The 72,089-nt window shown below is 40.7% G+C and overlaps 1 protein-coding gene and 1 pseudogene across 1 annotated transcript; both read left to right on the top strand.

Moving 5' to 3' along the window:
- Positions 1 to 29,242: 29,242 nt before the first annotated feature.
- LOC126018806 (mas-related G-protein coupled receptor member X2-like) lies at positions 29,243 to 30,082 on the top strand. Its single transcript, XM_049780902.1, has one exon. It carries the CDS (start codon positions 29,243 to 29,245, stop codon positions 30,080 to 30,082), a length of 840 nt encoding a protein of 279 aa, XP_049636859.1.
- A 26,952-nt stretch (positions 30,083 to 57,034) lies between these two features.
- LOC126019076 (spindle and kinetochore-associated protein 1-like) lies at positions 57,035 to 57,755 on the top strand (annotated as a pseudogene).
- The last annotated feature ends 14,334 nt before the right edge of the window (positions 57,756 to 72,089 follow it).

Here is a 72,089-nt window from a genome sequence, read left to right as displayed (position 1 = left end):
CTTTCTATCAGGGATGGTGCTACTTATGTAGCATTACGAGGGGCCATATCTAGCATCTCAGCTCAAAAATGAGGGAAACATGTTTCCACCCATGAGCAGAGGTCAAGATAGAAGGTGTGCGTGGGCAATACAGCTATTTGTAGAGATTTGTGCAATAAAGCAGGGACTTTGGAAGTGTTTACTTCACTACTTTACTACTTCATTACTACTAAATTACTTCATTACTTCACTACTTACAAAGAATCATTTTATTAAAAAAAATGTAAAATCAGTGTCTGACAAAATAGGGATCCCAGGCAATTACTTTTCACACCTTTTCCTTTGTACTAATTGCTAAGAAATTCTTTGTTCTACCAATATAATATGGCATTGTTCCTTTGTACATAGGCACACTAAAAAGGGGGAAAATATTATGTATAGAAATAAGCTCTTATCTTTTAGGATAAGAACCCATAAATTTTATAATACAATAGTGCCTCTCACCCTGAACCTTTGTCATGGTGATTCAACTTAGACTGCATGCGATCACACATCAACCATCCAACCCCAAACTTCAGATCCTAACTTTAGAACTGACACAGTTCCCTGCAACAGCACCGGAAATCAATGTTTCTGGGGAAGTTTCTACTACTGCGCTGGCACCAAATTATGCCAGGATAGGTTGATACAATATCCTAACAATGAGGGAACAGCAACAACTTGATCTAATAGCAGGTTTCCCTACCTCATCACCTAATGGTGAGATGAAATCAAATGACACTCTGTCCTTTGATCTGTGCAAAAACCAAGATCACTAACTACAGAAGACTGATTACAACAGCCATTCAGGAGTAGAACTTCCATAACCATAAAGAAAGACTCTATCCTAGACTTGATCCTAGGATCTGAGCAAAAACCAAAATCTCTAATTACAGAGGACTGACTTTGACAACCACAACTTTTCCTGGCACCATAAAAAGACATTGGGGTTTGACAATGAACATGTCTAGAGCCTGCAATTGTTCTAATGACAGTATGCTTTAAAGGAGGAGAAATCATATATCTCTTACACCAAGCAAATTCCCTTTCCAATTTCCCCAATATTTACAGTGCCTATGCAAAACAAACAACAAACAAAAACAAAACAAACCAAAACAAAAACCCCAAACCCTTGCCACACCAGCCCCAGCCAACCTTCCTTTTCTATTGTTGTTGTGTTTTTGTTGTTGTTTGTTTTGTTTTAGTTTGTCTTTTTATTCCTTTCTTCTTTTAAATTTATATTTATAGCTTCTAGAAAAGGACTCCTACCAGATTTCCTTATGTTCCCCCAACAGAACCATAGAACATGAGTCATCTTGTTCTGCCTCATAAATTGAGGGGGAGAGTGAATGGTCTCAGGGGAAAGAGTCTCACGAACATTGAGTAGAAATTAAAAATGATCAGGCATAACTATGTAACCCAAAGTTAACAACAATTGAATCAAAAGACCCAGTCTACAATAAGCTACCCACAAAGGGACTTGTTATACTAGCAGTCCAGGGGGCAAGGTTGGAGGTATGAGATGCTTGCTGGGAACAGGGGTGAGGGGAGGTCAACACTGAGGGAGGGAATGCCCCTAATTCGCTGTCACTATGTGCCTTCTATAGAACTGTGAAAGACTTGTCATTCATATTGGTCACAATAAAAATTATAAAAAAGTGGGCCCGGAGAGATAGCACAGCGGCATTTGCCTTGCAAGCAGCCAATCCAGGACCAAAGGTGGTTGGTTCGAATCCCGGTCCCCCATGCCTGCCAGGAGCTATTTCTGAGCAGACAGCCAGGAGTAACCCCTGAGCACCACCGAGTGTGGTCCAAAAACCAAAAAAAAAAAAATTATAAAAAAGAAATCTTTATTCTGAGCAATTTTTAATGAATGATTATCAATCCCTATTCCTTTACAATAAATTTTAATTATATACACATAGTATAATAATAAAATATTTTTATTTCTCATGGATAATTTATTAATTATTATTTAATAATCATAATTGAGTGAGCACTAAGCAGTTTAATCTGAAGTATTTCACTTATCTCACCTCTTTGAATCAATAGCAATTATTGTAGTAAGTTCCCTTGTCTGTGTGTGAAGGAATGTCTGTTGTAACTTCTCCAATGTTATTGTTTATTTTGTGCAGAATAATGAAAATTAATTAAATACAGATGCATTAAAATTATATGCAGTGGATGCAACTTTTAAATGCTCAGTGTTAATGCTATTTTTGTTTTCTGTTGTATTTTTTTGTTTTGGTTTTTGTTTTTTTGGTTTTTGGGCCACACCCGGCAGTGCTCAGGGGTTACTCCTGGCTGTCTGCTCAGAAATAGCTCCTGGCAGGCATGGGGGACCATATGGGACACCGGGATTTGAACCAATCACCTTTGGTCCTGGATCGGCTGCTTGCAAGGCAAACGCCGCTGTGCTATCTCTCCAGGCCCACTATTTTTGTTTTCTAATGCTTCATTTATTTTCCACACATGAACACCCAAGTAGTGTAAACTTGGCAGTTTAAACAGAAGTAGAAAACATCATCCCTGAAAATAAAAAAGATAAAAGTTAATCTCGTGGTTCCTGACTCTCCTGGCTTTATCGTGATCGTGACTTATATTTAGCTCTCTCTGCGTCATGGAGGGGAATTAGATTGTCATCTGGCTGCTGGGTTTCCTCATGAAGAGAAGCCACTAAGGTGCCTACATCCTCAACTTGGCCATTTCAAACTCGCCTTTTCTCAGCCAATATCCTTGGGTTTTAAATTTCCCATAATCTTATGTGGTTTGCAGTCAGGACTTACCTGGTAAGACTGAGCCTGCTCAAGGCCATGAGCACTGAGCTCTGGGTCTCTGTGTTAGAGTCCATCCAGTACAAATGCCTGGCACATCTCTCCACCACTAGGTGTGTAGTCAATTAGCATTCTCTTCCTTATATCTGGATATTAAAATTGTGTTCTATTAGTATAAGTTTGGAAATGGCTTTCGAATGTGGCTCCTAACAGTATTGATGTCCCATCTGATGTTCCTAATGCTCATGTGGCCAAATTGACTCAATTTATCCAGGTTCAGGGTTTCTTCCAGCAGAGACATTGCAGCAATCTCTATTGGACCACTCTGCTCAATGTACTGGCCTTCCTGCTGCTCACTGTTGAGTATAGAATATGCCCACCTGTTGTTCGTCCATGTAGTCAATATTCTATTCCTTGAAATATAAATATACACGACCCTCCCTTGTGCTATGAACAGGGCAGTCAACCACATAATTTAATTCTTTGTTGGACAAGATGAACAACATGGGACAGGAAATCACTCCGAGAAGTGCTTCAGAGAACAATGATGAAAAAGGATGAAAAAGCTGAGCAGAGAAGAAGAGCACAAATACCAGACAGAGCATGATGTCTCAGGAGCATTAGAAGGGGGTGTCCTGCTGAGACCCCATCTTGGACTCTTCAGACCTGGCACCATATCTGGTGAGTCTTCTAAATTTCCTTCATACATCCAAAGTGAATGTGAAATTCTTCAAGAGAAGAAAATATTTGTAAATTGGAAGGCATATTTCAAAAGCTATGTAACAAATATTATTAGTGTATTAATAATCTTATGGCAACACTACTTTTACCCTCATTATCATGTGGCTCTTGATTTCTGCATGTCTCATAAGAAATGTGAAATTTCTCTGGAAGAATTACACTTAGGATACAGAGATGAGCACCTTATTCTGATTGCTTCTAGAAAATCATACAGAAAGACCACATCAAGCTCTTCTTTGCCAAGAGTCTGCTCTGAGTCAGACCCATGTGATGCAGGATATAAGAACAGAAGGGTTCAGGGACCCAGCACAGAGTCCTTCACTCAGACTGTAGCCAACTCCCACCCATTCTGTACCACACAAGGAGAAATCTGGGACTCCAAAAGCCACAGAAGTGCTCCAGGATCCCCATAGCACCATCTATGCAAGACTCAGGAGAGGAGAAATGTGAGTTTTCTTCTCTTTGAACTGGGCCTGCTCTCCCTCCTCAGTGCCCTGCACATCTCTGTGGCCCCTTCTATTCACTGAATCTGAGGATAAAGGGGTTTTCTTTGTGTCTCATGTGATATCTTCAAGATCCAGGGGATAAGGAGGGCTTGGTTTCCTCATTTCTGAAAAAGGGACAGGAAGATCTGGATGCAAAGGAAAGAAACCAATAACTCTGAGGGTCCTTATGGGATACCCACACCGCAACCTCTTACACTCATTGCTCAGCACTGTCTTTCCATACAACTCCTGAGATGGAAGACTCTTGAGATGAAGCAAGGCTGAGTGTTTTGTCATCACAGAGGCTGTGAGTTGGTCTCTCAGCCGAATTACCTCTGGCTGTCCTGAAAAAGAATGACAGTTCCAGCCTCTGTGTCAAATCACTGCTTCTCTATACTATGCTTTGTCTCAACTTAATTGGTCATCACAGGAAACAAGAGAATAAAAAGGGGAGAGTTAGATCTGCTATGGGGCATAAAAAAGTCTCCCCAAGAAGCTTCAGTGGATTGGGTGTGTTGTAACAACTGAACTCCTGGGAAAAACTGAGTCAAAGATGGTTCAATCTACCTTGCTTCTGCTGTCTTTCAGCTCCTAATGCGATTATGGGATTGGGGCTTCAAAGATCTACAGTGAGTATGCCTGACCTTGCATGCAGATAACCTGTTCTGTTCCCAAATTTGAAATACATACACTCCCTTAAGCACCTCTACAGGAGTGATTTCTGGGCAAAGAACCAAGATTAAGTCCATTATACAGGCAGAAATGCCGCCCAAAACTCACCAATGAAAACCAGAAGCAAATATGAAGCTTGTATGCATCAGGGAAACAGATGAGATGAATCTGTTAGGATAGTCTGATGTTGAAATTGGCTTCAAACTCAAATGCTCTCCTTGTTTGTAGTGTGAAGAGGCAAAAAATAAGATCAAATGATAAGATCAAAAGTAAGTTTCCCTGTGCTCACCCTGTGAGGTGAATGAGAAAGAGCTTGATTCCACTGTCAGTGTTCAGGAAGATGAAATTCAATAGAAGCTGTTTCTTTTTTGTTGTTGTTATTGTTGTTGTTGTTGCAAATACACTATCTACAAACAGGGTCCTGTTGTCTTTGATGCCATCTCTGAAGCCCAGAAATTATAGTTTCCTTGGATTTACTTGGCCATTACATATCGTATCTCCATTTTTAGAATATCTTTTGAGTCGTGGGTCTGAGATTTCATCCTTTTGAGTCTCTTCCCAGATTCTAAGGTTCAGTCGGATCTGGATCCCTGATGACTGAAGGAGAGAGCCGATGCCCCCAGGGCAGTCTGCAGTCTCCTCATATACATGTCACTCATGCTCCTTGCCCATCTATTTGTCAATGTCTCTGTCTCTGTCCAAGGCCCCATGTAGACTCGAGCAGCAGATGGAGGGATCCACATCCCGAATAAAAGAGGTTAGTGGGCACTGCAGGTGTGTTTTAGAGATTTTGGGCTTGATAAATCATGATATATGAATATGATGATTTCATTTAATAGAAAAGAGATAAAGAATAAGGAACAAAGAATATGGACCATATAAAATTTTTTCCAAACCTTTCCTATTAATAGTTCTTTTTTTTTTTTTGTTTTTGTTTTTTTTTTTTTTCTGGTTTTTGGGCCACACCCTGTGACGCTCAGGGGTTACTCCTGGCTATGCGCTCAGAAGTTGCTCCTGGCTTCTTGGGGGACCATATGGGACGCCGGGGGATCGAACCGAGGTCCGTCCTAGGCTAGCGCAGGCAAGGCAGGCACCTTACCTCCAGCGCCACCGCCCGGCCCCCTATTAATAGTTCTTAAGAAATGCTTTATTCTGACTAATTCTTAACAACTGATCATTAACCACTTCTTTTACAATTAATAAAAAAGATAGATTTGGTTGATCACAGCCAGTTACAGATTTCTTTGTTCCCTCTCCACTGCCACTGCCTCACTTGCCTAGCCTTAGAAAAAATAGAAAGAAAAGTTATGTGCATACCAGAATAACAAACTATTGTTGCTTCATGTTGATAATTAATTTGTATATAAATACAATTCATCATAATTGTGTGAGTAGTACAGTCATGCAATTTCTTCTGTTATACACTTAGAACATCTCTAAGAATTTAGGAATGGTTATTGTGAATGAACCAGGACTTGTACCTGTGTATGAGGTAATGACTGTTGTGATCCTCAAACGTTATTGTTCAATTTGTGCATGATAATAAGAGGAATCTAAAAACAGAGACCCTATGTCTGTGTACAGTGGATCAAACTTCTCAGTACTCATTGTTACTGACCTTTTATTTTCTAACCTTTACATTATCTCCAACACACAGATCCCCAAGTAGAGGAAGATTTCCCAAGGAAAGAGTCTTGTGCAGAATCAGGATCTCTACCAAGCAACACAGAAAGTAGCCCCTCAGGAGCTGTGTCTTGGAATCAAGTGGGGACAGACCTGAAGGTTTCTCAGCAAAGACACTGGTCTGTGGTTGAGGACAGGTATCATGTGATTTTTATGTCTGATGAGAACAGGACAGGGGGACTCTCACATAGAAACACTCCCTGGGTCCTTGTTTTTGGGTCTGTGCTGTCTGAAACTAGAGATGGGATTAGTGATGGACCATCCTTGACTTCAGAGTCCCTGTCCCTGCCTAGCGCTCTGTTTCACAGGGGAACACAACAGCAGGATTCACAAATGGCTCCTGAGACCAATAATGTTACTGTGAAAACACCTCGTCTACTCCAGACTGAAATATTGGTAGAAGGAATAGTTCCATCACTGAACATATCAGGCTTAATATCTATTTCTGGGTATTATGAATTTTGGGGACAAATTGTGATGTTCATTATCACTATAATCATCTTTCTCTGTGGTCTGGTGGGAAATGGGATTGTCATTTGGTTGCTGAGTTTAAATCTGCTGTCATGTCCAGATTCCAATGAGAGAAGGAATTGACATTAGTGACACTCTGCCCATACCTGGTGGTCCTTCAGCAATGTGGAGACCCTTTGACAGGCACAGATGGGTGTAGAAGAGGTATCTGTATCATCTCTGGGGAGGAGTCCAGAAATAATGAACTCATCCAAATATTTTTTATAGATGACAGAAGAATTTTTTTTATTTTTAATTATGAGAACAAAGATGCAAAGAAAGAGGACAAGGTAAAGTTACAGTGGAAGGACAATCACCCATAAACAGAATTCTCAGTAGTCCCATTGCTGATATCGTAACTTTGAACTTTCAGCCAAAAAATAAAACAGAACCCATGTACATTTACTTTGTCACTCAAGTCCCCAGCTTGTAGTATATAATATTTCTTAGCAGCACACAAAGCAATCTAAAGACATAAAACTTATGTAACTCCTTAAACATTGAAGGCAAAGTACTTTTTTACGTTTCCATGCACATGCATATTAGTTTAAGTTAACCTCAAAAATTTAAGTGGGCTATTTTTCTTAAAGATTAGAGTCAAAGGAGCACAGTAAAAACGGTGTTAGAGTGGCAATTATTGTTTGCATAGGCTCACCAAAATATGAGGGACATGGAAAGGAAAAGCCTTGGCCTAAATACAAGGAGACCCTACCCCTGAAGTTTCCTGGCAAAAGACCAACTCTAGGCTTCAGGCAAACTAGTTTGTACAATCCGGGTCATTGTCTGTAGTGCCAATACACTTTTATTTTTCACACAGTCTCTGTTGTTGATATCATGTTTATGTATTAAAGATCCTGGAATCTGCATATCCTATATTGCAGTCAGGATGGTGCAGAGTGTCCTCTCATATCACCTTACAATTAAAGGGCAATGCAGAGAACCATGTCCTGTAAGCAGGTTGTTGTTGTTGTCAAGTCTTCTGAGTGTTAAGGGAAGTCTCTTTTGAGCAGGTCGATGTCAGAGCCGTGGTAGTGTCTTCCCAGGTAGAGGATTGCTTCCAGGTGTTGTTATAAAAAACCTTGGATGCTTTGTAGATAGCTTCCCTGGTTCAGGGGTGAATGGAGGATGCCCATTCTTCTGAGGCCTGTGCCAGGTCATTATATCAATGTTCAGGGTATAAGGTCCCATTGTACTATACGATTTGTGTGTTCCAATCTCTATAAGATAAGAACTTATTTGTATGTATAGTATTTTCCCATTTTAATGTGCCTATGCAAACAATGCCACGTGGTGTTATCGGCACATATGGGGGCCATAAGAATAAGTCCAACAATCCCCATGACATGGTTCAATCATAATCATTAAACTGAGGGACTCTTCCACCAAAGTTTCTTATTGAACGGCTCACAAAGAGAAGACAAGATAAACAGTGGGTAGAATCGTCACGGTAAAATAATATTTAGAAAGAGTTATAGCTGTTAAAGAAAATACACATAAAATATTCAAAAGACATATGGGTCCACTTTATGTCTTTTGAAATAGTTGGGGGTTGGTAAATCAAATGCATGACTTTGGTCTGTGATTTGAACTGTGTAGTACTGAAATTTAAAAGGGTAAATGTGATGGTTGGGGGTGGGAGAGTTAAGGAGTAATAATGAGCTTTGTAGGGGGAACTCACCCAATTTTTATTGCTTCCTCTGTTCCATCTCACAGGACCCTAAAGAGATTTGTATTTACATGTGTCAAACTCTGGCAATTTTATGGTTCCTATATGAGTGTTTCGTGCTCAGTGAAATCAAAGTTATATGAATAAAGCCTATAAAAAAACCCAATGTTCTCATTGCTACTAAACATAGAACAAACTTTCCAGAGTATAGTTGTCATATCTTTAACTGGAACCATCTAATGCCTTTGCATGTATAGGTTCAATCTATACATTGTGACAGAGAGTTTCACAAAATTTGTCATGATAAACTGAGAACTGTTGTTTAGGAAACTGTGCTTAACCCATGAGATGATGCTCCCCAGATGCAGGCCTTGTGGGCAGGTCTCATTTAGGGAAAGGGGATGCTAAACACTAAGGCACTAGAGGACTCCCTGAGACAGGTCATAGGAATTTGATATTCTGTATGTTTATATATTAATTCATACTTGCTAAATGTTAAATTCATGGGTAACATGGTACATACAACACAATTAGCAACTAATTTCCAGATCTCCCTGGAAATCAGTACAAACTAAGTCTCACAAGGGATTAAGCATAGGGAATATTTGTCAAAGTCTGGACGTATATGTTTTGAACAAAACTGAGAACACATAGAGATGTTTTGGGGAAAATTATGTATACAATTAAAAGACATTGGGTACATTTGAACAAAAGTTCCAGGACAAAAAATGAATGTACAGGAATGTTTAGAAGGAATGTGTTTTAGGAAAAGAAACTGGTTAACCTGGATTGTTATCAGGAAATTTTTAAATGTACCTTCACAGGTATTCTTATACTTGTTGCTTGGAAAGTCTTAGATGCTTAAAAGGGATAATAGATGCACAAGATTAACCATAACATGAAAAAGAAAGATATGAGTTTTATAAAATTGCACCTTTCAAGTTGCTGTGGAAAAGACAAACAAAAATATTTCATATTGTTGTCCAAATGTTCTACCCCTACATGGTAAAACTACTGCTTGTTAATAGACTCATATCAAACATGTTGATGCATTTTGTTGCATGAAAGGGAACATTTGTTTTTCTGTCTTCTAATCACCTTAGAATGTGTGTGATGCTTTGTCACACTTGTATTGGTATTGATTGTTGTTGTGTTGGTATTGACTGGCTAAATGATGTATGCAGCCGCACTCCTCTGGATCCACCCTTTCTGAGTGGGTCAACTTGCCTCCAAAGGAGGGGAGTCCTCCGTGGATGAAGCCTCTCACAGGATCAAATCTTAAGCCTGAGCACGAAGCAGAGAAGACAATCTGGAGAGAAATGCTGGGCTTCAGTGATCCAGCACAGTTCTTAGTGTGATTTTTTTATTCTTGTTGCAATGGTGTTCTTTTCTTAGAAAGAGTGCACGGCCACATACCGTGCTCTTCTGGAGTCTCTGTTCGGCCCACTCCCAAGAGTTTTACATGACAGGACAGGATACAGACACACACAGGCAGCACTCACAATTTTTCACAGTCGGGCCCCACTGGGCAGGCGTAGTTTTGTAGATTTTCTCAGCCTGACGTCACAAACAGGGGCCTGTTTTGTTTTGTTTTTTTTTTTAAATCTTGATGTATTGGTTCTTCAACCACACCCGGTTGCACTCAGGGGTTACTCCTAGCTCTGTGCTCAGAAATCGCCCCTGCCGGGTTGGAGGACCATATGAGATGCTGGGAATAGAACTGAGCCCCTCCAGGTCTGCGGTATGCAAGGCAAATGCCCTACAACTGTGATATCTCTGGCCCAGAAATTCCTTATTCTAAGTAATTCTTAGTAACTGATTATTAATCACGATTGCCTTCAAATTAAGCTTATATGTACATACCATTATTATAAAATATTAACTATTGATTCATACTGATATTTCATTTTTTTGTTTTGGGGTCACATCCAGCAGTGGCTCTCAGGATTTACTCCTGGCTCTTCACTCAGAAATTGCTCCTGGCAGGCTCAGGGGACCATATAGGATGCCGGATTCAAACCACCATCCTTCTGCATGCAAAACAAATGCCCTACCTCCATGGTATCTCTTTGGCCTAGATATTTCATTTTTATATAAATATAATTCATCATAATCAGTGAGCAATATGATCAGGCATTTTTTTTCTATTATACACTTAGAATATCTCTATGAATTCAGTGGTGGTTCTTGTGGATGAGCCAGAGCCAGTGCCTATGTGAGGGGGAATGTCTGTTCTGAGTCCCTCCTATATTATTGCTCATCTTTGCATGATAATAACAGGAAACTAACATACAGAGACCTTATATTTATGTACCATGGGTACAACTTATGAATACTCATCGTTACTGACCTTTTATTTTCTAACATTTTTATGATCTCCAACACACAGACCCAAGTGGAGGAAGATTTCTCATGGGCACAGCTATGAGGAGACTTGGGGTTTCTTCCCCAGGGACACTAGAGGGGACCCTCAACAGCTGTGTCCTGGTCGACTCAGTTGGTGATATGACCACCAAGTGTCACAAGATCGACACTGGCATGGGACTGAGGATGGGGCTCCTGAGCCTGGTGGCTGGTGAGAGCATGGCTGGGAGAAATCTCTCACAGACCCACCTCTGGGTCCCTGTTTATGGGTCAATGCTGTTTGAAGCTAGAGCTGAGACCAGCATAGGACCAGTCCTGACCTCAGAGGCCCAGTCTCTACCTAACACTCTATTTTACAGGGGACAACAAAGGCACGACCCACAGATGGTTCCTGAGCCCAGAAATGACACTGTAGCGATGCCTCAACTATTTTGGAATAACTTGACTGGATTACTGGCAGAAGAAAATGTTTCATCACTGAACAGAACAGACAGAACAGATATTCCCTGGAATCATGAATTTGGGGCCTTTATGGTGACTATACATGTCATTATTATGCTCATCTTCTTCTGTGGTCTGGTGGGGAATGGGATTGTCATCTGGCTGCTGGGTTTCTGCATGAAAAGAAACCACTTTTCTGTCTACATCCTCAACTTGGCCATTGCAGACTTCACGTATCTATTAAATATTACTTTGAGTTTTCTCATAAATTATCTAAATTATAAGGTTCAATTTATATTTTTACTGGCCCTGTCTTCTTACTCAGTGGCTCTGAGTCTGCTCATGGCCATCAGCATTGAACGCTGTGTCTCTGTGCTCTGGCCCATTTGGTACAAATGCCACCACCCAGCACATCTCTCCACCATCATATCATATGTGCCCTCATTTGGGTTCTCTTCCTTAGTTTCAGCTTAATGATTATTATATTCCACTACCTTAAGATTAAAGGTTATATGGTAATGATGGCCATATATAAAATTATATCTCTTCCAACTTTCCTGGTACTCTTTGTGTCCAGCCTGATATTGTTCATCCGAGTCCAGTGTTTCTCCCAGCAGAGAAAGCCCAGCAGAGTCTACTGGACCATCTTGCTCAATGTTCTGGTCTTCCTGCTGTTTGGTGTGCCAAACGGAGTCTACTTGACCTGTACATTGTTCATGAAGACAAAATTCCATTCTCCTGTGATATTGATCATCATAGTCCTCCTTTTTTCTGTGAATAGCACCATGAACCCCTTCATCTATTACTTTGTTGGACGACATAGGCAGCCGGGGAGCAGAAAACCCCTACAAAAAGTGCTTCAGAGGGCAATGACAGATGAGGATGAGGAAACTCAACAGACAAGTGGAATAACATCATCCCAGACAGAAAATGGTATCCCTTGAGCACCAAGATGGGTGCTCTGCTTAGTCACCTTGTCTGACACTGCAGACCAGGCACCACTGCTGGATGAATCTAAATTTTCTCACAACATATTGAGTGACTCTTCAAGTGAAGATGTGTTAGTATGGAGAAAGATGTGTTAGTGTGGAGTGTGTTACCTCTTCATGTAAGTGATTTACATCCTGCATGGCTACTAACTTGCTTTATTTCTCCTCTACAAGACTTCAGTTCTTAAAGTGTTCTCAGGCTTTACACCTACCCTCCCTGGAACACTTGTCTAAGAACCCCTGTGCAGTGTGTCCTCTGGAGGCATCCTGACTTTTACTGGACTGATTGTAACATGTTGGGTCTCAAATCTCACCATGTGTCCCTGAAGAGACCACTACAGATGTGAGAACTTTATAGCCCCCTCTGAACTCCACTAATTCTATTGTCCTGTATACATGGGGTCTCCCTAATGAAGTCAGCACAAAGGTTCTGGGGTCTTTGGGTTACCATCTGCCCATGTGTTCTGTGCTCACATGTGTTCATGCACCCTAACAGTCCAGAGATATGAAGTGTCAACTTTTAAAAAACAAGTCTGCTGTCCTGCTCAGACTATACTGGGTATAGGAGATGACATCAGTTACACCCTGTCCATACCTGCTGGGTCTGCAGCAATGTGGAGACCCTCTTAGAGACACAGCTGTGTGTAAGAGGCACCTGTATAAACTCTGGAGAGGTGTTAAGAAACAATGAACTCACCCAATTCTCACTGTTTCCTCTTTTCCATCTTACAGGACCATGAAAAGAGTCTTGTATACATTTTCAAACTCTGACAATTTCATGGTATCTATGTGAGTGTTTCATGTCCTGTGAAATCAAAGTTATAAAAATAAAACCCATAAAGATGTAGATGTTTTAGTAGATTCTGAATGTAGAACAAACTTTCTTTGCAGAGTGAAGTAAGTGTTGTCATATCTTTAACATAGAATGTCGTTGCCACTTATAGATGTAATCTATTCATTATGTCTCAGAGCTTCACAAAATATGTCACGATAAATTTAGAACTGCTGTGTAGGAAACTGAATTTAATCCTGTGATCCTGTGTAATGTGATGCTCTCCAGATTCAGGCCTTGCAGAGAGGTCTCAGCTGGGGAAAGAGAAAGCTAATCATTACTCCCTTAGACAGGCCAACATAATTGTATTTAGATATGAATTTAGGCTTCCTAGGTGTTAGATTCTTGGGGAACATTGTCACATACAAAGTCATAGACAACTACTTTCCAGATATCTCAGGAAATTAAGAAGGACTAAATCTCACAAGGGATCAAGCAAGGAAATGTTTATAAATATGCATGAGAACTGAGAATTGAGGGAGATGTTGTTGAGGGAAAATTGTGTCTTAAAGTAAAAAGACATTGGGTACATTTGAAGTAAAGGAATGGAAAGACATATTTAGAAGAGACATGTTTTAGGAAATAAAACTCTTCAAAGTAAATTACAATAGGGATAAGTTTTAGCTGTACCTTCAGAGTTGTTCTAATACTTTTCAGTTGGAAAAGTCTTATATGCTCAAAAAGGAACTTAGATGCACAAGATTCACCATAAAATGAAAGTCTCCACTGCTGGTGGGAATGTCGTCCAGTTCAACCTTTATGAAAAGCGATACGGAGATTCCTCCAAAAACTGGAAATCGAGCTCCCATACGATCCAGCTATACCACTCCTAGGAATATACCCTAGGAACACAAAAATACAATACAAAAACCCCTTCTTTACACCTATATTCATTGCAGCTCTATTTACCATAGCAAGACTCTGGAAACAACCAAGATGCCCTTCAACAGACGAATGGCTAAAGAAACTGTGGTACATATACACAATGGAATATTATGCAGCTGTCAGGAGAGATGAAGTCATGAAATTTTCCTATACATGGATGTACACGGAATCTATTATGCTGAGTGAAATAAGTCAGAGAGAGAGAGAGAGAGAAACGCAGAATAGTCTCACTCATCTATGGGTTTTAAGAAAAATGAAAGACACCCTTGTAATAATAATTTTCAGACACAAAAGAGAAAAGAGCTGGAAGTTCCAGCTCACCTCAGGAAGCTCACCACAAAGAGTGATGAGTTTAGTTAGAGAAATAACTACATTTTGAACTGTCCTAATAACGAGAATGTATGAGGAAAATGGAGAGCCTGTCTAGAGTACAGGCGGGGGTCAGGTGGGGAGGAGGGAGACTTGGGACATTGGTGATGGGAATGTTGCACTGGTGATGGGTGGTGTTCTTTACATGACTGAAACCCAAACACAATCATGTATGTAATCAAGGTGTTTAAATAAATAAAAAAAATGAAAGTCAAAGATAAGCCAGTCTTAGAAAATTGCATCTATCTCTGTAGAGGCTCATTTGGGGGCCTAGTGAGTCTTGAGTTGCACAGCCTTCTGTGGCTTCTGGTAAGCCATAAAAGGGTTAGACATCAGTTATACCCTGTCCATACCTGCTGGATCTGCAGCAAAGTGGAGACTCTCTGAGAGGCACAGCTGGTTGTAGAAGAGGCATCTGTATGATCTCTAGAGAGGAGTCAAGAAACAATAAACTCACCCAATTCTTACTGCTCCCTCTGTCCCAATCCACAGAACCCTGAAGCAAGATTTATCTAGATATACCAAACACTAACTACTTCATGGTATTAATGTGTTTTATTTACTGTGAAATAAAAGTTATATGAATAACACCCATAAAGATGTCAATGTTCTAGATGATTCTGAACATGGAACAAACCTTATCTCCTGAGTGTAGTAAGTGTTGTCATATCTTTTACTGGGGACATCGAACACCTTTACCACATATAGATGTCATCTATACATTGGGCCTGAGAGTTTCATAAAACTCATCATGATAAACTGAGAACTGCTATGCAGAAAACCGTGCTTAACCCTATAAGGTGACACTCCCCAGATGCAGGCCTTGTGGACAGGTTTCAGTTGGAAAAAGAGGAAGCTAATCATTGAGGAACTAGAAGATTTCTTGAGACAGGCCATAGTAATTCTATGATCTTATGTGTTTATATGTTAATTCAGACTTGCTAAGTGTTCATAGGTAACAAGGTCACATAGAAATAATTAACAACTACATTCCAGATTCTCAGGAAATCAAGACGAACTAAATCTCACAAGGGATTAATCACAGGGATGTTTTAAAAGGTCTGGTAGTGTTTTTTTTTTTGTTTGTTTTTGTTTTTTTGTTTTTGGGCCACACCCGATAACGCTCAGAGGTTACTCCTGGCTATGCGCTCAGAAGTTGCTCCTGGCTTGGGGGACCATATGGGACACCGGGGGATCGAACCGCGGTCATCCAAGGCTAGCGCAGGCAAGGCAGGCGCACCTTACCTTTAGCGCCACTGCCCGGCCCGGTAGTGTGTGTTTTAAGCAAAACTGAGAATTGATGGAGATGTTGTTGGGAAAAATTATATCTTAAAGTCAAAAGACATTGAGCGCATTTAAAGAAAATTTCCAGAAAAAGGGAATGTACAGGAATGTTTTGAAGAGTTGTTTTAGAAATAGGACTATGCTCAAATTGCACTGTTATAGGAAGATTTTTTTAAATGCACCTTCAGAGTTTTTCTTATATTTGTTACTTAGAAAGTCTTAGATGCTCAAAGGGGTCTTGGATGCACAAGAGTCACCATAAAATGAAAGACCAAGATAAACCAGTCTTAGAAAATTGCACCTTTAAGATTGCTGGAAAAAAGCAAACAAAAAATATCATGTTGTTGTCCAAGATGTCCTACCTCTACACATGTTAACACTGCCTCTTGTTGACAGAACAACAACAAACAGGTTGATGAATTGTATTGCCTGGAAAGGTAACATTTCTTTTTCTCTCTTCTCATCACCCTCAGAATGATTGGGATGCTTCGTGGCCTTTGTTGGTTCACATCGATCGACCAGGAAGCTTTTCTTCCCTATTGTAAGGTTGAGCCTGCAGACAGATGGGAAATTTCAAAACCCAAACATGGGACCCAAGTCTTCAACAGGGAAATAGAGTCTAAGGAGATGAAATTGGGGGCTGGAGGCAGGGATAGTATCTTTCTTCTTTTAGACATTGTACCTTCTATAATGTTACTGCAAGGCTACAGTACCATGCACATCACTTTATCTCCTCTTCTCACCCAGTCCCTGTAATGAGTGATCAGTTCCAACTATGATTATCTATTGCTCCCTTCTCTGGCCTCACTGCATTCCCTGCTCTTTGGGACAAGCTTTCTCCCAGGGCCTGGTTCTTCTGACCTCTCATCTCTATTGTCTCTAGATATTGACAGTTTTAAAAATAATGACAGAGACCTGGAGAGCATAATATAAATAAGAAATCATGCACCTGTGATGCCTGGGCCCACGAATATGGCCCCCACCTGCACAAGTAACCCACATCTCCTCTCCTGAGATGGGCACTTTCCTACTTTTTGTTTTTTGATTTTTGGGGGGGGTCATACCCAGCAGTGCTCCGGGCTTACTCCTGGTTTTCTGCTCAAAAATTACTCCTGGCAGGCTTGGGGGACCATATGGGATGTCCGGATTTGAACCACCATCCTTCTGCATGCAAGGTAAACACCTTACCTCCATGCTATCGCTCTGGCCCCCACTTTCCTATTTTTATGGTGAGTTGAGTTACAAGTTACTCTCTGCCTATGCAGAAGCGCATGTTTTCTTTGAAGTACATTATTCTATCTTCTTATCCTCTCCCTCTCCTTCCTCAGTATGTCCAAATAAAATATGTTTTTACTTCAAGAGAGAGAGAGCTTGGCCGGCGAGGTGGCGCTAGAGGTAAGGTATCTGCCTTGGAAGCACTAGCCAAGGAAGGACTGCGTTTCAATCCCCTAGCGTCCCATATGGTCCCCCCAAGCTAGGGACAATTTCTGAGCACGTAGCCAGGAGTAAACCCTGAGCATCAAATGGGTGTAATCTGAAATCCCCCCCAAAAAAAGAGAGAGAGAATTTCAAAACAGACTTTTCAAGGGCCCTTCTCCTTGTATGGCTTTTATTGTTCCATGGAAGAGCAATGGGTTTAAATAGATTTGAACAAGGTGAGCTTTGCCAAGGCCTGCATATAGAAGTCTATTGGGGAGAGCAGAGATGTTAGGGGTGGTGGGAAACCATCAGTTCCTACAAGGACATGAAGGAAGCCATAAAGGGAAGGAGCTATTGGCCTTGCTGGGATCCTCTGCTCAGATGCCTGGGTTTCTAGAAAAGAAAGTTGACAACTACCATCAAAACAGGAGTCGATCCTCTCACGCACTGTATACACATATAACATATTGACAGGTTCCACTGATTGCTTCCACCTATCGGTTCTACATGGCACCTGTCCATCTCATTGTTGTGGTTGGCCTGAGGGAGTTTACGCCCAGGTGAAGGGTGATTCATGGTGATGTGGAAAGACAGAGGATGTGTGTGCAAAGTTACCAGATTAACCCTCTCAGAGTAGCTTTGATTATTGTAGGAGACCATGGGTCCTTATACAGAGACTGGCCACTTGGAGGCAGAGGTTTGTTTGTGCACAGGAAGAATAAGCGAAGGGAAGTAAAGGTCATTACTAGTCACAATATCAACAAGAGAAGGTTGTGAGCCTGCAGTGCTCCTTGGCTGGGGGAAAGCAGGGGGTGGGCTCTGTTGCAAGTCAGCCCTTGATGGGGTTGACTGATGGAGAAACGGAGGATGAGGCCTTTCTCCTCCAGCTCGGACCACGAGTCTGTTACCCTGTTCAGCCGGAGGTTCTGAGGTGAATGCGGCAGTCAGGCTTCCGAAGAATACAGCTCTTTATGCCGAGAAGAGGCCGAAGCCAAAAGGCCCCAGAATAGGCCCCAGGAAAAAAAGCCTTTCGCTTTTCACAGATCCTCGTTTTATACCCCAGAATCCGGTACCACCCAATGATGGGATCAGGTACCACCCAATGGTGGGAGCAGAATTGGGTGCCTCCCTAGGGTGGGAGTAGAATGCCAGGTCATACCCTATGGTAGGGCACAATCACCAATCATGGTAGGGTCAGTAACATAATAATCCCATTGAAATGTTTACATACACAACAGGCTCCACCTCAGAAGGCCAGCTGTGCTAGTTTCCATAAATGCTCATCTTTCCCCATCTGCGGATGGCCTCTCCTAGACACAGGCTCATAGAGGTTCCTTTGGGACTTAGAAAACCTTGACTTACACAGTTTCATACAAGAGTTCTCTGTTTAAGGGCTGAGAAATCAGCTAGAAGTGACACCGTGTAAGTGTCATTTAGGGGCAGTTTCCCACAAGGAATATAAGCACCCAACTGGAGTGCAAGAGGCTGGCTATTAAACCCTGGCATCTTCACTAGATGGTCGCTGTCGGACTAATGGAAAAATTATTGTTTGGAATCACTATTTCTGTTACCCTGTTGCTTCTCCTGCATTTCCCTCTCCTCTTTTCCTCTCTTTGACTGACCCCTCGCCTAGGTCCCAACCTCAGCTCTCGCTCTCTCTCCCTTTCCCAGCCTAGGGATCGTCTTTAAGGCTCCTGGTCTCCCTAAATTACTTGTTCCCCTATTAAACCCGGTTTCCAGAAACCCTTTCCTTTTTTATGGGGGGAGGCTGATTTTCTTTTATATGTGTTGTTTGATATATTTTATGTTTAATCACCATTGTTACAAGGTTGTTCATAATAGTTTCTTTTCCACAGTTAAATTTGTTCATGATTGAGTTACAGTCATGCCATGTATAATAATCATCATCAGTGCATTTTCCACAACAAATGTCAATAGTTTCTCACTCACCCTCCATGATGCCCATTTCCTTCCCACCACCCTCTCCTTCCTGCCTCTGGAGCAGGTATTTTACTTCAGTCTTTCTTTTCTTTCTCTCTCTCCTTCTCTCTGTCTCTCTTTTCTTTTGTGACACTGTGCATAAAATCTTTCCTGTCAGGGCCATACCTCTAGGCCTCCTGACAGGCACGAGTCAGTTTTATGGGGCTCTAAGCTTGTGTCCAATGCAGGAGTCTTGTCTCAAAGAATGGGAAGAGACAAGGGTCAATGAAAAGAAGCCACACGAGGGCTAGAATAATAGTACAGTGGAGAGAGTACTTTTCTTACATGCAGCAATTCCAGCATCCTGATGGTGCTCCAAGCACCACTAGCAGTGACTTCTGAGCAGGAAAATAGGTTTATCCCCTACTAAGTGCTGGGTGGCTCCCCACACATAAAAAATAAAACCTTAAACAAAGGAAAAGGAAAAGGAAAAGAAATGATGAGACTTTCCAAAGAACTAGATCTACCAAACCAGGAGCCAGGGGTAAATCAGAAGGCATGGAGGAAAATGCGGAAGTGTTATGATTATTTAGTAACACAGTGTTAGTAAAGCACAAATCTTAATAAATCATGATACCTCAATGAATAAAATCACATTTAGATCAATGATGAATTTATGGTCAGAACCATAGTTCAGCTGTTAGATCCCTTGCCTTGAATCTGCATACAATAATTATAAAATATTAATTGTTGATTCATATTGGTAATTCATTATTGTATCATTACTATTCATCATAATTTGTTCCCAGGAACAAAGTGAGTCAAGTAGGGTTCAGGCTACCTCTACCTTGATTGTCCTTCAGCTCCATAATGGGATTGTGGGGTTTGAGGCTGCAGAGGGCAATAGCGAGTAAGGCATGGCCTAGCATGTGACTTGTGACCCCGGGACCCTGCCCGAAGCGTGGACTGAGGATCATAAAGTAATTCATGGGTCACGAGCGGGATCCGACCTAAAAAGGAGGAAAGAGGCTGAAAAAGAAATAAGCTCTAGTCAAGCTGGCTGATTAAGAGCCGAATTTATTAAAGCAAGACAAGCTTATATAGTTCTACAGCATAAGGAAGTAGCTTTCAGTACTTTTCCATGGTATCTATAGAAAAGTAGGGGGGTCGTGCAGGATGGACTTTCCAGTTTTACATTATCTTTATGGGGCACAAACATACTTTCACAATGGTAGCTTAACAGGATGTGTGATCTTATCTTAGCAGCTCGGGTGGTTTATTGAAACATCTTGTGACCTTTGCCAACTGAGCTATATGGCTGTTCTTTCCTTTAGGTCCATGGGGGAAATGCCACAGTGGCCGCCTGTCATGTACACAGGCCTTAAGTTTCAGGCATCAGAGACTCCATTTTGATCTCTAGCTCTAACAGCCTCCAACAGTGACTGACTTGGGTTCTGTCTCAGCTTTGTACTCCTTATTTTCCCTTAAGCACTGCCAGAAGTAATTGCAAAATACAGAACCAGGATGAAGCCCTGAAAACAGACCCCCAAAACCCCCAAACCCACCAATGAATACTAGAAGAAAATGTGAAGGTCAGATCATTCAAGAAAACATATGAACAAAGGTGAAACCATCAGGCAAACTGATGCAAAGACCATGTGAGTATAATCTGAGGTTGAAACAATTCAAAGAAAAATGCCCTCCTTGTTTCTAGTGTAAAGAGGCTTCCATGATTAGGTCAAAGGTCAGCCACTCATATCCCTGTATGGCTCCAGTGAGGAGAATAAGCTTGATTCCACTATGAGTGTTTTGGGAAACTAAATTCAATAGGAACTAATTTTTGACAAATTTTCTCTATACATGCAAACGTTCCAGTGATCTTTGACGCCATCTGTGAAGTCAAAGAATTACAGTTTCTTTGGAAATCTATGGCAATTAATTACTAGTCCTGATTATATAGAGTATAAACAAGAGTCATGGGTCCGTCTGATATTCTATTATTTTGAGTCTCTTCTCAAATTTTAAGGTTTAGGAGGATTCAGAGCAGAGTCCTGATGACAGGATGAGGGAGATGATGGCCCCAGTCCAGCCTAGAGAGACACCTCACTTATGTCACATATGCTCCTTATCAATCTTCCTGTCAGAGTCTCTATCCAAGATCCCCTAGGCCTACGGACTCATGTAGTACCTGGAGGGGCCTATGTCCTGCAGTTATACACTGAAATGAGGAAACCACATTTCCTTCCATGTTGGAGAAACAAGTTTTCACTCTATTTAAAATGAGTCTCCTTTGCTTGTGTTTGTCACACATGGACTGGAAGTGCCTCAAGATTGGTCCTTTACCCTACCTGATCTCCACCCAAGGGAGTGGTCCTTCTCTTCCCGATAAAGACTTGGTTCTCAGAGAGAGGCTGCTTGCTGTTTTATTTCCACAACGATTCTATCTGTCTGTGAGAATACCACAATTAATTGACCATAAGACGTGCAAATCTCTTCAATGACCCATTTGAACATCCCGAATTTATTGGTGGTTACCATGAGTGAGTAAGGGCTGCTTTCTGTTTGTATGTTGTGCTCCACTTGATATAATCCAACCCCATGGGAGTGGGTTAAGAAGAGAGTAGCTACAATAATTAAAATCCAAACCAAGCATTGGAATGAAAGCATGGAGTCTGAGGAGCTTCAAAAATGTAGCCAGGACTCCAAACCCAACATCTTTTTTCTTAATCAGCTTAATCTAGCACTGGGCAGGACAGGGTAGAGAGTGATAGACAAAGTACCCATAAGCAGGGGACACAATGAGAGGGATGAGTGGGCAGTATAGCTATATTGTAGAGATTTGTGAGATAAAGCAGGACTTTTGAAGGTGATTACTTCACTACTTCACTTCTCTATTACTACTAAACTAATTCATTCCTTCACTAACAAAGGCATCATTTCATTGAATGTAATGAGAAATCAGTATTTGACAAAAATAGATATCCCAGGAAAATACTTTTCACATCTTTTCCTTAATATTAATTATTAAGAAGTTCTTTATTCTGAACAATACTCAAATTATTACTATTCTATGTTTTAAATAATATCTTTATTTAAACACCATGATTACAAACATGATTGTGTTGAGTTTCAGTCATAAAAAGATCACCCCAGTCCAGGTGAACAAGATTCCCCCCACCCCAGGCGGGTCTTCAGGGCCATGCCTGGTTAATCGGGCCCAGGGTGGAGGGGGTGAGAAATTCCTCCCTAGGCATCCAAAAACTACAGAGGCTCGGCTGGGCTCAGAACACTCCACATGCCAGGATTTCGTGTGCCTTTGACTGGTATGATGGGGGCTCTGGGCAGGACAGCTAGCCATAGGACCCCTGGGCTGACCACTTAGTCCAGGTGAACAAGATTCCCCCCACCACAGGCGGGTCTTCAGGGCCACGCCTGGTTAATCGGGCCCAGGGGGGAGGGGGTGAGAAATTCCTCCCTAGGCATCCAAAAACCCGCGCGTACTTCATGTATTCAGAATATTCCTCATTCTTATGTTATGTTTTGCGTATACAGAATGTTCATTTTGTATTCTGCCCTGTCCACACCCCTACAAAGCTCTTTTTTACTCCTTAACTCTCTAACCCCCTCTCAAACATCACTAACCTACATTACTCTTTTTAACTTCAGTAGTGTACAATCCTAATCACAGTCCAAAGCTGTGCATTGTGTGTGACAACCCCAAACTGTTTCAAGATACATAACATGGACACGTATTTTTTTTGACACGTATTTCTTTAGAATATTTTGTGTTCTTTCTTTGACAGCTATAATTCTTACTAAATGTTGTCTTATACAGTGATGATTCTAACCACTTTTTATCTTCTCTTTTTGAGCTGTTTAACAAGGAATTTTGGTGGAAGAGTCCCCCAGTTTAATGCTTATGATTGAACCATGTCATGGGAATCATTGGAATTGTTCTTATGGCCCCCATATGCGCCAATAACACCACGTGGCATTGCTTCTTATTTGCTTAGGCACATTAAAATGGGAAAATACTATACATACAAATAAGATCCTATCTAATAGAGATTGGAACACACAAATCTTGTAGTGCAAAGGGACCTTACACCCTGAACATTGACATAACGACCTGGCACAGACCTCAGAAGAAAGGGCATAATCCATTCTCCCCTGAACCAGGGAAGCCATCCACGAAACATCCAGGCTGGTCTATAACATCACCTGGAAGCAATCCTCTACCACGGAAGACCTACACTGCTCAGACTTCGACCTGCTCAAAAGAGACTTCCCTTAACACTGAGAAGACTTAACAACAACAACGACCTGCTTACAGGACAGGGCTCCCTGCATTGCCCTTTGATTGTGAGGTGTAAGGAGAGGATGCTCCACATCCTGACTTCAATGTAAGATATGCAGATTCCAGGATCTTTAATACAGAAACATGATACCAACAACAGAGACTGTGTGAAAAATAAAAGTGTGTTGGCACTACAGACAATGTATTGGATTGGATGATCTAGCTTGCCTGGAGCCTAGACTTGGTATTGTGCCAGGAAACTTCAGGGGTCTGGTCTCTTTGTACTTAGGCCAAGGTTATTTCTTTCCATGTCCCTCATATTTTGGTGGGCCTATGCAAACAACAATTGCCACTCTAACACCATTTTTACTGTGCTCCTTTGACTCTAATCCTTAAAAAGAACTCACTTAAAATTTGAGGTTAACTTAAGCTAATATGCATGTATATGGAAATGTAAGAAAATACTATGCCTGTAATGTTTAAGGAGTTACGTAAGTTTTAAGGCTTTAGATTGCCTTGTGTACTGTTAAGAAATATATAATGTGTTACAATTTGGGGACTTGAGGGACAAAGTAATTGTACATGGATTCTGTCTTATTTATCTTAATGTTCTTTGGCTGAAATTTCAAAGTTAAGATATCAGCAAGGGGACTTCTGAAAATTATGTTATGGGTGATTGTCCTTCCACTGTAACTTTACCTTGTCCTCTTTCTTTGCACCCTTGTTCTCATAATTAAAAATAAAAATTAAAAAAAATAAATAAATAAAAAGATCACCCCCCTTCACCAGTGCAACATTCCCATCACCAGTGCACCCATCTCCCTTCTCCTCACCTGTATTATAAATTATTATTAATCCCTATTCCTTTACAGTAAATGTAAATGATATACCCATAGAATAATTATAAAATATTGTTATTTCACCTGAATATTTTATTCCGTATTAGTTAATAATTATCTTAATTGTGTGAGCCCTAAGACAATCTTCAATCTTTAGTGATCTACTTACATAATTTCTTTTGAATAAGTAGCAATTATTGCAGTGAGAAATTGCCCTTGTGTGTGCGAAAGAATGCCTGCTGTGACTTCTCTAATGTTCTTGTTTATTTTGCGCATGACAATAGAAGGAAAGTAACATACAAATGCATTCAAATTATATGCAGTGGATGCAACTTTTGAATACGAATTTTATGGGATTTTTACTTTCTATAGTTTTATTTATGTCCCACACATGGACACCCAAGGGAGGTAACTTCAAAGAGCAGAGCAATGAGGAAACATGGCGTCTCTTCCCCAGTGTCTCTTCCCCAGGACTGTGTCCTGGTGTGCTCAAGAGGGACAGGACATGCAGGTGTCTCACAAGAAACACTAAGAGTGGAACTGAAGAGAATATAAACCTGGTGGCTGATGAGAGCAGGATTGGAGTACCCCTCAAATGGAGCCACCCCCTGGCTGTTCATGGGTCTGTTGGGTCTGAAGCTAGGTACAGGGACTAACCAGGCCTAAACACAGGGGTCCTGTCTCAGCCCACAGCTCTATTTCACAGATGACCACAGTGGCAGGATACACAGATAGCTCTTGAGCCCAAAAGTGACAATGTGGACATGTCTCAACTATTCTGAAATAACTTGACAGTTTTAACAGAAGTGGAAAATCTATCATCTCTGAACAGAACTAAGATAAAATATAATCTAGTGGCTCCTGACTCTTTTGGCTTTATCATGAACATGGCTTTTATATTTATCTGTCTCTGCGTCATGGCCAGGAATTAGATTGTCATCTGGCTGCTAGGTTTCCTCCTGAAGAGAAACCCCTAGGGTGCCTACATCCTCAACTTGGCCATTGTAATTTCACATTTCTCTCACTCAATATCCTTTGTTTTTAAATTTCCATTCTCTTAAGTGGTTTGCAGTGAATACCTACCTGGTAAGACTGAGCCTGCTCGAGGCCAGGTGCACTGAGCACGGGCTCTCTGTGTTCTAGTACCGCTGGTACAAATGCCATTGCCTGGCACATCTCTCCACCATTGAATGAGCAGTCATTCTGTTTCTTGTTTCTGGTTATTCAAAAATTGTGTTCTATTACTCTAAGGTTGGGAATGGCTTTTCTAATGTGACTCATAATAATACTGATATCACATGTGCTCTTTGTGGCCAGATTGACTTTATTTTTCCAGGTTTCTCCCAGCAGAGACATAGCAGCAATCACTATTGGAGTACCCTGCTCAATGTCTGGCCTTCCTGCTCCTCACTGTCTTGCTGTCTTGAGTATTGGATATGCCAACTGATGTATGTCAACATTCCATTATCCTGAGATATGTGTATATATATGTATATATATGTATATATATATATATATATATATATATATATATATATATATATATATATATCCTCCTGTGCCATGAACAGGGAAGCCAACTCCATAATCCTCTTCATTGGACAAGATTGGACCACAATGGAGCTGGAAATCGCTTTGAGAATTGCTCCAGAGAGCAATGATACAAAAGGATGAAGGAGTTGAGCAGAAAAGAAAAGCACAATCCTAGACAGAGGTTAATATTTCTGAGACCCCATACCTGACCCTTCAGACCAGCCAACATATCTGGGTGAATCTTCTAAATTTTCTTCATACATCCAAAGTGAATATGAGAGTCTTCAGGAAAAGACTGAACACAGGGGTCTTCTCTCATCCCACAGCTCTATTTGTATGTAAATTGGAAAACATATATCAAAAAACACATAACAAGAATTCTTAATGCAATTAATAATCTTATGGCAACACTATATTTACCCTCATTACCTTGATTTCTGCATGTCTCATAGGGAATGTGAACTCTCTCTGCAAGAATTACACTTAGGATATAGAGAGGAGCATCTTTTCCTGACTGCTTCTAGAAAATCATCCAGAAAGTCCCAACCCAGCTCTTCTGGGCCAAAAGTCTGCTCTGAGTCAGACCCATGTGATGCAGGATATAAGAGCAAAAGGGTTCAGCTACCCAGCACAGAGAATTCCACTCAGATTGTGGCCAAAACCCAACCACTCTGTACCACACTGGGAGAAACTTGGGCCACATGAAATGAGCCACAGAAATGCTCCAGGCTCCCCAAGCACCAGGACACCTCCCTCTCTACACAGGACTCAGGTGAGCAGAAATGTGAGCTCTGTGCTCGCTAACCTGGCCCAAATATTCCTCCTCAGTGCCCTGCTCATCTCTGTGCCTCCTTCTATTTGCTGGATCTGATGAATAAAGGGGCTTTCTTTGTCTTCCATGTGAGATATTCACAGTCCAGAGAGCAAGAAGGACTTGTTTGCATTTCTGAAAATGGACAGGAGGTTCAGAATGCAGGTGATAGACCACAAGAACTCTGAATATCCTGATGGGACACTCCCCAATCTCCTTTGCACATGACTGAGCACTGTCTTTCCATGAGTCTCAGACTCCTGAGATGAGCAAGGTTGAGGGTCTCATCAGCATAGAGGCTGTGAGTTGGTCTGACCAGGGAATTATCTCTGGCTGTCCAGAGGAAAAAATGACCTTTGCTGCCTCTGTGTCAAACCCTGTTTCTCTATGGCTGTGCTTTGACCACATTTAATTGGGTCATCATAGGAAAAACAAGAAAATGAAGAAAGGAGAGGGTCAGAACAGCAAGGAGGCATGATCCAGGCTTCCCAGGAAGCTGCAGTGGACTGGGTCTGTTGTCCCAACTGAGGCCCAAGGAGAAACTGATCCAAAGAAAGTTCAGTCTACCCTGTTTTTGCTGTCTTTCAGCTCCTGATGGGATTATTGTGTTTGGGTTTTGAAGAGCTACAGTGAGTAAGCCTGTCTTGCATGCAGGTAACTTATTTTGTTCCCAAATTTGAACCCCACACACTCCCTTTAGCACCTCCAGGAGTGATTTCTGGGGAAAGAACCAAGATCAAATTTAGTATACAGGCAGGAGTGCAGTCCAAAACTCACCAATGAAAACCAGCAACAAATATGAAGCTTGTATCCATCGGGGAAACAGATGAGATGAGTGTGTTAGGATAGTCTGATGTTGAAATTGGCTTTAAACTCGAATGCTCTCCTTGTTTGTAGTGTTAAGAGGCAAGTTAGAGCTTGCATGATAAGACCAAAAGTCAGCTGTTAGTTTTCATGTGCTCTCCTGTGAGATGAATGATTCCACTGTCAGTGTTCTGGGATATCAAATTCAATAGAAGCTGATTTTTTGCAAACACACTCCCTATTCACAAACAAGGTCCTGTTTTTTGTTTTTTGTTTGTTTGTTTGGTTTTTGGGTCACACCCAGCAGCACTCAGGGGTTCCTCCTGGCTCTATGCTCAGAAATCGCCCCTGGCAGGCTCGGGGAACCATATGGGATGCCGGGATTCAAACCACCATCTTGCATCGGTCCTCAAACTTTTTAAACAGGGGGCCAGTTCATTGTCCCTCAGACTATTGGAGGGTCTGACTATAGAAAAAGCAAAACTTATGAATGAATTCTTATGCACACTGCATATATCTTATTTTGCAATGAAGAAACAAAACAGATACAAATACAATATATGGCCTGCGGGCCATACTTTGAGGACCACTGGAAGGCAAATGCCCTACTGCTGTGCTATCTCTCCAGCCCTGATCCTGTTGTTTTTGATGCCATCTGTGAAGCCCAAAAATTTTAATTTCCTTGCCTTTCCTTGGCCATTACATATTGTATCTCCATTTTCAGAATATCCTTTGAGTCGTGGGTCTGAGATTCCATCCTTTTGTGTCTCTTCCCAGATTCCAAGGTTCAGGAAGATTCTGAATTCCTGATGACTGGATGAGGGAGATGATGCCCCCAGGGCAGCCTGCATGCATGTCTCACATGCTCTTCACATGTCCATCTTCTTGTCAGGGTCTTTGTCTCTGTCTAAGACCCCTTGGGGACTTGAGTGGCAGATAGAGGGATGCATATCTGGAATAAGAGAGTTGAGTGGGCACTACAGATGTGTGTAGAGATTTGGGCTTGATAAAGCAGGATATTTGAATGAGTTTATTTAACTTGATAGAAAAGAGAGATCAGGAATAAGGAACAAGGAATAAGGGCCATTTTTTTCAAACCTTTGCTTTATTAATAATTCTTAAGGAATGCTGTATTCTGACTAATTCTTAATGGCTGGTTATTAATCACTATTCTTTTACAATTAATTAAAATGATATGTGCATACCAGAATTAGAAGATATTAATAGTTTATTCATATTGATAATTCATTTTTATATAAATATGATTCATCATAATTGAGTGAACAGTATGATCATGCAATTTCTTCTATCATACACTTAGAACATCTCTTTGAATCCATTGATGGTTAATTGTGAATGAGCCAGTCAGGTGTCTGTGTGTAAGTCAATGTCTGTTGTGAGTCCTCCAACATTATTATTCAATTTTGTGCATGATAAAAACAGGAATCTAAATGCAAAGACCTTATATCTGTTCACAGTGGATAGAACTTATGAGTACTCATTGTTACTGGCCTTTTATTTTCTAACCTTTTCATTCTCTCTAACACACAGACCCCCAAGCAGAGGAAGATTTCCCAAGAGATGAGTCATTAGCTCACTTAGGATCTCTACCCAGCAACACTCAAAGTAGCCTTTCAACAGCTGTGTCCTGGGATCATCTGGGGACAGACCTAAAGGTGTCTCAGTAGAGACACTGGCCTGTGGTTGAGGACAGGACTCATGTGCTTTGTGGCTGATGAGAGCAGGCTGGGGGACTCTTACATGGAAACACCGTTGGGTCCCTGTTCATGGATCTGTGCTGTCTGAAGCTAGAGCTGGGACCTGTGATGGACCAGCCTTGACCTCAGGGGACCTGTCCCTGCCTGCAGCTGTATATGAGAGGGGACTGTAGCAGCAGCACCTACAGATGGCTCCTTATCCCAGAAATGACACTGCAGACACGTCTCAACTACTCCAGCCTGAAATACAGAACACAAAAGATAAAATACATATTTACAGTTATGAATGTTGGAAAGATACGGTGATGCTAACTGTAACTATAATCATCTTCCTCTGTGGCCTGGTGGGAAACGGGATTGTCATCTGGCTGCTGAGTTTCCGCATGAAGAGAAACCACTTCTCTGTTTATATCCTTAACTTGGCCATTGCAGACTTCACTTGGCTATTAACTTTCTTTTCAGGGATTGCAGCTGCACGCAAAATTTCTATCTGTTATCTACCTCAGTTTGCAAACATACTCTGCCTGTCTTCTTACACAGTGGATCTACTCCTGCTCATGGCCATCAGCGTTGAGCGCTGTGTTTCTGTGCTCTGGCCCATCTGGTTCAAATGCCATCGCCCAAAACATCTCTCCACCATTGTGTGTGCCCTCATTTGGGTTCTTTTACTTATTATTAGTTTAATAATAAATATATTTCATCACCTTAAACCTGGACATATATTTATAATATTGGTCATATATGGAGTTATATGCCTTCCAACATTCCTGGTGCTCCTTGTGTCCAGCCTGACTCTGTTCATCTGGATCCAGTGTTATTACCAGCAGAGAAAGCTCCGAAGGGTCTACTGGACCATCCTGCTCAATTTCCTGGTCTTCCTGTTTCTTGGTGTTCCGAATGGAGTTTATTTGGCCTGCAATTTGTTCATGAATTCAAAATGTCATTATCCTATGATGATGACCTTAATATATTTACTCTCTCTCTTGAATAGTGCAGTTAACCCCATCATCTACTTCTTTATTGGATGACACAGGCAGCAGAGGGACAAGAAATCCATCCAAATAGTGCTCCAGAGGGCACTGATGGATGAGAATGAAGAGGTTGAGCCGAGAAGAGGAAAAATATCATCTCCAGACAGAGCATGACATTCCTTGAGCACCAAGAGAGAGATTGTGGGATTATGGGACTCAGAGAAGATGCATTAGTGTGGAGAGATCGTGACACTCTTCATGGAAATGATTCACTTCCTGCAAGTCTCCTAACCTCCTTTATTGCTTCTCTATAAGATTTTAGTCTTTGTGACATTCCCAGGATTTTTACCTGCCCTCCTGTGAGCACTTGTCTCTGGACTACTGTGCTAGTGTGTCCTCTAGAGGAATCTGGACTATTTCTGGGCTGACCACAACGTTCTCCCGTAGAGACCAGTACAGATTTGAGAACTTTATAGTTCCCTCTGAACTCCACTGATTCTGTTGTCCTTGATTACCTGGGGTCTCTAATGAAGTCAGCACAAAGGTTCTGGCATCTCTGGGTCACCATCTGCCCATGTTCTATGCTCACATGTCCTCATGCACCTAACAGCCCAGAGATGTGAAGTTTTAACTCTGAACACTTGATTTTGCTGTCCTGTCCAGATTCCACTGGGAGCAATAGGTAACATCAGTGATACCCTACCCATATTTGCTGGGCCTGCAGCAATGTGGAGACTCTCTGAGAGGCACAGCTGGGTGTACAAAAGGCACCAGTATAATCTTGGGGAGTAGTTGAGAAACAATGAACTCACCCAATTCTCACTGCTCCCTCTGTTCCATTCTACAGAACCCTGAAGAGAGCTTTATCTACATGTGTCAAACTCTGGCAATTTCATGTTACCTATATGAGTGTTCCATATCCTGTGAAATCAAAATTATATGAAAAACCCCACAAAGATGCTGATGTTATATTTGATTTCAAGCTTAAAGCAAATGTTCTCTCCAGAGTGTAGTAACTGTTGTCGTATCTTTAACTGGGAACATCTAATGCCTTTGCCACTTATAGATGTCATCTATACATGTGACTGAGAGTTTCACAAGATTTGTCATGATAAACTGAGAACAGCTTTGTAGGAAATTGTGCTTAACCTTATAAGGCGACACGCCCCAGATGCAGGCCTTGCATCAGGTCTTGGTTGGAGAAAGAGGATGCTAATCATTAAGACACTAGAGAATGCCTGAGACAGGCCATAGGAATTCTATGTCCCTGTGCATTTATATATGAATTTAGGAATGCTAAGTGTTAAATTCATGAGTAACATAGTCACATACACCACAATTTCCACACCACAATTTCCAGGAAATCAATGTGAACTAAGTTCACCACTACAATCAAGACAGGGATTAATCCTGTCACACTTTTTTTTTCTTTTTTTTTGGGGGGGGTGTCACACCCGGTGGTGCTCAGGGGTCACTCCTTGCTGTCTGCTCAGAAACAGCTCCTGGCAGGCACGGGGGACCATATGGGACACCGGGATTCGAACCAACCACCTTTGGTCCTGGATCGGCTGCTTGCAAGGCAAACGCCGCTGTGCTATCTCTCCGGGCCCTCCTTTCACACTTTTTACACACATATAAATGCATTTGTTGACAGGTTCCACCAATTGCTTTGATATATCATTTATATATGGCATCTGTCCATGTCAGTGTTATGGTTTGGTCTGAACTAATCCACATTTGGGGATAGTGGCTCATGGTGACTTGGAAAGACAAAGGAAGGGTTCACAGAGTTGTAAAACAAACCCTCTGAGAGCAGCTTCAGGGACAGGACCCATTTCTTGTAGGAGATCATGGGTCCTTATACAGAGGCTGGCCACTAGGAAGCAGAGGTTTGCTCTTGCACAGAAAGTTTAAGCAAAGGAAAGTGAAGGTCATTACTTGTCACAAGACCACGAGCTGATGCTTGTGAGCCTGCAGTGTGGCTTAGAGGAAAGCAGGGTGTGGGCTCTGCTTTGGGAAATCATCTGTGCCATTTCCCATAAGCACTCATCTCCCTCATCTGGATGTCTCTTCTCTTATGCACATACCTGTAGATGCTCCTTTGGAGGTCCTATTGAATCTTGAGATACACAGACTCTTATGGCCTCTGGTGAGCCATAAAAGGGGTCTGTCTGTTTAAGGGCTGAGAAATCAGTTAGGAGGTACACCTTGTAAGTGTCATTTAGGGGCAATTGCCCACCAAGTATATAAGCCCCAAACAGAATTGTGGGATGCTTTTTGCTAATCACCTGTCTTCTCTGGACAGTTGCTGCCAGACTACTGGAAAAACTGTTGGTTTAACTCACTGTTTATGCTGTTCTGCTGTTTCTCTTGCCTTGCCCTTTCCTTTGGTTCTGTCTCTCTATTCGGGAGTGTTCCTGATTTTTCAATTTTTTCATAAAAGAACCTCAAAAGGATTGTTAGTAGTTCCTCTTGAAAGATTTGAAATAATTTGTTAGTGAATCCATTTGGGCTTGGGATTTTGTTTTTGGAAAGACATTACTACCCATTTAATTTCCTCAGTAGTGATATATCTATTTAGATATGCTAGATCATCCTGGTTTGACTGTGGAAGATTATGAGTCCAATAATTTATCCATTTCTTCTAGATTCTTATATTTTGTGGCATTAAATCTCTCAAAGATGTCTCTGATTACCCTTTGAATCTCTGCCGAATCTGTAGTGATCTCCCCCTTTTCACTTCTAACCTGGTTTATTAAGTTTCTCTCTCTCCCTTTCTTTGTGAGTTATGCTAGTAGTTTATCAATATTGTCCTTTTATTCAAAGAACCAACTTTTGCTTTTATTGACTTTTCAGATTGTTTTTATTTATTTCCACTTTATTGATTTCTTCTTTATTTTCTTTTGCCTACCTATTTTGGGTTCCTTTTGTTGATCATTTTCTAATTTTATAAGTTGTGTCATTGAGATACTTATATAGGCCTCTTCTTCCTTTCTGATGTGTACTTGCAAAGCAATACGTTTTCCTCTTAGTACTGCTTTTGCTGTGTCCCATAAATTCTGGTAATTTGTCTTAATTGTCATTTATTTCATAGAATGTTTTGATTTCCTCTTTGATTTCATCCCTGATACACTGGTGGTTTATTAGTGAGCTGTTTAATTTCCAGGTGTTGAAGTTTTTCTTCTGTGTTCCTTTGTAGTTCACTTCTAATCTCAGTACACTGTGATCTGAGAAGGTTGTCTTTATGATTTCTAGCAGCTTGATTTTTTTGGAGATATGTTTTATGGGCCAGCATGTGGTCTATCCTAGAGAATGACCCATGTGGTTTGGAGAAGAATGTGTATCCAGTTTTCTGGGAATAGAGTGCTTTATATATGCTAGTTCTCTTTCTTCAATTACTCTTTTTAGAGCTAGTATATTCTTGTTGGGTTTCAGCCTGGTTGACCTTTCAAGGGCTGATAGGGCAGTGTCTCCACTATTAATGTTACTATTGATGTCTTCTCTCATATTTGTCAACAATTGTATTAAATATTTTGCTGGTCCCTCGTTGGGTGCATATATGTTTAGGAGTGTGATTTCTTCCTGTTGTACATATCCCTTGATTACTACAAAATGTATGTCTTTGTCCCTTATAGCTTTTATGAGGCTAAAGTATATATCATCAGATACCAATATAGCCACTCCAGCTTTTTGAAGGGAGTGTTTGCTTGCATGATTTTCTTCCAATCTTTGATTTTGAGTCTATGTTTGTTATGACTTTTCAGATGTGTTTCTTGTAGGCAGCAGAAGGTTGGATTCAACTTTTTGATCCATTTAGCCACTCAGTGTCTCTTGACAGGTGCATTTAGTCCATTGACATTGAGAGAGATCATTGTTATGTATTTAGTGTCATCCTTGTGTAGAAGTTTTGTGTGTCTTTTGATCAGTCTTGTCTTAAAGTATATCTTTCAGTTTTTCTTTTAAGGCTGGTTTAGTCTGTAAAGTTTCTGAACTGTTGTTTATCTTTGAAGCTATGTATACTTGCTTCAAACCTGACAGTGAGTCTGGCTGGATGCAGTATTCTAGGCAAAACATTTATTTCAATGAGTTTTGTTACTATATCCCACTACTGCTTTCTGGTCTTGAGGATTTTTTATGGTAGGTCCACTGTAAATCTTAAGGATACTCCTTTGAGTGTAATTCCTCTTTTTGAAATTTCTGCTTTAAGTATTATAGCCCTATCTGTGGGATTTAACATTGTGACTAGGCCTTCTCACAAGCAAAAGCCAGTGTTATGGGGCCCTTAGCTGGTCTTCATTGGCGGAACCCTTGTCCTGCTTTTCTTAGTGCAGCCACATTTCAGTACTTTCATTTCAGCCAACAGTGTTCTAAATAGCTGTTCCTCCATAATATGCCAAAACACTTCACATTGGCTTATCTGTTTGGATTATTACCTATATGCTGAGATGGGGGTTAGTTTAATTTAATTTAATTAAGTAAAATTAATCTTAATTACATTTCAAATGAATGTCAAAGTCTCCAATATTCTTAAGGTGATATGATATAGTCAATGAGAGTTTTATATTTACACAGTTGGAAAAATAGAGGGTCAATAAAAATAATCTCTAAGGAGGCTGGAGGGATAGTAGAGGGGAGGGTACTTGTCCTATGTGCAGCAATTTCAAGTTTGATTGCCAGCATCTAGATGGCCCTCCAAGAATCACCAGGAGTGACTCTTGCCCATAGAAACAGGTGTAATCCTAAAAAAATCCTGGGCGTGGCTCCCCAAAATAATTTTAAAAAATAAAGGCAAAGAAGTCTGTGACTGTCCACTGACCTCAGTCTGCCAAACTAGTGGGCAGTGGTGAATGAGAAGGAATGGATGAAGTGCTGAGATTTTTGGTACTCTGTTGCTGGTATTATGCAGTAACATTGTGTTACTAAAGCAAAAAAAAATACTATTATATTCATGATGCCTCAACGAATGAAATCACATGTAAAATTAAAGTTGAAAGTATGGGATTTTAACCATAGTGCAGCTATTAAAGCACCTGATTTGAATATGGTCAATCCAGCCTTTATTCCTGCCAACAAATATGGTGCTTTGGTCACTGTCAGTTGTAATTTCTGGGTGCAGGACCAAAAACAAAACAAAAAAATAACGAATTTATTATTAAAGTAAATTTCAAATTTTTTATTAGGGCATTTATAATCATGAATAACTTTAAAGTATAGCATTCTTTTCTGTTCTCGTTCTATTTTCATTCATTGTTCAAACATTTTTTCATGTTTTTTTATTTTATTCATTTCTTTCTTTCTTTCTTTTTTTTTTTTTTTTGGTTTCTGGGTCACACCTGGCAGCACTCAGGGGTTCCTCCTGGCTCTATGCTCAGAAATCACTCCTGGCAGGCTCAGGGGACCATATGGGATGCCAGGATTCGAACCACAGAACTTCTGCATGCAAGGCAAATGCCCTACCTACATGCTATCTCTCCGGTCTCTTCATTCATTTCCTTTTGGGGAGAAGGAGGGCCACATATAGAACTTCCCAGGATTTACTTCTAAATTTGCACTCAGTCATCAGTCATATAAGATGTTGAGATTGAACCCTGGTCAGTTGTGTGCAAGGAAACACCCTCCCCGCTGAGCTATTATTCTTGCCCCCTCATTCCATTTTTGAATTCATACAATTCATATTTGTAGCTGCCGAGTTCCATGATTGCCTCAGAAATAAGGAAGAAATATTCAGAAAGCATAGTGCCAAGTATTCACTCAAAGCTGAGCTGATGACATGGTCACTTACAAGCTTGCTCTCAAATATCCTTTAGCACACAACACACATTCTCCACATAAACCAAAATCCCTTACTTGACCAATTCCTCATTTCTTTATCTTTCACAGAGAGACCAAAGTAACAATGGGATGCTTCAGCACAGGGATTACTGAGATAAATAAGAGGATAGAGACTACCAGAGACACATATAAGGAAAGAAAGCACAGGTTTAGAGGGATAAAATCATGAGTAAGACATCTGCCAGTGATCCCTGTTCCATCTCTGACAATGCCTATGGTCAACCAAGCACTGCCAAGTTTAATCCATTAACACAGAGTGAGGAGTAAACCTGAGTACAGCTAGTATGGCACAAAGAGCAATGAGAGAAAGAAAGAGGACAAATCTCATCTCACCTTCTTTCTTGACGCTCATTGTGTCAAGTACAAAACTGAAAGGATTTCAAGAACCTTGACTGAAATTCAAAGGAATTCTCAGTAATAAGAAGAAATTACTAGGCTTTTCTCTTGATGAGTGACCCAAATTCTGCTATGGGATCATTGAAAAATAAACTTATACAAATAGTTAATGCTTTATACTCTTCTATTTTAGTTCATCTCCTATCACTTAACATAGTAGTCGGCAAGCCACAGATCGCGAGCCATATGCGGCTCTTTCCACTTTTGAATGCGGCTATTCTGTGTGCCGGGCGGCCGCTCCAGGAGTCAGGACTCTGCTCCTAGCCTCTGTCAGTGCACGCCCTATGTGCAGCCCCAGCAGAATTTAGAAAGATTGGAGAAACACAAGTGTGAACTTAGTTCACAGCACAAGTGGTCTGCTTTGACAGACCTGGAGAAGGAAGATATGTCGATATTTAACACCTGGAATAGTATTTCTGACTCATATGATCAACTAAAAAAGCTAGCGTTTGCCGTTCTTTCCTTGTTCGGGTCTACATATTCATGGGAATAATCATTTTCAAGCATGAATCTTATCAAGAGTAAATTGAGAAATCGTCTCATCAGTGAGAACCTGGAATCGTGCCTAAAATGAAAAACAACAACATACAAACCTGACTTACTCAAACTATGCAAGGAAATGCAAGGCCAATGTTCACATTGATGTTTGTGACTTTGCCAGTCATTGTCAGGATGTAATTTTCTCTACATTGTAAGGCAAATTTTACAGAATTTAGCATTATCAAAAATAATATCATTCTAAAGTTTTTGTTTTATTAGTTGTGTTATTTGTATCCTCCCGACCTATGTGGATACTTCCATGCAGAATATTCTCAATAAAAACTTTTTGAAACTAAAAACAGTGTGCCATCCTATATATTTTCGGTTTTAAAAATGTGGCTCTCAAAATAAATTTCAATCGTAGTTTTGGCGAGATTTGGCTCAGTTGAAAAAAATAAAGGTTGCCCGCCACTGTTGTAGCCTAACAGAACATCACTTCATGAAGCTCATGTCTTCCAAGACCTTAGAGAGATATTTTGTGACAATTAATGGAGCCACTAGAGTCAAGGTTGGGAAATGGGTCACCACTATCCCCTTATTTTCCTTTCCCCTTAACAATAGTCCAATCAGCTGAGCTTGCTAAGATGCTACGTGGTAACATGTAAAATCAGAGACACCTTCCCTCTGCCTGTGGCATGTACACCAAACGATAATGTCAATTAATTGAACTAAGAAGGCCCAACTCCTTACAAAACCCATCAGGACTCTGGGCTCTGGTGTTCTTGGGTGAGGTAATAACTGGGCCATTCCAAGTCTCAACTCAGTTTTACACTTGGGATAGAACTACCAGATATTTCTCTGATTCCTTTTCTCTGAGGCTGTTGGGTATGGATGTTTTTGTTTTCATCCTCCTAGGATAGTTTTTATGGAAAACTATTGACAGATGTTTTTTTATTTGTAGATTGTAGGTATCTAGGTATTTCAGGTAAGCTGAAAAAGAACATGAAATAGGGGAAATAATGTTTTCCTATCCAACATTTATATTTAAGGTGTATGTGATAATCTTCTGTCCTAACTCTCGTTGATCTACAAATGGTGCAAATGGACACTGATTTCAAAAAGTATGGTAAGATAGGGGGCTGGAGAGAAAGCACAGCAGTAGGGTGTGTGCCTTGCATGCAAACAATCTAGGACAGACTGTGGTTTAAATCCTGACATCCCATATGGTTCCCTGTGCCTGCCTGGAGTGATTTCTGAGAGTAGAGCCAGGAGTTACCTCTGAGCGCTGCTGGGTGTGACTCAAAAACCAAAACAAAAAAGTATGATAATATAATATGACAAATGCTATCATAATTGAACACTTAACTTAAAATTGCTTTCAAAATTTTAGAGTTCATTTGGACTTGCCATAGTTTTTGCATGTTATTAATTTTAAGTTAATTTTTTAAAAAAATATACAAGAATTTGCATGTTCAGTGGCAATATCAGTTTATAACTCCTAAATGTATATCCCCAAAATTACAATTTCATATGCAAATTATAATACAAATTTCAAAATACTATAAGAATGATTGATGCAATTATTAATATTATGGCAACAGTACCTTAACCCTCATTTAATTGTTGCCCCTTGGTATCTGCAGACCTCAGAAAGAATAAGAGCACTCTCTGGGATCATTTACATTTGACTCTAATTCTAGAGAAGCAACCCTGGAACACCCACGCCAGATCTTTAGAGTTCTGAGAGTCTCCTCTGGGGCAGACCCATGTGAGGAAGGATATAAATGCAGGATGGATCCAATGGCCCACCACAGAATTCACCACTTAGACTGTGACCAGCACTACTATGGAACATCATAAGGAGCTACACTGGGAGAAACCTGATTCCACGTGCCATAAGGATTCTCTGGGATTCCCCCAAAACCAAGACTCACCACTCTGGACAAAACTTGGGTAAGGAGAAATGTGAGCTCTCTTCTCTACCCTGGCTCTGATCCCCTTCCAGAATGCCTTGACCATCTCTGTCCCTTTCTCTCTATGCTGTATCTGAGGGAGGAGGAACTTTCTCTGTCCTCCTGTTACAATAATGGCCAGGGAGCAAGAAGGGCTGATTGTTTTCATTTTTAAAGAAAGGGTCAAAAGTTTGAGATGACAGAGGAAGGACTCTAAAATCTCAGAGGTTCCTGATGGGACACCCACTCCCCAACCTCCTCAGCCCATTGCTCTGTATTTTCTTTCCACGAGTCCAGACACCTGAGATGTATCAAGGATGATCATATCATCAGCACAGAGGTTTGAGATGGTCTCTCCAAAGAGAATTTCCTTTGGCTGTCTTGCCTCTGTGACAAATACCTATTTCTCAATGACAATTCTTGAGCCTAGCTTAAGTGCTTCATCACAGGATTATCAGGAAAGAGAAGGGTCAGATATGTAGAGAGACACAATCCAGGCTCCCAAGGAACTTCAGTCAACTGTTGTGTTGTCCAAACAAGTCCCAGGGAAAATGTGAGCCAAGGGGGGGGGGGTTGTCTATCCTGACCTTGCTGTCCTTATTTCCATGATAGGATTATAAGGCTTCAGAGAGACTAGAGTGAGTAAGGCACTAGCCTTGCATGTAGCTGACCTGTGTTCTGTTCCCCAATTTGCACCCAACACACTCCCTTAAACCTTTCCAGTAGTGACTGCTGGGTACAAAACCAGGATTCTTTCTTTTGAGTCCCATTTACTCATTAATTGATTATTTGTGTATCCTCAAAGAACTCCCAGAATGAGAAATTGATTCCGATTTTTTTTTTTTTTTTTGGTTTTTGGGCCACACCCGTTTGACGCTCAGGGGTTACTCCTGGCTATGTGCTCAGAAATCGCCCCTGGCTTGGGGGGACCATATGGGACGCCGGGGGATCGAACCGCGGTCCTTCCTTGGCTAGCGCTTGCAAGGCAGACACCTTACCTCCAGCACCACCTACCCGGCCCCTGATTCCGATTTTTTTATCCCTTTGTTGGGAGTAGTCTTGGTAATATTTATCCGCAGCAAATAATCCACACAGACAGGAGGGTAAAGGGGTAAAAAGGTTGGGTGCAGAGAGTCCTCCTTTGTCAGCCTACTACCAGCTCCATTATACACCTGAAGCCAGCCAGTAAACTCTTCCAAAAGACCTTGAACATCTGGCTCCTAAACTATTTATTTGGCTGGAAGGTCAAGGTGGGACAGCAGGCAAAGAATAATCTTATGGAAATGTTTTCATATATAACACTTTCCTGCATACAGGCAGGTGTGCACCCCCAAATCCCACCAATACAAACTAGAACTAATTATAAAGTGTGTTCATCAGGGATACAGGTGTGATGAAAGATCTTGGTCAAAATTGGTTTTAAAATCAAATGCTCTCCTTGTGTCTAGTGTGAACAGGAAAGTTTGAGCTTCCATGATTTCGACAAATGTGAACTGCTACTTTGCCCATGCAGCCCCTGTGTGGAGAATGAGCCTCATTCCACTGTGAGTATTCAGGGAAACAAAAATCAATAGGCGCTGACTTTGAGCAAACACTCCCTCTAGTTACAAACAAGGTCCTGTCATCTTTGATTCCATCTGTAATGCTCAGAAATTACAATTTCCTTGCATTTCCTTGGTCATTACATATTCTCTCTCCATTTTCAGAATATTCTTTCAGTTATGGGTCTGGATATCCATCGTTTTTTTTAGTCTTTTTCCAGATTCTAAGGTTCAGGAAGATTTGGGTCCCTGATGACTATAGAAAGGAGATGGTGCCCCCAGGAAGCCTGCAAAAACCCCTCACATGCATGTCATTTATAATCCTTGTCCGTCTTCTTGTCAGTGTGTCTGTCCACCAGGGGATCACCAGGAGACTTGAGTGGCAGGTGGAGGGATCTATATCCTGAATGAAAGAGGTGAGTGGGCACTACAGATGTGTTTTAGAGATATAGGCTTGATAAAGAAGGATATTTTACTGTGAGCATTTTATTTAATAGAAGAGTGATCAGGATCTGGAAAGAGAAAGGACCATATGAAAGTGTTTCCAAACCTTTCCTTTATTAATAATTCTTAAGAAATGTCTTATTCCAAAGGGCACGTTGGTGGTATAGTGGTGAGCATAGCTGCCTTCCAAGAAATGTCTTATTCTGATTAATTATTAATCATTGGATTTTAATTACTCTTAATTTATAATTAATTAAAATCATATATGCATACCAGAATTAGAAATATTATTTATTGGTTCATATTGATAATTTGTTTCTATGTAAATAAATTAATCATAATTAAGTGAGCAAAGAATCATGAAATTTCTTCTATTATACAATTTGAACATCTCTTTGAATTCCATGATCATTATTGTGGATGAGACAGGGCCAGCGCCTGTGTGTGAGGAAATTTCTCTTGTGAGTCCTCTTATGTAATTGTTTATTTTGAGCATGATAATAATAGGAAACTAACAAAAAGACACCTTATATCTATGTACAGTGGACACAACTTATGAATACTCATTGTTACTGACCTTTCATTTTCTAAATTTGCCATTTTCTCCAACACAGAGACCCACAAGTAGAGGATTTCCCAAGGGCAGAGACTTGAGCAGACTCTAGGTCTCGAATCAGCAACTCCCAGACAAGCCCCTCAACAGCTGTGTGCTGGATTAAGGTGAGGACTCACCAGAAGGTCTAATCAGAACCAACATAGGTGTGAGACTGAAGGCAGGGCTCCTGAGGCTGACTGTTGGTAAGAGCATGTCTGGGGAAAACTGTCACATGGAACCTCTCCCTGGATCCCTGTTCATAGGTCTGTGCAGTCTGAAGTTAGAGGTAAGAAGATGGACCATCCCTGACCTCAGGAGCCATGTTCCTCCCTACATCTCTATTTCATAGGTGACCACAACAGCAGGACCCACAGATGGCTTCTGAGTCCAGAAATAACACTGCAGACAGACCTCAACTACTCGGGACTGAAATACTGACAGAAGAAAATGTCCCATCACTGAACACAACAAATATTCCCTGGCATTTAGAATTTTCGGAACCTATGGTGACTGTAATTGTCATTCTACTCATCTGCCTCTGCGGCCTGTAGGGAATGGGGTTGTCATCTGGCTGCTGGGTTTCTGCATGAATAGGAACCCCTATAAAGCCTACATCCTTAACTTGGCCATCACAGATTTTACTCATCTATTAAACGAAATTTTAGGGATTGCAATTTTGCTCTCAAATTATTTCTATGATTCAGTTTGGTTTGCAAACACAGTCTTTCTTTTTACTTACTCAGTGGGACTGAGCCTGTTCATGGACATCAGCGTTGAGTGCTATGTCTCTGTGCTCTGGCCCATCTGGTACAAATGCCACTGCCCAGCACATCTCTCCATAATTGTGTGTATCATTATTTGGATTCTCTTTCTTATTTTCAGCTTAATGCTAAATAGATTGTATTACCTTAAAATTGAAGCTGTGTGGGTAATGTGGTTCATATATGGACTTATATCCTTTCCAACGTTCCTGGTGCTCTTTGTGTCCAGCCTGACTCTGTTCATTTGGGTTCAGTGTTACTTCGAGCAGAGAAAGCCCAGCAGGGTCTATTGGACCATTCTGCTCAATGTCCTGGCCTTCCTGCTGCTTGGTGTGCCGAATGGAGACCATTTGGTCTGCAGTTTATTCGTGGAGTCAATATTCCTTTCTCCTGTGATGATGACCATATTGTCCTTCTTCACTGTCTTGAATAGTGAGTTAATCCCATCATCTACTTCTTTATTGGTCAATACAGGCAGCGGGGGGCCAGAAAATCCCTCCAAAAAGTGCTCCAGAGGGCATTGATGGATGATGATGAGGAAGCTGAGCAGAGAAGAGGAAGAACATCATACCCAGATAGAGCATTACATTCCTTGAACACCAAGAGTGGTGCTCTGCTGAGTTCCCATGTCAGACCCTGTAGAGGAGGCATCCTTTTAGGTCAATCCTCTGAATTTTCTTCACAGCACCTTTGACTGTGCGATTATGGAACTCTTGAGGAGATGAATTAATATGGAGAGATCATGATATGGAAACGACTAACTTTCTGCAAGTCTACTAACCTTTATTTCCCCTTCACAAGTTTGCACTCATTGTGATGTTCCCAAGTTTTGCATCTGCCTTCTTGGGAGCACTTATCTCAGGACTCTTGTGCCAGTGTCTCTTCTAGAGGAATCTGGACTGTTTCTGGGCTGATTGCACAATCCTGGGTTTCAGATCTCATCATATATCCTGGAGAGATAACTACAGATGTGAGAACTCCATAGTTCCCTCTAAACTCCACTGACTCTGCTGTATACATGGGGTCAGCACAAAGATTTTTGGGTCTTTGGGTCACCATTTGCCCATGCATAGTTCATGTTCATGCTTGATCATGCATCCTAAAAGCTTAGAGATGTGAAGTGTCATCTCTGAACAGTCAACTCTTCTGTTCTGCCCAGGCTCCACTGGGAGCAATAGGTGACATCGGTGACAATCTGCTATACATGCTGGCCTGCAGCAATGTGGAGACTCTCTGAGAGACACAGCAGGGTGTAAGCAGAAGAACCTGTCTAATCTTCGGGATGGAATCAAGAAATTTACTCAATCAATTCTACTGCTCCCTCTGATCCATCGCACAGAACACTAAAGACTCTGGCTATTTCATGGGTTCTATGTGAGTGTTTCATGTCCTGTGAAATCAAAGTTATATGTATAAAACCTGCAAAGATGCCAAAGCTCTGGTTGATTCTGAACGTAGAACAGACTTTTTATCCAGAATGTAGTAAATGTTGTTATATCTTTCATTGGGTATATCTAGCACCTTTGCCATTTATAGATATAATCTACATATTGTGACTGAGAGCTTCAAATATTTGTCATGACAAACTGAGTCTGCTGTGTAGGAAATGTGTTTAATGCTGTGAGGTGAAGACCCCCAGATTCAGGCCTTGCAGACAGGTCTTTGTTGGGGAAAGAAGATAATAATTAGTAAGGCTTCAGAGAACACCCTGAAACAAGCCATCAGTATTCTATGGTTCTGTGTGATTAGAGATTAATCCAGGCCTGCTAAGTGTACAATGCATGGGTAACATGGTTACATACAAAATAACTAGCAGCTACTTTCCAGATCTCTCAGCAAATCAAGATGGACTAAATATCACAAGAGATTAAGCAAGGAAATATTTGTCAAGGTCTGGATTGCATATTTTACACAAAACTGAGAAGGGATGGAGATGTTGTTGGGAAAAATTATGTCTTAAAGTAAAATGACATTGGGTGAATATGAACAAAAGTTCCTAGACAAATATGAATAAAAAGGAATGTTCAAAAGGGATGTGTTTTAGGAAAAGAAACTATGGTCTAACTGGATTGTTATACAGAAATTTTTTAAACACATATTTAGTGTTATTCTTATTCTTGTCTCTTGGAATGTCTGAAAAATTAGAATGCTCAAAACTGGTCTAAGATATGCAAGATTCACCATAAAATGAAAGAAAAAGATAAACCAGTCTTATAAAATTTCCCCTTTAAAGTTTCTGGTGAAAAGGAAAACGAATATATATCATATTGTTGTCCAAGATGTCCTACCTCTACACATGTTAACACTGCCTCTTGTTGACAGACCATGTCAAACAGGTTGGCATTTTTAGTTGCATGAAAAGAAAAGTTATTTTTCTCACTTCTCATCACCATCAGAATGTTTGTACTGCCTCATGACCTGTGCTGATTCACATGGATTCACTATGTAGCCCTGTAGTAAGGTCATCCCAGAAGACAGATGAGAAATCTCAAAACCCAGATATGGGACTGCAAGTTCTTAAAGAGGGAAATAGAGAGTCGAAGGATATGAAAATGAGGGCTGGAGGCAGCGATAGTATCTCTCTCTTCTCTTAGACACTGTGCCTTCTATACTGTTACTGTAGGGCCATAGTGCCACGCACATGATTTTATCACCTTTCATCACTCAGTTCTTGTTGAGATTGATCATTTCCAACTATGATAGACTAGTGCTCCTCGGTCCTCACTGCATTTTCCACTCTGTGGGACAAGATTCTTCCCATGACCTGGTTCTCCTAGCCTTCTCATCTCTATTGTCTCTAGATATTGACCATTTTGAAAATAAGAATAAACCCAGAGAGCATACTAGAAATTAGAAATGATGCACCTGTGATCCCTGGGCCCATGTACATGGTCCCCACAGATCACCAAAAACTCCTCTTCTGAGATACACTTTTCTATTTTCAAGGTGGATTGAGTTTCAGGGCTCTCTTCACCTTTGTAGAAGCCAGTGTTTTTTTCCCTGGAATGCATTTCTGTCTCCTCTTATCTTCTCCTTCCCCTTTCTCAGTACTTCCAAATAAAGTCTGTTTTTACTTCAAAAGAGAGAGAGAAATTCAAAATGAATTTCTTCAAAGATACAAAATACCTTTGTGGTATCCAAGGTCCACAGAAGAGCAGCAGATTTTAATAGAGAGTTGGATGAGGTGAAGGTAAAATCCAAATGGATTAAAGACCTCGATATCAGCCCCCAAACCATAAGATATATAGAACAGCACATAGGCAAAACACTCCAGGACATTACAGGCATCTTCAAGGAGGAAACTGCACTCTCCAAGCAAGTGAAAGCAGAGATTAACAGATGGGAATATATTAAGCTGAGAAGCTTCTGCACCTCAAAGGAAATAGTGCCCAGGATACAAGAGCCACCCACTGAGTGGGAGAAACTATTCACCCAATACCCATCAGATAAGGGGCTAATCTCCAAAATATACAAGGCACTGACAGAACTCTACAAGAAAAAAACATCTAATCCCATCAAAAAATGGGGAGAGAAATGAACAGACACTTTGACAAAGAAGAAATACACATGGCCAAAAGACACATGAAAAAGTGCTCCACATCACTAATCATCAGGGAGATGCAAATGAAAACAACGATGAGATACCACCTCACACCACAGAGAATGGCACACATCACAAAGAATGAGAATAAACAGTGTTGGCAGGGATGTGGAGAGAAAGGCACTCTTATCCACTGCTGGTGGGAATGCTCTCTAGTTCAACCTTTATGGAAAGCAATATGGAGATTCCTCCCAAAACTGGAAATCGAGCTCCCATATGATCCAGCTATACCACTCCTAGGAATATACCCTAGGAACACAAAAATACAATACAAAAGCCCCTTCCTTACACCTATATTCATTGCAGAGAATAGGGATGCAGAGTCGCAAGAAATATCCACTGAGAGCAGCAACAAAAAGAATGCCCATTGATTGTAAAAGAGTCTTCTTATACAGAGGCTGGCTACCTTCTGTATAGAACCTAGACTGCTGTGTCCCAACCATTCAGTTCATCCACCTGAAGAAAAGAGTGACCTTTCCTCACTTAAAGAATGCTCCTCCCAAGATCTCCAGTCGTCAGGTCGGACTTCAGCTCTTCCTGAATTCCAGCTGCCGAGAACCTGCAAAGCAAAATAAACAAAAACTAGCGAATCTCTGAAGTAAATCCTGAAAATGTGTCTACAATTGTTCCATCCTGAAATACTCACAGAGAGATCAGAACTAGAAAGAGTAAAACTAGAAAGAGTAAAGGAGACCTAGACTCTAAATGTAGAAAGCTGTTGCTTAAAAAATGTTCAAATATGAAAGAATATGTAAAGGTGTGTGATTATGAAGCATACATGTACCTAAAAATATTCTGCATGTCATGTGGTCAACTTCTCTGCCATTTATTCGTTCCTGTCATAGCCATACAATTTTCTTTGAAGAAGTTGACCCTGAATAAACATTCATGGGGAGAGAAGTGCTCTCTTTGTTTCTAGTAAAAATTAGGAAGTTTAGACCTTCCATGATTAGGTCAACAGTCAACTGCCCTTTAGAAAGAAGAAGCTTGATTTCACTGTAAGTCTTCAGAGAGACTGAATTCATTAGGAGCTGATTTTGGGAAAAGATTGTCTCTATATCTACTGGTAAGATCCTCTTATACTTGAATGTTGTCTGTGAAGCCACGGAATTACTGTTTCCTTTGGATTTCCATGGCTGACATATTGTCTCTCTTCTTTTTTCAGAAAGTCTTCAGAGTCCTTGGTGTATCTGAAATTCCATCTTTTCAGTCACGTAGGATACTCTAAGTGTCAGTAGGATGCTGGTTTAGAGCCTTAATGAGTGGAGGATGGAGATGGCGCCTCCTTCAGGTGCCAGCCTGCAGTAACCCCCTTACATGCCTTACATGTATTATTATATGGGCTTCTGGTTCATCTTCCACCCAGTGATGATGCTACTTACATGGCATCAGGAGGGGCTAATATCCAGCCTCTCAGCTAAAAAGTGAGGCACCCATGAGCAGAGGACAGAATAAGAAGGGTCATTGGGTATTACAGGTATATATTAGAGTTGTGTGATAAAGCAGGACTTTTGAAGGTGATTACTTCACTACTTCACTACTCCATTACTACTAAGCTACTTCATTCTTTCACTACTTACAAAGGCATCATTTCATTGAATGAAAATAAAAAGAAGTGTCAAACAAAAATAGGGATCCCAGGCAAATACTTTTTATACATTTTCCTTGGTATTAATTATTAAGCAATTCCTTTATTTGTTTGACCAAACAACTCTTTATTCTGAGCAATTCTTAATGAATGATTATTAATTCCTATTCCTTTACAATAAATGTAAATGATATACATAGCATACTTATAAAATATTTCTATTTCTCATGGATAATTTATTAGTACTGAATAATCATCATAACTGAGTGAACACTAAGACAACTCAATCTTTAGTGATCCAATTTTGATTATGTCTTTGGAGTCAGCAGCAATTATTACAGTGAGCAAGCGATCTTTGTGTGTGAGGGAATGTCCATTGTAAGTGCTATAATGTTATTATTTTGTGCATGATAATAAATGTAAACTAAAATAGAGCTGCATTCAAATTTGTGCAGTGGATGCAAATTCTGAATGCTCATTTTATGGGAATTTTATTTTCTATCATTTCATTTATCTTCCACACAGGATAGCCCAAGGGAGAAAACTGTCCAAAGGACAGAGCCATGGGGTCTCTTCCCACAGTGATTCCCAGACCTGACTGTGTCCTCCTGTGTTCAAAATGGATAGGAAATACAAGTGTCACAGGATCAACACTAGAGTGTGTCTGAGGGCAGGGATCCTGAGCCTGGTGGCTGGTGAGAGCAGGACAGGGGGATACCCTCACACAGAACAACCCCCTGGGTTCATGTGTTTGTTGTTCTGAAGCTGAAGTCAGGTTCAGGGATTGACCAGGCTTGAACACAGGGGTCCTGTCTCAGCCCTGTCTCACAGATTAGAACAATGGCAGGACACACAGATGGCTCAGAAATGCCAATGCAGACATGCCTCAACTACTTGGAATAACTTGACAGTTTTAACAAAAGCAGAAAATGTAACATACCTAAACAGAAAAAATTTAAAAAATTTAAAAAATTTAAAAATTTTAAAAATTTAAAAATTTTAAAAATTTTAAAATAATCTCGTGGTTCTTGACCCTTTGGCTTTATCATGACTGTGGCAGTTAAACTCAGCTGACTCTGTGGCATAATGAGGAACTAGATAGCCATCTAGCTGCTGGGTTTCCACATGAAGAGAATGCCCTAGGGTGCCTATATCCTCACCATGGCATTGCAGTTTCACCTCTCTCTCAGTCAGTGTCCTTGGGTTTTTAATTTCCCATACTCTTACATGGTTTTCAGTGAATACTTACCTGATGAACCTGATTCTGTTCAAGGCCATCAGCATTGAGCACTGGGTCTCTGTGTTCTGATCCATCCAGTACAAAGGCCATTGCCTGGCACATCTCTCCACATTTGGATATGCATTCATTTGGATTCTGTCCCTTATTATGGGTTAGTAATATTGTATTCTATTACTACAAGGTTGGAAATGACTTTTAATATACTCATAACTGTACTGATGTCCCATATGACACTCGTGGTTCTCTTTCTGGTGAGAATGAGTCTATTTATCCAGATTCAGTGTTACTCCCAGCAGAAACAATTTAGGAAGCTCTACTGGACCATCCTGCTCAATGTTCTGGCCTTCCTGCTGCTCAGGGTATTGAGTGTAGTCTATGCCACCTGACATTGGTTCATGATTCACATTCTATCCTCCTGAGATATAAATATATATGACCCTCCCTTGTGCCATAAACAGGGCAGTCAACCACATCATCTGCTTCTTTGTTAGACAAGATGGATCATAGTGGGGCAGAAAACCCCTTTGAGAATTGCTACAGAGAGCAATGATGGTAAAGGAAGAAGAAGCTGAGCATAGAAGAAGAAAACAATCCCCAGACAGAGAATGATGTCTCATGAGCATCAGTAGGGGGCACATTGCTGAGACCCATGTCTCACTCTTCAGACTAGGTACCATATGTGGGTGAATCTTCTGAATTTCCTTCATATATTCAAAGTGAATGTGAGGCCCTGGGAGAAGAATATATTTGTAAATTAGAAGACAAATTTAAAAATAATACATAAAAAGTATTCCTCCTGGCTCTACACTCAGAAATCGCTCCTGGCAGGCTCAGAGGACCATGTGGGATGCCGGGATTCAAACCACCGACCTTCTGCATGCAAGGCAAACAAACGCCTTGCACTCTGCTATCTCTCCGGCCCCATAAAAAGAATTCTTAATGCAATTAATAATCTCTGGCAACACCACATTTACCCTCATTACTATTTGGCCCTTGATTTCTGCATGTCTCATAGGGAATGTAAACTTTCTTTGCAAGAATTACACTTAAGATATAAAGATGAGCACCTTATTCTGATTGCTTCTAGAGAATCATCCAGAAAGACCCAACCCAGTTCTTCTTGGCAGAGAGTCTGCTCTGAGTCAGACCCACGTGATGTAGGATATAAGAGCAGGAGGGTTCGGGGATCCAGCACAGAGTCCTCCACTCAGATTCTGACCAACACCCAATCACTCTGCACAACACGAGGAGAAACCTGGGGCTCCACCAGCCACATAAATGCTTCAGGCTCCCCAAGCACCAGGAAACACCCCTCTCTACATAAGACTCAGGTGAGGAGAAATGTGAGCTCTCTGCTCTTTGACCTGGCCCAGCTCTCTCTCTCCTTGGTGCCCTATGCATCTCTGTGCCTCCTATTCACTGAGTCTGATGGATATAGGGTTTTTTTTTTGTCTGTTGTGTGAGATCTTCAGGGTTCAGAGGGCAAGAAGGGCTTGTTGTTTTCATTTCTGAAAATGTGAAGAAGGTTCAGGATGCACAGGAAAGACCACAAGAATTCTGAGGGTCCTGATGGAACACCCACTCCTCACTCTCATAAGCACATTGCTCAGCACTGTCTTTCCTTGTGTCTCAAACTCCTGAGATGAGCCAAGGCTGAGGGTCTCTTCAGCTCAGAGGGTATGACTTGGTCTCTCCAGTGAATTATCTCTGGCTGCCCTGAGAGTGACAGTTCCTGCCTCTGTGTCAAATCCCTGTTTCTCTATGGCTGTGTTTTGACCCAGCATAATTGGGTCATCACAAGAAAACCAGAGAATAAAGAAAAGAGAGGGTCAGATCTTCAGTGGGGCATGAACCAGGCTCCCCAAGAAACTACAGTAGACAGGGGTGTCGTTTCAACTGAGCCCCAGGCACATTGTGAGTCAAGGAGTGTTCAGTCTACCCTTACCTTGCTGTCCTTCATCTCCTATGTGATTATGGGCACTGGGGCTGCAGAAGAGCTACAGTGTATAAGGCCCTGGCCTTGCATGCAGATAACCTGAACTCCAAACACTCCCTTAATCACCTGCAGGAGTGATTGCTGGGCACACAGGCAGGAGTGCACCCCAAAATCCACCAATGAAGACCTGACACAAATAGTGAAGCTTGTATCCACCAGGGCAACAGAAGTGATGAATGTGTTAGGATAATCTGATGCTGAAATTGGCTTTTGTTGATAACGATAATTGATAAGAATCATAATTGATAATGAATGCTTTTGTTGTTTCTAGTGTGAAGAGACAAGATAGAGCTTCAGCGATTAGGTGAAAGGTCAGCTGGTAGTTTCGCTGTGCATGCCCAGTGAGGGGAATGAGTTTGACTGCACATATACTCTCTCAATTTTTAAAATATCCTCTGATTAGTGATTGCATCCTTTTGAGTCTTTTATCAGATTTTAATGTTCAGAAAGATCCTGGATTCCTGATGACTGGAGGAGGGAGATGGTACTATCAGGCCAGCCTGCAGGGAGCCCTCACATGCATGTCACTCATACTCCTTCTCCATTTTCTGGTCAGTTTTTCTGTCCAAGACTCCATGGGGACTCGTGTGGCAGCTGGAGGGACCCACATCCTGAATGAGAGAGGTAAGTGTGTACTACAGAAATGTTTCAGAGATTTACGGATGATAAATTCAGAGATTTAGGGATGATTTGAAGGCAACTCAAAATATACTATTTACAGAAGCATCATCTCTTTGAATAAAAAAGAGAAATTAGGATCTAAAAGCTATAGAAATCATTGGAATTTCTTTTGAAATTTTTCTCTTATTAATAATTTTTTTAAAATAGTATTTATTGTGATCAAAGTGAATTATGTCTTTCACAGATATAGTGACATAGTGAAAAAGAATTAGGGCCATTCCCACCACCAGTGTTGTTCTTCCTCCACCCCTGTTCCCAGTATGCATCCCATACCTCTCTCCTTTGCCCCTGGACTGCTAGTGTATAGCTTGTTATAGATTGTGTATTGCTTCTGGTGTTGTTGACTTTGGGTTTGGTGCTTAAGTCTGATCATTTTTTATTTCCACTCAATGTTCATATGACTGGTTGTTCTGGTACCATCCATTTTTCCCTCCTCAAGTTATGAGGGAAAACAAGATATTTCATGTTCTGTAGTTCTGTTGAAAAGAAAGAAGAGACAAGAGAAGAAAACGCTGAGGGGAATCCGTCTAGAAACCATAAATATCAATTCAGAAGAATAAAGGAAAAAAAGAAAAGGAAAAGCAAAACAAAAAAATCAAAAAACAATACAAAAACAGGGCCGGAGAGATAGCACAGTTGTAGGGTGTTTGCCTTGCAAGCAGCGGACCCAGGACCAACAGTGGTTTGAATCCCGGCATCCTATATGGTCCTCCGAGTATGCCAGGAGCGATTGCTGAGCACAGAGCCAGGAGTAACCTTTGGCAAGTGCCGGGTTCCCCCCCCCAAAATAATAAAAATAAGAATAAAAAATTAAAAAACAAAAATAAGCAATTACAAAAAACCACAGCAGAAGCAACAAAAATCATGAAAATAATGAAGGGCTGGTGTGGCAAGGCTTTGTGAGTTTTTCTTTTGCCTAAGCACAATAAGTATTGGGGAATTTAGAGGGAATTCCCTTGGTCTAGAAGGTACAGAGTTTCCCCACCCTTGAAGCAACTATGGGCTCCATACATGCTCGTTCTCGAACCCTATGGTCTTTCTATGGTTCCAGGAAACTTTCTGCTCAGTTGTGGATGACAAAAACCAGTCCTCTGTAGATAGAGATTTTGGCATTTCAACAGGTCATAATAACCAATGAAGATCCATCAATGACAGGGAGAAAAAATGGACTGGTGGCACTTGTTCAAAAAAAACTTGAAGAGGAGTGTGTAGAAAGGCCATTGCTCTTCACTGCATTCTCCATCAGCAGGCCCTTTGCAGTAAATGCCTGCTGTGTGACAATGTGATGTCTGTTGTTGTGAAGTGCATCAACCAAATCAGATCCAGGGGCTTAAAGCACAGGAGGTTCCATGCTTTTTTAGAGGAAATGGAGTCAGAATATGGAGATGTGCTCTATTTCACCGAGGTATGTTGACTCAGCAGGGGAAATGTCCTGAAAAGATTTTTTGAGTTGAGAGAAGTGAAAGCCTTCATGGAGAAGGATGGGAATGCTATTTCTGAGTTGAGAGATCACAAATGGCTCATGGACTTAGCTTTTCTTGTTGACATCACATATAAGTTGAATGTACTAAACAAGATGTTACAAGGCCCGGGGCATCTTATCAGTGCTGCCTATGACAACGTGAGAGCATTCTCCACAAAACTTGTGTTATGGAAATCCCAGCTCTCTCAGACAAACCTTTGCCATTTCCCAGCATGCAAGGAACTTGTGATGCAGGCATACCATTCAGTGGTGAGAAATATGTTGATGCTATTTTTAAGCTAGAGAAGAAATTTGATCACAGATTTGCAGACTTCAAAAAGCACAGAGCCACTTTCCAAATTTTTGTGGACCCCCTTTCCTTTGATGTGTAAGATGCCCCTCCTGTGCTTCAAATGGAGCTCATTGACCTGCAATGCAACTCTGATCTCAAAGCCAAGTTCAGGGAGATTAGTGGAAAAGCAGACGTGCATGGGCGATTTTTAAGAGAATTGCCCCCCCCCCCCCAGCTTCCCTGAGCTTTCCCGAATGTTCAAGTGCACCATGTGCCTTTTTGGGAGTACATATTTGTGTGAAAAGTTATTCTCCACATTGAACTTCAATAAGTCAAAGTACAGGTCTAGATTTAATGATGATCATCTTCCAGCCATACTGAGGGTCTCAACTGCTTCCTCTCTAAAGTCAAATGTGTTTCAAATTTGTGAGAAGCGCTGCCAATTCTCTGGCAGCAAGGAATAGGCAAAAGATGCCATGTTCAAAAGAATTGTTCATGATCTTCACTCAATGTTCTATTCATGTTCAGAAGAAATAATTAAAACTTTTAATAATGATATTTGAGGACTTTTTTTTTTGGTGAAATCCCTTATGCAGCCCTGCCTCACCCAGACTTTGCCTCCTGCAGCCCCCAGGTAAATTGAGTTTGAGACCCCTTCTCTATATAGAAGTTTAGGTAAGATAGTCATTTTGATGATGCTGATTCTACCTACACATGAGCATGGGATGTTCTTCCAGTTCCTTAGATCCTCTTCAATTTCTTTTTTAATTTTCATGGTATAGGTCTTTCACTTTTTTTTGTTAGGTTGATGCCTAGGTACTTGATATTTTAGATACTATTTTAAATAGGATCAATTCCTTAATCTCTTTCTCCCCTGCTTCATTATGTGTATAGAGGAATGCTACTATCCTTTGTGTATTGACTTTGTAGCAGGCCACTTAGCTGTATTGGTTTATTATTTCTAGGAGTTTTGTTGTGGACTCTGTAGGGTTTTTGATGTATATCATCATATCATCTGCAAAAGAAGATAAATTAAGTTCCTCTTTCCCTATCTGGATTATTTTGATTTACTTCTTTTGTCTGATTGCTACTGCTAGGACTTCTAAAACTATGTTGAATAAGAGTAGAGACAGTGTACAGCCTTGCCTAGTAACCTGACCTTAGTGGAAATGCTTTCAGTTTTCACCATTAAGGAAAATGTTGTCTGTGGACTTGTTATGGATAGCTGAGACTATCTTGAGGAAGTTTCCTTCCAACCCTATTTTCATGTTTTCATCATGAATGGGTGTTGGATTTTGTCAAATGCTTTCTCTGTATCGATTGAAATGATCATGTGGTATTGTCATTCTTCTTGTTCATGTTTTGTATGATATTTATTGATTTGCATATGTTGAACCATTCTTGCATCTTTGGGATGAAACCCACTTGGTCGTGATGTATAATCTATTTTGATATATTGTTGGATTCAGTTTGCTAAGACTTTGTTGAGGATTTTTGCATTCATGTTCATTAGTGAGATTGGTTTGTAGTTTTCTTTCTTGGTTGTGTCTTTGTCAGCTTTGGGAATGAGTGTGATATTAGCCTCATAAAAGTAATTAGGGAGGATTCCTGTTTTTTTTTCTTCGATGTTTTGGAAGAATTCTGAGGATCAAAGTTAGTAATTCTCTGAATGTTTGATAGAATTCACCTGTAAAACCATCTGGTCCTGAACTTTTGTTTTTGGGGAAGTTATTAATTACTGTTTCAATTTCCTTAGGTGTAATTGGCCTGTGTAGGCTTTCTACATACTCCTTATTAAGTCTCAGAAGTTGATGTTTTTCCAGAAACCTGTCATTTTCTTTGGTTCTCTAACTTCAATGCTGTTCATAGTAAGACCTCATGATGGCTTGAATTTCTTAGGTTCTGTTGTAATCTTTCCCCCTTTCACTTGTGATCCTATTTATTCGGGAGTTTTTCCCATTTTTCTTTGTGAGTCTTGCCAGTGGTTTATCTATCTAGTTTACTCTTTCCAAAAAATTAGCTCCTGGTCTTGTTGATATTTTGATTTGTTTTCTTTGTTTTTATGCTGTTTATTTCTGCTCTGATTTTTTATTATTCCTCGTCTTCTACCTGTGTTTGGGTTTCTTTATTGCTGTTTTTCCAGCTACTTAAGGTGTCCCTTCAAGCTGTTGATTTTTAAGGTGTTCCTTTAAGCTGTGTCATTTTCCTCTTTTCTATTAGTTTCCCTCTAATTACTGCTTTTGCTGTGTCCCACAGATTTTGACAATTTGTTTCTTCATTGTCATTCATCTCGAGGAATCTTTTCATTTCTTCCTGATTTTCACTTTGATCTAGCTGTTGTTGAGCAGCATGTTGTTTAATCTCCAGGTGTTGGATTTTTTCTAAATCTTCTTTTTACAGTAAATCTTGATCTCTATTGCATTGTGGTCTGATATGATGCATCTAATAATCCTTATATTTGTGCTTTGTGCATATTAGACTTATATCCTAAGGTATGGTCTATTCTAAAGAAGGTTCCATGTGCATTTGAGAAGAATGTGTATTATGCTTTCTGAGAATGGAGAGTCCTGTATATATCCATTGGTCCTAGTTCTAGTCTAGTTTCTTATTTAGGGCTCTATGTCTTTGCTAGATTTCTGCCTAGAGGACCTGTCTATTGGTGACAATGGTGTGTTAAAGTCTCCAACTACTATCCCATTTCCTTTCATATGTTTCTCTATGTTTGTGAGCAAGCACCTTACATATTTTGCTGGTTCTGCATTTGGTGCATAAATGATGATCAGCTTTAGAACTTTTTGGTCTAATGTTCTTCTGATCAATGGGTAGTTACCCTCTTTGTCTCTGAGCACTTTCTTGAGGTTGAATGCAATTTTGTCTGTTATAAGTATGGCTGTTCCACATACCTTGCTCATAGATTGGCAGAATTAATAGCATTAAAATGACAATACTTCCAAAGCATTGTACAGATTTAATGCAATTCCCCTAAAGATACCCATGACATTTTTCAAAGAAGTGGGTCAAATACTCCTGAAATTTATTTGGAACAATAAACGCCCATGAATAGCTAAAGCAAATCTTGGGAAAAGGAATATGGGAGGCATAACTCTCCCTGTTTTTAAAGCAATAGTTATCAAAACAGCATGGTATTGGAATAAAGACAAATTCTCAGATCAGTGAAATAGGCTTGAATATTCAGAGAATGTTCCCCAGACATACAATCACTTAATTTTTGACAAAGGGCAAGAAATCCTAAATGGAGCAAGGAAAGCCTCTTCAACAAGCAGTGTTAGCACAACTGGTCAGCCATTTGCAAAATAGCAAACTCAGACCCCCATCTAACACCATGCACAATGATCAAATCCAAATGGATTAAAGACCTTGATATCAGGCCTGAAACCATAAGGTATATAGAACAACATGTAGGTAAACACTATATGGCATTGAAACTAAAGGCATCTTCAAGGAGAAAACAGCACTCTCCAAACAAGTGGAAGCACAGAGAAACAGATGGGAATATATTAAGCTGAGAAGCTTCTGCACCTCAAAGGAAATAGTGCCTAAGATACAAAAGCCACCCACAGAATGGGAGATATTATTCACCCAATACCCATCAGACAATGGGCTAATCTCAAAAATATACAAGGTACTGGCAAGACTTAATAAGAAAAAACATATAGCCCCATCAAAAATGGGGAGGAGAAATGAACAGACACTTCCTCAAAGAAGAAATTCAAATGGCCAAAATACACATGAAAAAAATGCTTCACATCACTCATTATCAGAAAGATGAAAATAGAAACTACAGTGAGGTACCATCTTACATCATAGAATCGGGTATTCACACATCACCAAGAGCAAGAACAATCAGTCCTGACAAGGATGTGGGGAGAAAGGAACTCTCATTCACTGCTGGTGTGAATGCCATCTAGTCCAGTCTTTATGGAAAACAATATGGAGATTTCTCAAAAAACTGTAAATTGGGGCCAGAGAGATAGCATGGAAGTGAGGTGTTTGCCTTGCATACAGAAGGACAGTAGTTTGGTGGGTCGTTTGAATCTTGGTCTGGAAGTTGACGCGTCTCGGTCTCAGGCTTGGGGCCTGTGATCTCCGTCGCTGGAGACTCTGCTGCGGCTGGGAAATCTTCAAGGATGGCCTCTTCAGAACTGGACCAGTTATATTATTATTATATTATTAAAAATACCCTGTCATTAAGAAACATTGGTCAAGAACCCAACCTGAAGAAGTTATTAGATAAAATAGGAGATGAGATCATTGTAGTACATCAGCTCCTGAATAAATTGGAATCAGAAATTCTGTATCATGAACAAACCAATATTTCACTCAAGGAACTGTTGGACTCCCTAGAGGAGAATCATAAAGATGTGGAACATCTCAAAGAAAACATTCCCCCTTACTTGCCTCAGTTAACAGTTACCCAGAACTGTGTCAATGAATCCCAGGTGGACACAGGAAAATCAGTCCCACCTGAACCTACAAAGAAGCCCCCAAAATAACAAACAATGATTAAGGAAATGCTATTTATAACTGCTGAGGAATTCAGTGGCATTCCTTCATATATGAAATCTCGCCTAACCTATTGTCAAATTAATGATGTCATTAAAGAAATCAACACGGCCGTAGTTAGTAAATATAAGATTTTACATCAGCCAAAGAAATCTGTATCACAGATTTATGGATGAAGAAACAAAGGATACCAAAGGTCACTATTTTATAGTGGAAGCCGACATAAAGGAGTTCAAAACTTTGAAAGTTGACGAGAGGTTTCATGTGATCACGAATATATTATGACACTGCCAGAGGTTATCAGAGGTCCAAGGAAAAGGACTTACCCGATATGTTATAACCTGAGATTGAGCTTTGATTCATCAAAGGGTGTAGATGCTATTCCTATCTTTTCCTTGTGTATGATTTCTTTAGCTTTGTCATTTTCTTATAAAAATAAACCTGTTCAAGTACACCCTATATAGTTTATAATATGCTTCCTTTCAGCAAATATCTAAATCTAGCTTATATGAGCTTCTGTGCTAGGCATGTACTAGAACTGAAAAAGGACCAGGTCCAATTTTCTTGTTGAGTGAGGCCCAATGCTTCGTGCTCCAGTGATAGAAGAGCCAATGGAAGAAAGCCAGAAGATCAAGAAATGTGTGGGAATTGGGAGTCATCAATGTCTGTTTTATCACAGCTCACCTGTTGTGAATTTGGTGTAAATCTCTCTAAATTTGTAACAAAACTCCATATATTTCTATAGAAAAATATATGGAGATGGTGAAGAATAGGAAACAGTCAGCTGAAGTCATGCTGGTTCTTACAGGAGGCCCATTTCTGACATGGCGCACCCCACACGGGCCCTTGAGTACTGCTGAGAGGAAGCACCACAGGGTGCTCCATAGAAAAAAGAAAGAAAAATATGTTAAAGTAACATGAGCACATCAGTTTGATAAAGATGGTGGAGAATGGGTCCATTGTAAGAAGTTAGCCATGCTTTCTTCAGCCTTGGGGGAATCTGTCTGGTATACAGGGAAGTGCCCTTGTCAAAGCATTAAATCTGACTAGTTAAGACTAGCACTGTCATCTGGTTTATAGAAAATATGGGAGGTGAAGGAACTAAGTTTTATCACAAATAAACCATTGGGCAGATGGGTTGTAACTATAACTAACCAAATGTCATGAAAATGTCTCAAAATAAATTTATGACTTAAGATTTAAATAAAAGGACAGTAGTTTGAATCCTGGCATCCCATATAGTCCTCCAAGCCTGCTAGGAGCAATTTTGAGCATAGAGCCAGGAGTAATGCTGCTGGGTGTGACCCAAAAACAAACAAAAACCTGTAAATTGAGCTCCCATATGATCCATCTATACCACTCCTAGGGATATGCCCTCAGAATACAAAAATACTATTCAAAAAGCCCTTCCTCACTCCTATATTCATTGTAGCACTATTTACAATAGCCAGACTGGAAACAACCAAGATGCCCTTAAACAGATGAATGGCTAAAAAAGCTGTGGTACATATTCACAATGGAATATTATGCAGCCATCAGAAGAGATGAAGTCATGAAATTTTCCTATATGTGTATGTACATGGAATCTATTATGTTGAGTGAAATAAGTCAGAGGGAGAGAGATAGACACAGAATAGTCTCACTCATCTATGGATTTTAAGAAAAATTAAAGGCATTATTGTAATAAGGCTCAGAGACCATAGAATTAAGGACTGGAAGGGCCAGAAGAACCGGCTCACAATTTGAAGCTCATCACAAAGAGTGGTGAATGCTGTTTGGGAATTAATTACACTAACAACTAGAATTATAGTGTTAAAGAATGAGAGTAGTGAAATGACTGTCATGAATACAGACAGGGATGAGGATTGGGGAAATGGTGCTGAGAATGTTGCTCTAGTAAAGGGGGGTATTCTGTTTATGACTGAAACCCATAAAGCATGGTTGTAATCAGGGTGTTTAAAAAATTCATTAAAAAATAAAAAAGAAAGAAAATTGGAAAAAAAAGTGGTTGTCCCAGCTTTTTTTTGTTTTTATTGTCTTGAATAATTGACTTCCATCCTTTTATTCTAAGCCTGTGTCTATTCTGTACTTTTCAATGTGTGTCTTGCAGACAACAGATATGCAATTTTTTGATTTCTGATCCAACCCTCTACTCTACATGACACTGAGACTATGGGGAAGTTTAGTCCGTTTAATGGGGAAGTTTAGTCCCTTGACATTTAAGGAGATTATAGACAGAGGTGGTTGCTATGCTATTATATTGTTTAGGGTTGTTTTTGTTATAATTGAGTGCTTGGGTTTTGTAGAACATCTCTGAGTAGTTCATTTAGGGTCGATTTGGTTAGCTTGACTAGTGCAAATTCCTTTTTTCTGAGAATGGTTATAGTCCTCCCTCCTATGTGAATGAGAGTTTTGCTGAGTAATGGACTCTAAGTTGGAAGTTTCTTTCATTCAGTAATTTAAATATGTCGTTCCACTGTCTTCTTGCTTGAATTGTTTCAAATGGGAGATCTGGCTTGATTCTTATGTTCCTTCCTTTGTACTTTAGGTATTTTTTTTATCTCTAATTGCTTTAAAGAATTTGTTTTTCTCTTATTTTTTGTTATTTGAATTAGTATATGCCTTGGTGTTGGTCTATTGGGTCTATTTTATTTATAACTCTTTTTTGCCTCTTGGATTTTCACAGGTGTCTCCAGAGAGTGGAAAATTTTTCTTGTATTATTTCCCTTTCTACTTATTTTTCACTTTTCCCCTTTTCATTACCTTATGATATTCTAAAAATTCATAGATTATTTTTTTGTCTTTGTTCATTAAGTACCTTACTTTTTACTCCAATGTTTTGTTTCTCATTTCTTATTTTTTACCCCACCCATTGTCTCCCATTTCTTTGTTTACTTCTTTGTTGTTTCTGGCCTTTATTTTGTCTTCGAGTTCATCCATACAATTTTCTATGTGTAATTCTGCTGTTGTGACTTGCTAGCATGTTTTTTAGTTCCCTTAGTTCCATTTGTATGGACTCTCTCATCTTCTGATAGAATTCTTCTTTGAATTGGGTGGATTTTTAGTCTATAGATTTCTTAATTTCTTTGATCAGTGATTCTTTGAATTCCATTGCTAAGGCATTAAATGCTGATTTTAAGTCTTCATCTATTGATTACATGTGTTTTGGAGGGCTTGGAAATCTGCGTTTCTTTCTGTATCTCTTGCTGTTGATGTCTTCCTAAGTTTCCTCATTGTCCGTTGCATAGGGTGGGTTGGGGTGTTGCAATCCCAAGGTGTGTTTTTTTAAAGAGGTCTGTAATGGTAGGAGACCTCCTCTGCCCTGCAGCTTGGAAGCAGGATTGTGGCCGCAGGGGTTGGGCCCTGCTCTGGTCTCCCTCCCAACTACCTCACGTGTGGCTGGTGGCTCAGCCCAAGCCCCTAGACCCTGCAGTTTCTGAGTGCAGTTGGTGTGACGGGAGTTGGGCCCAGTCTCAGGTCTCCCTCACTGCCATCTCACCGGTGGCTGGTGACTCAGCCCAAGCCCCTAGGCCCTGTGGCTTCTTAGCTGGGTTGTGGTGGCAGGGGTTGGGGGGACCATATGGGATGCCAGGGGATCAAACCATGGTCCATCCTAGGCTAGCACTTGCAAGGCAGATGCCTTACCTCTAGCTCTGGCCCCATTATTAATAATTCTTAAGATATTCCTTATTCTGAATAATTTTCAGAGTGCTTACTAATCATATGCTTTTACAATAAATTAAAATCATATGTGTATGTATTATCAAGTATTAATATTTGATTCATATTGATAATTCATTATTATATACTGTTCACCATAATGAAGTGAAAAGTTTGGTTATGCAATCTTTTCTATTATATACTTAGAACATCTCTTAGAATTCAGTGGTGGTTATTGTAGATGAGTCAGGGACTGCTCGTGTGTGAGGGAATATCTGTTGTAAGTCATCCAAAGTTATTGTTTAGTTTGTGCATGATAATAACAGGAAACTAACACAAGATACCTTATATCTGTATATAGTGGAAACAACTTATGAGTACTCATTGTTACTGACCTTTCATTTACTAACATTTTCATTATCTCAAACACAGAGCCCAAGTAGAGTATTTCCTAAGGGCAGAGCTGTGAGCAGACTCATGGTCTCTAACCAGCAATTCCCAGACAAGACCCTCAGCAACTGTGCCCTGGCCTCAGTTGAGGACTGACCTGCAGATCTATCAGGAGCAACACTGTCCTGGGACTGAGGACAAGGCTCTTGAGCCTGATTGTTGGTAAGAGCATGATGGGGGTGGAGGTGGGGAACCATCGTATGGAAACACTCCCTGGGTTTCTGTTGATGAGAATGTGCTGTTTGAAGCTAGATTTGAGACCAGTTTTGATTAGCCTTCACTTCAGGGGGCCCATGTCCCTGCCTACAGCTCTATTTCACAGGAAATCACAACGACACGACTCACAGATGGCTCCTGTGCCCAGAAATGTCACTGTAGACACTCCTCGATTACTCTGGACTGAATTACTGACAGAAGAAAATGTTTCATCACCAAACACAACAGGCAGAACAGATATTCCCTGGGATTATGCATTCTGGAGAGATGTGGTGGTTTTAATTGTCACTATAGTCTTTTGCCTCTGTGGCCTGGTGGGGAATGGGATTGTCATCTGGCTTTTGAGTGTCCGCTTGAAGAGGAACCACTTCTCTGTCTACATCCTCAACCTGGCCATCGCAGACTTCACTTATCTATTAAGCACTATTTGGGGGATTACATCCTGGCTCCCAATTTATCCTGATTATTTACTTTGGGTCGCAAACATTCTCTTCCTGTCTTCTTACACAGTGGGTCTAATCCTGCTCATGGCCATCAGCATTGAGCGCTGTGTGTCTGTGCTTCAGCCCATCTGGTACAAATATCATCGCCCAGCACATCTCTCTACCATTGTGTGTGTCCTCATATGGGTTTTCTTCCTTATTTTCAGCTTTATGTTAAATATATTTTATTATCTTGAGATTGAAGTGACATTTATAATGTGGGTCATATATAGACTTATATCCCTTCCAACTTTCTTGGTGCTCTTTGTGTCCAGTCTGATACTCTTCATCAAAGTTCAGTATTACTCGAGGCAGAGAAAGCCCAGCAGGGTCTACTGGACTATTGTAATCAATGTCCTGGTCTTCCTACTGCTTGGTGTGCCAAATGGAGTCTATATGGCCTGCACACTGTCCATGGAGTTCTATCTTCCTGGGATATGGATTTTCATGACCTTCCTCTGCCCCATGAATAGCGCAGTTAACCCCCTCATCTACTTCTTTATTGGACGATACAGGCAGCGAGGAGACAAAAAACCACTGCAAGAAGTACTCCAGAGGGCGCTGACAGATGAAGATGAGGAAGCTGAGAAGAGTATGAACCCTGTTCTTAAATAGCAAAAAAAATTCACAAAGAGGGGGGCTTCACTAAGTCCTCTTGTCTGACCTTGCAGACAAGCACAGATTCTGGGTGAATCCTCTGAATTTTCATCTAGCTCTTGAGTAACTGTGGGACTCTTCAGGAGAAGATGCGTTAATGTGGAGAGATCATTACACTCTTCATGAAAATGATTCACTTCTTGCATGACTACTAACCTCCTTTATTTCCCCTCTACAATACTTCTGTGATGTTTCCAGGATTTGTACTTGCCTTCCTTGGAGCACTTGTCTCAGGACCCCTGTGCCAGTGTGTTCTCTAGAGCAGTGGTCTGCAACCTTTTTTTTCAACTGAGCCAAATTTCGCCAAAACCACGATTAAAATTTATTTTGAGAGCCATACAGGATGTGCACTGACAGAGGCTAGGAGCAGAGAGTCCTGACTCCTGGTGCGGCTGCCGGGCACACAGAAGAGCCAAATTAAAAGTGTAAAGAGCCACATGTGGCTCGCAAGCCACAGGTTGCTGACCACTGCTCTAGAGAAATCTCAACTGTTTCTGAGCTGACCACAGTCTCAGTCTCATATCTCATCATGTGTTCTGGTGAGACCACTACATATGTGAGAAATTTATAGTTCCCTCTGAAGCCCACTGACTCTGTTGTCCTTGTATATTAGGGATCTCTCTAATGAAGTCAGAATAAATGTTCTGAGGTCTCTGGGTCACCATCAGCCCATGTTCCATGCTCACACATGTTCATGCATCCTAACAGCCCAGAGACATGTAGTGTCAATTCTGAACACTCAACTCTGCTGTCCTTCCCAAACATTACTGGGAGCATGAGGTGATATCAATAACACCCTGCCAACACCTGATGGGCCTGCTTCAATGTGGAGACCCTCTGAAAGACACATCTGGGTGTAGAAGAGGCACCTGTATAGTCTTGGAGAGGAATGGAAAAACAATGAACTCATCCAATTCTTACTGCTTCCTCTAACCCACAGAATGCTGAAGAGAGCTTTACCTATGTGTGTCAAACCCTGGTTAGTTCATGGTGTTTATGTGACTGTTTCATGTCCTGTAAAATCAAAGTTACATGAATAAAACCATAAATATGTAAATGTTCTGGTTGATTCTGAATATAGAACAAACTTTCTCTCCAGAGTGTATCATTATACACTCATTAGTGTTGTCATATCTTTAACTGGACATCTAATGCCGTTGCCATCTATGGATGTAATCTATACATTGGAACTAAAAGCTTAGCAAAAATTGTTATAATAAACTGAGAAATTCTGTATAAAAACTGTGCTTGACCATGCGAGGTAATGCTCCCCAGATGTAGGCCTTGAGAACAGGTATTAGTTGGGGAAAGAGGAAGCTCATCAAGGCACTAGAGGATTTTCTGAAACGGGCCATCATAATTCTATGATATTGTGTGTATATATATTAATTCAACCTTGCTAAGTGTTAAATTCATAGGTAATATGATCACATACAAAATAATTAGCAAATACTTTCCAGATATCTCAGGAAATCAAGACATACTAAGACTCGAAAGGGGACTGAGCACAAGGATGTTTGACATGTATGTTTTAAGCAAAACTGAGAATGGATGGAGATGTTGTTGGGAAAATTTATATCTTAAAGTAAAAAAAAAACATTGGGTTCATTTGAAGAATAATTCAAGGACAAAAGTCAATATAAAAGAAGTTTAGAAGAAATAGTTTTAGGAACTATGGTCAGACTGCACTGTTACAAGATTTATTTAATGTACCTTCAGAGTTATATGTGTTGCTTGGAAAGTCTTAGGTGTTCAAAAGTGGTCTTCTATGCGCCAGATTCACCATAAAATGAAAGAGAAAGATAAACCAATCTTAGAAAATTGCAATTTCAAAATTGCTGAAAATGGGCAAACAAAAATATCACATTGTTGTCCCAAAAGTTCTATCTGTATACATGCTAACACTGCCTGTTGTTGACAGACTCATTCAAACAGGTCGATGCATTTTATGTCATGGAAAGAAACATTTATTTTTCTCTCTTATCATTCTAAGAATAATTGTGATGTTTCGTGGCCTGTGTTGGTTCATATCACTCCAACAGGAAGCATTTTCTCTCTGTAGTAGGGTTGAGCCTGTTGACGGATGTGAAATCTCAAAACCCAGATATGGGACCCCCCCAAAGTCCACATCCAGGAAATAGAGTCGAACGAGATAAAGTAGGTGGCTGAAGGCAGAGATAGTATCTCTATCCTTATTCCCTCTCAGCACCCAGTTCTTCTTGAGAGTGAACAGTTCCATCTATGATTGTCTAGTGCTCCCTTCTCTGTCCGCAATGCATTCATTGACCATTTAAAAAATATGAGCAGCCCTAGAGTGCATAATCAAAATTAAAGAGTTTACAGTTGTGCTCCCTGGGCCAGGAAACATGGTCCCCACATGCAGAGGTTACAGGCATCTTCTCTCCTGAGATGGGCACTTACCTGTTTTCATGGTGGGTTGAGTTTTGGCCTTCCCTCTTCCTTTGCAGAAGCTCGTGTTTTCTCTGTACTATGTTATTCTCTCATCCTCTCCCTGCCCTTATTACTTCCAGATAAAATATATTTTTATTTCAAAAGAGAGAGAGAAATTCAAAATAAAATACTTCAAGGACACAATCTCCCAGTGTGGTATCCAAGGTCCACAGGAGAGCAGTGAGTTTAAATAGAGTTGGATGAGGTGAGCCTTGCAAGGCAACCCCTGAACCTGGAGATCTGAGGGAGAGAGAAGAGATGGGTAAGATGGGCAGAACCTCAGCTCATACAGGGACATGGAGGAAGCCATATTGACAGAGCTATGGACCTTGGTGGGATCCTCTGGCCAAAGGCCTGGATTCAGATAGAAGAAAGTTGACAACTACAATTAAGAGAGATTTATCCTGTCACACACTTTACACACATATAAATACATTTGTTGACAGGTTCCATATATTGCTCTGACCTATCATTTATTCATGGCATCTGTCCATTTTAGTGTTGTGATTAGGCCTAATCCAAACCTGGGAAATGGTGGCTCATGGTGACATGTAAAGACAGGATATTTGTGCAGTCATAGGAAAAACTCTCTGAAAGAAGCTTCAGGGAGATGGCCCATTTCTTGTAGGAGAGCATGGGTCCTTACACAGAGGCGGGCCATTAGTATGCAGAGGTTTGCTTGTGCACAAGAAGTTTAAGCAAAGGGAAGTGAAGGTCATTACTAGTCACAAGACCATGAGCTGATACTTGTGAACCTGCAGTGTGGCTTAGAGTGTGGGCACTCATCTCCCTCATCTGGGGTTGGCATCTCCTATGCACATGCCTGTAGATTCTCCTTTGGGGCCTATTGAGTCTTGAGATACACAGACTCCTATGGTCTGTGGTAAGCCATAAAAGTGGTTGCACTTAGTATTTCTGTTGCCCTGTTGCTTTTACTTCCTTTTCCTCTCCTCTGGTCCCCCTGTGACTAACCCCTGACCTTCGTCCCAACTTCATCTCTCTCTTTCTCTCTCCCCTTCCCTCTCCCTCTCTCTCTCCCCCTCCCTTTCTCTCTCCCCCTCCCTCTCCCTCTCTCTCCTCCTCTCCCTGTCCCTCTCTCTCTCCCCCTCTCCCTGTCCCTCTCTCTCTCCCCCCTCCCTCTCCCTCTCTCTCCCCCTCCCTGTCCCTCTCTCTCTCCCCCCTCCCTCTCCCTCTCTCTCCCCCTCCCTGTCCCTCTCTCTCTCTCCTCCCTCTCCTTGTCCCTCTCTCTCTCCCCCTCCCTGTCCCTCTCCCTCTCTGTCTTCTCTCTCTCTCTCTCTCTCTCTCTCTCTCTCTCTCTCTCTCTCTCTCTCTCTCTCTCTCTCCATTTTCCAATCTAGGGTTGGCTATAAGGCTCTTGGTTTCCCTATCTTGCCTATTCCCCTATAAAACCCGGTTTCCAGAAACACTTTTTTTTTTATGGGGGGGAAGCTAATTTTTTGTGTATATATTGTTTTAGATTTTTCATTTAAATACCATGGTTGCAAGGTTATTCATAATAGTTAACAGTTTTTTTTCACAGATAAAGTTGTTCATTATTGAGCTACAGTCCTACAAATTATCATAACCTTCATCTGTGCACATTTCTCACCACCAGTGTCAAACGATTCCCTATCAGCCTCCCTGATGCCCTCTCCCAACTGCCTCTGGCAGGTATTTTACTTCTCTCTTTCTATCCTTCTATCTATTTCTCTCTTTTCTTTTTTAAGAGAAATAATTTTTTGTGCAGACACCTTTTCCTATCAGGACCTTACCTCTAGGCCTTCTGACAGGTAAGAGTCAGTTTTATGGGGACCTTGGCTGGTCTCCTTAGGCGGAAGCCTTGTGCTGCTTTCCTAAGTGCTGCCACATCTCAGTACTTGTTATTTCAGCCAACACTATTCGAAATACCTGTTTCTCTGTTCACATACCAAATAATACTGCATACTTGGATTTTATGTTTGGATCATTACCTATATGTTGTAGTGGGGGATTTGGTTTGTTCTAATTTATTTAAGTAGAATTAATTTTAATTCCATTTCAAATGGATGTCTGTAGTTTTAAATTAAATAAATTCATATGGCTTCTATGCTAAGCCTTTTCCAAACAGCCACTTCTCTGCTCCTCTGGCTTTTTTTTTTTTTTTTTTTTTTTTGCCTCTGTCTCCCTTTCAGCTGCTCTCCAGGCTTCTTTGCTCCACCTCTCTTCTCTATCTAACTCTCCTTCTTATGGCCTCTCTTCCCCAAGGCAGACAACTCTACCTGCACATTCCAGGTGAGGGCAGTTCTGGTCATTCTAGTAAGATAAACAAGAAGTTGGGGGAGGAGATACACACATTTTCCACCTTTTTTGTATTATTACATCAATCACTATTAATAAGTCTAGAACATCCAAGTTTATTTTTATAAGCTTCTCTAAACAAAATCACAAGAATATTTCTGCAGATAATACTGTTTAAAAATGGCTGCTACATAAGATAGAAAATATAGCAACATAGCAATTAGGAATCATTCACTAGGCTAGATGAGAATTTTCAAAACTCTAACATGCATTTCCCCAGAATTGTGCAAACAAATATTAAAGCACTAAAGTTAGATACAAACTTTTCCTTTTGCAGTGAGGCTTAGAACAAAACAATAAGTTCCATACAGATAAAACACAATTTAACCAGCAACATAGTGGCCAGTGAAAACAGGATGAAGAGATTAGCCTAGGAGAAAGTTAAATTTTTGGAAGTAACCCAGGTGCAGGAAGCTGAGAAGCTTCTTCTCAGCTGCTTTTCAGCTGCTTTGGATTCTCCATCTTCACGTTCTGTGTTAGGCTGCTGGGGTCTCCTTGATAAGTTACTGCAGGTTAGGGTCCGAGGTCCTTACAAAAGGACATCTAGGAGAGGAAAGATGATAGACAGTGGTGTCTGGGATGCTGCCCATAGTCTTCAATCTTTCCCCTTCATTGCCTGTTTCTGTCTCACCTGAGTGGGCCTCTGCCACCATCGGTGATGGGCTAGCTGAGTGAGGCTGGGAGATGAATTGAAAGAACCTATGTCGATTGGGAGTATATCTGCTAGCTTTCACTGGTATTCCATCAAGTCTGGATACATTAGCAGCGTTTTTCCCCCTCTCTCCTTTCACAACACCAGACTCCACAGTCTCCCCATCACCAACGCTACACAGAAACTTCCTGGGATTGTTTCTCTTAATAGCTGTCCAGTGAACAAAGACATCTTCTTTGGTGTCATTTCTGTTGATAAATCCAGAACCATTCCCGACATTAAACCATTTAACAGTGCCCAGGATTTGAATTGCCAACACCAACTTGTCTACCTGGCTCGGTGCTTGGGTTTTCTTGGGTATCTTTGGTTGAATTGTTCTACAACTCTGAGTCTGCAGAGATGGTAGCTGGCTCATTATTCTTGGGAGATGGGGGTCTCTCTAGTTTAATGCCAAAAGTAAACATCAAATTATCATCTCTGGGGTGGCCTTAGGTTGAGAACTCGTCATCGCTGGGAGGCACTCTTCCCCTATTGTGGCATGTGAGCAGGAGAATCTCTAGGGAGCCTGGCATGCGCAGTCCAGAGTACGAAATGCAGGTAGATAGACCAGAGCAACATGAAGCCATTCAGACGGAATAGGAGCCATGTTCACTAGTGTTCCAGTGAAAGGCACAGCACGTTCAGTCCAGCTCGAGCGGGCTGTCACGGGGATAATCCACAAAAGGGTCAAGTCACTCACCATCGATGAGGTCTTCTTAGGTCCTCAGGTCCTGTGTCCATGTTTGAGAGCCAGTTGTTATTTTAATTATAAAATATAAAATCTTAGGGTGTTTGCCCTTCATGCAGAAGGTCATCGGTTCAAATCCCGGCACCCATATGGTCCCCTGAGCCTGCCAGGAGTGATTTCTGAGCACAGAGCCAGGAATAACCCCTGAGTGCTGCCAGGTGTGACCCCCCCCCAAAAAAAAAACCCAAATATATATAATCTAGTACCTTTCTCAGCATGGCAATTTTACCCCTTTGGCCAGCGGGTCTGCAGAAGGGTATTAGTATGGAATAATTTTACAAGCAGCCAGTTAAATTTTCAGAAATCAGCCTTAACCACCAGGTGAATTTCCTCACATGGCTTCCATGGTAAGCATTTTCCAAGCAGCCACTTCTCTGCTCCTTCCCTGGCTCTCTCTGCCTCTGTCTCTCTTTAAGCTGCTCTCCAGGCTTCCTTGATGCCTCTTTTCTCTCTCTAACTCTTCTTCTTATCCCCTCTCTCTCCCAAAGTAGAATACTCTACTTGCTCATTCCAGGTGTGGGTGATTCTGATCATTCAGCTGGGATAAACAAGAAGCTGGGAAAGAGGATAAACAGATGTCAAAGTCTTCATTTTTATTAAGGTGCTATAATATGGCTAAAGAGAATTTCATGCTTACAAAGTATGGAAAGAATCAATGTGATTAAGCCAGCTTTGATCACTGCTATACAATATGGTGCTGTAGGCACTGCAGTTGTAATTTCTGGGTGTGAAGCCAGGAATAACCCTAGGATTGCTATATGTAGCCTAAAATAATAAACAAAACAGAATGATTATGAATTTATTATTTAAAGTAGATCTTGTTTTTTTCATTAGGCTTGCTTAATAAGGAATACTTTTTATTAATATTTTTATTTTTATAATATCTTTATTTAAGCACATGTTTGTAGTTTGGTTTGAGTCGTAAAAAAGAACACCCTATTTGTTAGACAATTGCTGATAGGACTCAAGTCTAAACCCTGGGAATGCTTTTGTCATTATAGATGGAATCTACACATTGTGACTGAGAGTTTCAAACATTTGTCGTGACAAACTGAGAACTGTTGTGTGGGAAAATGTGCTTAATCCTGTGAGGTACAGTCTCCAGATTCAGGTCTTGTAGATAGGTCTCTGTTAGGGAAAGAGGATGCTAATCATTAAGGCTTCAGAGAACACCCTGAGACAGGCCATCAGTAGTCTATGGTTCTGTGTGATTAGAGATTAATCCAGGCCTGCTAAGTGTACAATTTATGGGTAATGTGGTCACATACAAAATGACTAGCAGTTACTTTCCAGCTCTCTCGGCAAAATAAAGACAGACTAAATCTCACAAGGGATTAAGCACAAAGAATGCTTGTCAAGGTCTGGATATGCATGTTTTATACAAAACTGAAAATGGATGGTGATGTTGAGAAAAATTATGTCTTAAAGTAAAAAGACTTTGAGTGCATATGAATTATTCCAGGACAAATATAAATGAAAAGGATTGTTTATAAGGGATGTGCGTCATGCCCAGGCAGATGGTGGTTCCTGGTGATGTGAAAAGAGAGTAGAGGGGAGCAAAGTGGCAAGACAAACCCATTGACAGCAGCATTAGGAAGAAGGCCCATTGATCATAGAAGAGCATGGGTCCTTACACAGAGGCTCACCACCTTCTGAGTAGAACCTGAACTGCTATGTCCCAGCCAGTCAGTTCATCTATCTCAAGACAAGTATGACCTTTGCTCACCTAAAGAATGCTCCTATCTAGGTCTCCAATCTGCAGGTCTGCCTTCAGCTCTCTACATTCCAGCTGCTGAGAACCTGCAAAACAAAATAAACCAAATAAGGTCATCTCTGAATTCCATCCTAAAAACATATCTATAGCTGTTCCATCCTGACAGACTCACACAGAGATCAGAACTAGAAAGAGATATAGACTGTAAATGTAGAAAGTGGTTGTTTAGAAAATGTTCAAATATGTAAGTATATGCAAAGATGTGTGATTATGAAACATAGATGTACATGTAAATATTCTGCATGTCATGTGATCAACTTCTTTGTTATTTATCCTTTCCAGTCATAGCCATAGAATTTTCTTTTAAGAAGTTAAGCCTGAATAAATATTCATGGAGAGAGAAGTGCTCTCTTTGTTTCTAAAACAAAAAGTGTAAAAAGAGGAAATTTAGACTGTCCATGATTAGGTCAAAGGTCAGCTGAGTGTTCCACTGTGAGTCCTCTGAGAGAAGAATGCGCTTGATTTCACTGTAAGTATCTGGGAGACCAAATTCACTATCAGCTGACTTCAGAAAATTATTTTCTCTATATCTATTGGCAGATCCTCTGATACTTGGATGTTGTTTGTGAAGCCAAGGAATTACTGTTTCCTTTGGATTTCCATGGCCGTTACATATTGTCTCTCTCTTTTTCTTTTTTTCCAGAAAATCCTCAGAGTCCTGAATCTGTCTTGAGATTCCATCTCTTCAGTCACTTACCATACTCTTAAGTGTTAGTAGGATACTGGATTAGAACCCTAATGACTCGGGAATGGGGATGGTGCCCCCCTTCAGGTGCCAGCCTGCAGGGATCCCTCTACATGCATTATTACAAGTCCTGGTCCATCTTCCAGCCAGTGATAGTGCTATTTAGTGGCATCAAGAGGGGCTCATATCCAACTTCTCAGCTCAAAAATGAGGAAAACATGTTTCCACCCATGAGCAGAGGAGAGAATAGGAGGGGTGAGTGGGCAGTACACGAAGATATTAAAGTTGTGTGAGAAAGCAGAACTTTTGAAGACAATTACTTCACTACTTCACAACTCCATTACTACTAAACTACTTTATTCCTTCATTACTTACAAAGGCATCATTTCATTGAATAAAAATGAGAAAAGTGTGTCAAACAAAAATAGGGATCCCTATATATATATAAAATCCTTTTATACATTTTCCTTGGTATTAATTATTAAGCAATTTGTTATTCTGTGCAATTCTTAATGAATGCTTATTAAT

Source organism: Suncus etruscus, chromosome 9 (assembly GCF_024139225.1).
Source record: "Suncus etruscus isolate mSunEtr1 chromosome 9, mSunEtr1.pri.cur, whole genome shotgun sequence".
Lineage (NCBI taxonomy): Eukaryota > Metazoa > Chordata > Mammalia > Eulipotyphla > Soricidae > Suncus > Suncus etruscus.
The sequence above is the reverse complement of the archived record's forward strand: the minus strand, read 5'-3'. Positions and strand labels throughout refer to the sequence as shown.

Coding starts and splice junctions, on each gene's coding strand:
- LOC126018806 (XM_049780902.1), top strand. CDS start 29,243: ATGGCTCCTTATCCCAGAAATGACACTGCAGACACGTCTCAACTACTC.